This window comes from Mytilus californianus, unplaced genomic scaffold, assembly GCF_021869535.1.
Source record: "Mytilus californianus isolate M0D057914Y unplaced genomic scaffold, xbMytCali1.0.p SCAF_2, whole genome shotgun sequence".
In the NCBI taxonomy this organism is placed as follows: Eukaryota; Metazoa; Mollusca; class Bivalvia; order Mytilida; family Mytilidae; genus Mytilus; species Mytilus californianus.
In genome coordinates, this window is record NW_026262668.1 from 118,808,882 (window position 1) to 118,869,829 (window position 60,948).

General features: G+C 32.7%; 2 protein-coding genes across 2 annotated transcripts; one reads left to right on the forward strand and one right to left on the reverse strand.

The window, feature by feature from the left end:
• Window positions 1–15,197: 15,197 nt before the first annotated feature.
• Window positions 15,198–29,438, forward strand: LOC127730852 (uncharacterized protein DDB_G0287625-like). Its single transcript, XM_052239455.1, has 3 exons — window positions 15,198–15,640; window positions 24,872–25,108; window positions 26,839–29,438. Exons 1-3 carry the CDS (start codon window positions 15,530–15,532, stop codon window positions 29,233–29,235), a joined length of 2,745 nt encoding a protein of 914 aa, XP_052095415.1. The 5' UTR covers window positions 15,198–15,529; the 3' UTR covers window positions 29,236–29,438.
• A 14,394-nt stretch (window positions 29,439–43,832) lies between these two features.
• Window positions 43,833–57,547, reverse strand: LOC127727784 (EGF-like domain-containing protein 2). Its single transcript, XM_052234901.1, has 9 exons — window positions 57,463–57,547; window positions 56,779–56,849; window positions 53,294–53,422; window positions 50,560–50,670; window positions 48,287–48,504; window positions 46,427–46,578; window positions 45,542–45,684; window positions 45,108–45,192; window positions 43,833–44,121 (listed from the first exon to the last, which is right to left on the reverse strand). The coding sequence occupies exons 2-9, from the start codon at window positions 56,840–56,842 to the stop codon at window positions 43,833–43,835; spliced, it is 1,191 nt and encodes a 396-aa protein (XP_052090861.1). The 5' UTR covers window positions 56,843–56,849; window positions 57,463–57,547.
• Between the last annotated feature and the right edge of the window lie 3,401 nt (window positions 57,548–60,948).

The following is a 60,948-nucleotide window of genomic DNA, read 5'->3' on the forward strand; positions in this document are numbered from 1 at the left end:
CTAAAACAATTACATTTTTATAATGAATGACAAAGAGTACCGATCTTAAAGTACCCACAGGTACTGAAAGCTAATTCTTACATGTTAAATTACCTGAGAATATTAAACGTATTTAGTTAAAAAAAAAAAAAAAAATAAGGAGATATGGTATGATTGCCAATAAGAAATGAAGTGGATGTAAGCAATGATAGGCAACCGTACGGCCTTCATCAATGAGAAAAATCCATACTGTATAGTCGACTATAAAAGGAACCAACTTGAAAAATATGAAACAATTCAATTGAGAAAACAACCGGCCTGATTTAAAACAAAACAATTTACGGAAAACAAATATAACAGATATGAACCAACGTCAACAAGTGAACCACAGACTCCTGACATGGGACAGGCACATAAGGAATGAGTGTTCAACCCCCTCCCCCTGAGCCTGGGACAGTGGTGCAACCTGGAAAGACCTTCCTTCAGAGAGCTTGGTTTACATATGGAATTTTTGGTCCTCAATGCTCTTCAATTTTATACCTGTTTGGCTTTCTAACTATTTTGATCTGAGCGTCACTGATGAGTCTGATGTAGACGAAACGCGCATCTGGCGTATCAAATTATAAGCCTGGTACCTTTGATAACTATATACATATTTAAAGTAATTATTAATATAAAATGTGTTTTCAGCCGTGTATCATCTTCACTGGTGATCCTATGCATTGATATGTCGTAGAGTTTAACTTTTATACACAAATATATACCTCTAAGGCAAGAAAAAATTGAAACTCAAATTTTTTGCTTAACTCAATCAATGTGTGATAGTTTTAGAATCCACTTCTTATTGGATTAGTAAGAGTTGTCTTAATCCAAAAACAACTATGACAATATTAAGCCTTCCTAATTAAAGGCACATTCTTAAAAGAAAATTACTGTAAAGACTGAAGTGGCATTATAGTTGTCTTAAAAATGTAACAAGTATATAAATTGGCATTCTCGTCCACTTTTAATCATAGATACTTGGGGACAGGACATGTTTTAGCTAATTACTATGTACTATAAATTGATAGTTTACTATCCACAGCGGTCAATGTTTATATGCAGATTAGTCATCAATTGCTAATCAAGTACACCTTCCAAATTACAATCTATATAACGAATTGGTGTACACATTTATTTACATATATCATTATTAATTACAAAATTCTTTTTTTTTAATGTTGACTTTCATTTGAAAGAAAAGTGTATGCCAACTATTAAAATTTAAAGAAGTACAAGAACTGTATTAATATTTTTTTAAATATAAACATCCCTTTGTCGAACTTTTTCCCTGGGAAAAAAATCGGAGATTGTAAAAAAACAAGATTAACTGCAGAAGAAGAGAACGTTTGAAAAGATGCTTAATAAAGTATGATGCAATCCCAGTTATCAACTTTAACAGAGACAAATTCTGACTAACACTTTGAATTCGATATCTATGAAATTGCTAGAAAAATCTCTGTCTAATAATAAATACCCACGGAAATTAAATATTATAAAACATTAAGAGACGAAAGGAAAAAGGGAAACCAATCTGATAACGAAAAATAAAAGCATGTCAAATATTAAATAATAAAAGGTTCATTTACAAAGTATATCGAAAAACAAAGTCATGGTCAAAACCATGATAGACGACTCAAATCAATTGTATGATAGGTAAAGATACGTGTATATACGTGGTCTTATGACAGTGAAGTTTTGGCGGGAATCTCAATAATCACGTGATATATAAAAATCATGATTTCTTTCGTTTTTCATCATCTTAGAAATACTTGATATTGATAAAATTTATCATGAATGGGTTTTTTGTTTAGGAATACTTAGTAAAAGCTTAAGTGATGCATTTAACAAAATTAATAGGTTAGCAATAACCGGTCCCATTACGTGCGTACGTCGAGTTAGGTACGTATGTCATTTTATTGGAAATCTCTAATAGTAATATGTGTTTAAAACTAAAAAGCATACTTATTTTAATAATTGCACAAACCATTTAATTTTGGATTTGGAACCTTTTGTTTCTCAATTGTTACAACTTGAAAGTATCAACTAGAAGAAATCAATGACCAATCTTAAGATCTTAAACACAATAGCTTGTAAAACTGTTCAAACACTTCTATATAAGATGTATAATCATATAATGTTTATAGTGTAAACGTTAGAATTGTTCAGTAGTAAGTTTACTATCACATCAAAGAGTAGGCGGAGAGGTTGGTTTGATTAAAAAAAAACGTGTTTGACTGTTTCAAATAAATTAAGTATATGTATCAGACTATATACTAGACCATAACCAAGCTTTACTAAAAGTCGTCAAACAGGAGTAAAAGGATCACATTTCTTCCTTCACTATGTCTATAATCGATAATGATTTTCATGAAGTACATTTGAATTGCCAATTCCAAAAATAACAATAAAACATTGATCTCTACAAATAAAGCTGTGGTCACACCTTACCAGATAGCTCAAACGGACACCGAACGGACGAACAAAACGTTTTCCGTTGACAAAATGTTTATCCGTTTGGAGTCCGTTGGTGTACTGACCAAATAAAACGGACGCGTAACGAATGCCTAAACGGACACACACAGGATATGCAACGTGCGAGAAACGCAAACGTACTGGACAGAACGGATGTCGAACGTACACCCAACGGACGAGTACCGCATAAAACGGAGAACTAACGGAAGCGTACCGGATAAAACGGATGAACAAGATAAGCGGAAAATTTAAGGCGGCTAAATCACATACACGTGACCTTAAAATAATTAAAAGTTTCCGTGTAACTGGTTTTAGTTTATTCCCGAATAAGTGCTGCTTGATAGTGCTCTTACTACAAAATCCATCATGAATAATAAACATTCATGACACTCAAGAAATCTGACATACCAATAATTGGCATTTCTGACGCGAAATTTCAATTGGCATTTATCCGTTTTACATTCGGTACGTATCCGTTTTATCCGTTATCCTTCCGTTTATGTTCGTTTCACATCCGTTCATAATCCGTTTTATCCGTTATACGTGCGGTAGAAGTCCGTTAGTGAATTGGTCTACCGGACCTCCAACAGATGTATAACGGACAAGTAATGGATACAAAACGGAAACGGAACGGACGAGTACCGTAAAAAACGGACGCCTACCGGACGTTCAACGGACACTTCATCCGATGGACGTCCGTTCAAAGTTTTGAACATGCTCAAAATTTTCCATTGGACAGAACGGACGTCGACGGACGTCGACGGATAAAACGGACGCTGAACGGACATGAAACGGATATGGAAGGACATCTAACGGATAAGAACGTACGTCTAACGGACATGAACGGATTGAAAAAAAGTTATCCGTTCGGCGTCCGTTCGCGCTATCCGGTAAGGTGTGACCGGGGCTTAAGGTTATACATTTGTACAGTTCACAAATGCAAAATGTCGTCGCATTAGTTTTTGTATAAGGAAAAAGCAAGGAAAGCTACCATTGAAAAAATATTGCAACAAATCAATGAAAAGTCAGATAAAACTGATAACATCTTGTTGTGCTACATTACATTATTTTTTACAGTCTCAAAACACCGCTATCCTTACAAACGTCCCGCACAGTGCAAATAGAAATGAAGAGATTGTGTATGATTGCCAATTAGACAACTATCCATAAAGATCAAAGGTCAAATAACATGAAAAGTACAAATTTTACTGCATCAGATGCAGATGTCCCTTCAGTAATTCGCCAACGATATGAACAATTTAAGGTCATCGTATGACCTTCAATAATGAGCTATATTCATACCGTATAGTAAAAAGAGGTAGAAGATATCAAGGGGACATTCAAAGTTATAAGTCTAAATAGATTGATAACGTCATGGCAAACCACGAAAGACGACCAAAAGACAAGCAAGTCCACAAAGACTGGGCAACACCAAAAACTGGATCTGATTTCAGATGCTCCGGAATGGTAAACATGTGACCTGGTTTACTCTATAACAATGAACGAAAAACAATATGACTGCATACAACCAACGATATCGACTGGACAAAATTCCCTGGCTTGGGACAGACATACACAGAATGTGGCGGAAATTAACACGTTTTTGACCGCTCAATCCTAACAGTGCTGAAACAAAACAACATAAGAGAAATTATAAAAGCCAGTAAGTAGTAAGTAGAAAAATATAAAAGACAAAAGATACAGCAAGGCACATAGATCCGATCTTAGAGTACTTGTGGTAACTTGAAGCTTGTTCAAAGTTAAATCTCAACTAATAAATAAATCATAATCCTCAAATTAAAATACCAAGCAGTAAATCTCCATTCGATTTAGTTTAAAGACGTTATAACCTGTCTTAGTGACAAAGCATAACCTTGTGCAATGTCAACATATAGGTATCGACAGGATATAGGACCACAAGTGTGAAACCTGAATAGCAATATAGGTTTAGCTATGTATTAAACTATTGAAAGAACAAAATATAAAAATCAGTTAGAAAGCGCTTTACCTCTGAGATAAGTACGAAGCACAAAACGCTTTACACATTTATATCTGAAGTAGAATTCGCTAACCATACTTTTTTTTTAACACCAAATAAAAAATAACGGTGCTTTGAAACGCCCATGATATATATTTAGGACTCAGAAATTGTTTTCTGCAATGAAATGCAGGGTTAATTATCTGTTGGTCGAGGTTCTCTCCCCGTGGGTATCACCAGCCTAGTAGTCAGCACTTCTATGTTGACATGACGTGTCTTTGGTATGGTTATATTAATAAACTAACGGTTTACAAAACTTTGAATTGTTCGAAATACTAAGCATTATCTATCCAGGAAAAGATTTCTTTAGCTGTATTTGGCAAAACTATTCGGGGAAATAAAAACATAACAAATATACCAAACTCCAAGGTAAATAAAAAAAGGGGAAGTCCATAGAAAAAAAGTAAAATAACAAAAATATCAAACTCCAAGCAAAATTCAAAACGGAAAGTCCATTATCAAATAGCAAAATCAAAAGCTCAAACACATCAAACGAAATTCCCAATGGAAAACAACTGTCATATTCCTGACTTGGTACAGGCATTTCTTTATGTAGAAAATAAACTGAAAAAAATCAAACGTTAGGCTCTATCAACCAACGGAACGAATGGAAAACAACTATCATACTCCTGACGTGGTACTGACATTTTCGGAGAAAATGGTGGGTTAATCCTTGATTTATAGCTAGCTAAACCTTCCTCCTCTATTTGCGTCCTCAGTGCTCTTAAACTTCGTACCTAATTTGGCCTTTTAACTGTTTTGATTCGAGCGGCAATGACGAGTATTTTATAGACGAAACGCGTGTCTAGCGTACACAATTATAATCTTTGATAAGATTGTTTCCCTTCAACCGGCAAATTCAAACTCTCGTCCTTTTCATACAAGAAACCGAATGTGATATACTATGTTTTGGTGGTATTACAAATAAAGAAGACATGGATGTAAAACATCTGAATGAGATTTTTCCCCCTTAGAAATACTAATAACTTCCATACATTATAATAACGTAAGAGGATATCCTACAGCGATTTGAGTAGAATTTCTCGAAAAATTCGAATCACGTCGCATCATGATCAAAAACAGTGTAGACCATGAAATGATCAAATATTCATCTCATCTGCATAAAACAGTTATATATGTTACACAAATTTAGGGGTAACTATCCAAGATATATCTTCGAAATGTGATAATAAATGGGTTCTATAAAAGTTTGTTGACTCCATGGAGGTTTCAATAAGTCCTTACGTAAAATTAAAGTAACGTCGCGTTCAAGAGAGGGACACATTATAATGGTTCCCTTTTTTGTATTATGTATTGTATTTCATTTCATGTACACCGTTATATTCATATGTTGTGTAACTCAAGAATATTTTGTAAAAATTCTTTTTCTTGGTGCATATAAAATGATTATCATTATGTGTATGTATCCTATAAGTTGTATTTGCCTTTGGAATAATGTATTATTATTGGTCAATAACTTGTTGTTAGTGCTTTAAAAATTATTTATCAACTTATCACTGTATATTTCTTAAAGATTTACTTCGGAAAAGGTTTTTCTGTTATATCCCAATATAGAAAATAGGTAGAAAGAGTGAAAAAAGAACTCCCCAAAACGCTAAATACGGCTTGCTCTGCCTTCTAATGCGACACTTAATTCATCGTAAAGACTTTTTACAAGACAATTTCCCTCATATGCGTTTTTGGAACATAATCCACTCAGATATTCCATTTTTGCGATATTTTAGAGAGATAGAATGAAATTTTAAAATATGAGAGTACATACAAGGCCAAATGTGCATGTGCAGTTTCATTAAAAGGGGTATTACCACAATTGGTTTTCCCCTTTTAGTATTTGTTAAATCATCATTTTTCCAGAAAATTTACAGAATTTACCTTTGTTTCAAAGAAAGAAATACCTGAATAAAGTTTTATCCTGGTCAGTACTACAGTGAAAATTTCACGTCACATTTCGTTGCATATAACAAAATAACCCTCGAGTTGTTGCTTATAAAGAATCGCTGGAACAAAACGGTTTTAATTGTAAAATTGAAGTAATCCGTTCGTCTGTTCTGTGGTCGGGTTGTTGTCTCTTTGACACATTCCCCATTTCCATTCTCAATTTTACATCATGTTTTGGAAGACCGTTCGATATATCTGTGTCTCAGTTGACCACGGATACATTCCAATTGTAGTCAGAACCAATCTTCCTTTCCTTATTTTGACATTATAACCAGCATTTCTGTCCATAAGGGCACGGTGGACGTCACTAGTGGATTAGCTTATCCTTCTGAGGTCAACCCGATGTTTTAGGTAAAGTTAGCTCAGAAAGAGTGAACACTTTATGAACATCAGAATCTTTCAGTCGGATCAAAAATGGGAATAGCAATAGACTTTCTTTTAAAACGCTAAGTATCAAAATGTCAAAATAATCATGGAAGACGAAAAATGTTATCACATTAAATCGAATTCGAAACAGATCGCAAAAGAACCTACAAAATTTGTAATGCTTAATATAGGAAATAGTTACCTCCCATTCAAAAAGGTTATGCGGATTTAACACCGGCAAAATATACGAAAATACAATATTACCAACCGTATAAAATATAACACTTCAAAAATATGGTACGTCCGATGAGCTTATCTGTATTAACATTCACCATGAACGCCATACCAAAAAAACTCAGCCAAAGATGTGTAACTTCTTGAAAATGTAAGAAGCTCATGCCAAAAATGGACCTAAAAAGAATAGCCAAATCCGTCTAAGATTAACTTTGCCGTAAGGAGTTGATCCTTAGTTTATTTCTAATTTCATAGCTTATTAACGTCAAATTTAGGAAAAGTGTGTTACAAATCATGTCAGTACATCAATAAGGAACCGTGTATAGCAGCACTAAAAGCCATGCCATTGTCCACAATGAAATCTTCCTGTCGGTCTTCATCAAATAGATGAACAGAACTTGACAAATAAGGAAAGGGGGGGGGTTAGACCTCACTAGTATAACCAGATGAACAAGGTACATACATTTTATTTAAAATATTATATAAATGTGAAAAAACTTATTGTACGAGAATTTGTAGACAATCTAGGCTTGTTTAAAATATATTCTTTCTTGTTGAGTACAAATTTGTATATCAAAGACAAGGTATATGGCTATTCCTTTCGTACAGCAATGGTCAAAACTAAACATTTTTCGAGAAAGTTTTGCATGTAAGACATGAAGCAGACGATGTAAAAATTCCGCAAACATGTATTCCTTCGTAACGGCATATCTAAAATTATACGTAAACATACTGTTCACATCACAAACATTGCTTAAATTATGTTTATAAAGTTAATTCAATTTGATCGACTGCGCAAATAGCATAGTTGACGTAAAAAGACTCTAAATCATGAATGAATGAAATAAATGAATGAATAAAATGTCTAAGTTGAAAGCACACATGTTATTGCAACATGTTATAGTTAAAATTTGACAACCAACGAAAAGTATAGAAAAACTGTAGAAATTCAGTATTGGTATTTGTAAAAGCTCATGTTTCATGTTTGTAAATACGGAAGTACAACATTTGTTTTTTTCTTCATGTCGAAGTAAAAACAAACAGTGTTATAAAACAAATATGTACACAAGCCCACAAAACTTTGCAATTCAAAAGGACATCAGACTAAATTCTATTAGTCAGATACTGTTCAATCAAATGTTACTTTAAATTCCTTTCCTGAAATTTCTGTCCAAGAATAGGAACTGATTAGGAATTAATTTCCAAATAAGATATACTTGATGTTAAGATATGATGTAGTAAAACAAAAGGACATGTTTCATTTTGCTTGTAAGAAACTAAATATGAATATAAAAAAAAGATTAAATCTTTTACTACATTTTTTTCTCACAAATATACGATTATATAGTCAGACTTTATTCCCTTGTACGACTTTAGTAAAAGGAGGTTTTTTATATCTATCTTTTATATCATACTTTAGCAGTTTTGGAATTGTCTGTATTTCCCCGGCTAACATGGCTTATATGTTGTTGCTTCCGGTATTTTTAGCTTTAGCTTGTTTACAGTTTGAAACAAGATTTAAATGTCTTCTACATTTTTCTATATTCTATAATAATTTACTTTGAACAATGAATACGCCAGTGTTTTCTTGTTCTATCCATACCGTTGCTGGAAGGAATCTTTTTTTTTAACGACATTCGTAGATATAAGAGTGTGTGATTTCTAATCCATCGTGCTAAGTACGTTAGCATCACTTTAATAACCGCAGGCATTCTTTTAAATTTTATGTTTGCTATTGTCTTACTTTCATCTGTATTTTTATTGTCTATTTTGCTGGTAGCATAGTGTTTAAGTATTTTTTTCTACAGCATTTGTGAGTGTATTCTTGTGTACATGTACATCTTCGTATTCAATTGATCAAGATTAATAGTTAGTCGATTGAGTGCTCAAATATAGTAAAAAAAACAACTTCAATTGTTGTCTTTAGTTATAGCCTGAAACACGTTTTCTTTCTTTCTTTTTCCTTTTGAAATATGGTATAAGATATAAAGTTAATAGTTTCTGCAAAATTTGTTCCAATATTTGTTAGTCTCTGGATTTAGAGCTTCTTGTTGAAGACCATATCTTTCTGTTAGGTGTTTTGTGTCGTTTTGATTGTTGTCTCATTGACGCATAACCAAGATCCCAATTTATTCATATGTAATAATTGTTTTCCCATTTGGTTTGCATGTACATGTACTGCACATACATAGTTGTTGTTCCCGGATCATTGCAAGATATTTTCGTAAATAAATAATCATTGATTCAGATAATATTATGCTTACAATTGATCTGAATTTATCCCGGAGATAAAAAAATCTTTACTTGGTGCTACTGAACTAATCATGGAAGTTTGTACATTGTGGTAGTTTCGTGTTTCTATTTATGTTTGAGGTCAAACTTGTCACTCAACTTAATAGTTTCCTTTCTTTACGTGTATCAATCGTCACTTGGCCAACATCTTTTGTCTGACAACTCATTCTAAATTGGAATTTCGTGTTATATTTAAGGTATATATTCACAACAGATTTTCCATCCATAAATTTCATTTGTGCTTTTATTACTTCTAATTAGGAAAAGTGAAAGGCTCATTCAATGGATTCGACGACATTTGAATTAGATTTAAATAAACAGGAACACAACTTAGTTACCCATTAACCTTAAGTCCAAACTATGTTGCAGCATATGTAATCTGGTCAAAAATCAATAGCTGTCTTAATATGTCAAGCGCGAGTTGAATTCTACTAAGTTAATTTACCCTTGTGCAAAATGGTTAGGATATAATATAGCAGATCAAGAATGGTCAAGATATCGTATAGAAGATATATTAAGATATAAAATAGCAGACCCATAATAGTCAAGATATAATTGACAGACCGAGAATGGTCAACAATTAGTTAACAGACAGAGAATGGTTAAGATATACTTAACAGACAGAGAATGGTTAAGATATAATTAACAGACAGAGGATGGTTAAGATATAATTAACAGACAGATAATGGTTAAGATATAATTAACAGACAGAGGATGGTTAAGATATAATTAACAGACAGATAATGGTTAAGATATAATTAACAGACAGAGAATGGTTAAGATATATTTATAGCAGAACGAGAATGTTCAAGATACAACATAGCAGACCGAGAATGGTCAAGATACAACATAGCAGACAGACAGTGGTCAAGATACAACATAGCAGACCGAGAATTGTCAGAATCCAATAAAGCTGTCCGTAAAACCATACATTTATCAATTTAGAATAGACAATTACAATGTACTATAATGATTTATATATAACTCGATTAATCAAATATGTTTTTTTAAAGAAACAGACTCAGAAAACTGTCTCAACTTACTTAACAATCATATATGTACATTTGTTGTAACAATCTGAATCTAGAAAGACCCAAATAAACGCATCATAGATACCAGGCTTAGAATTGTGTACGCCAGACGCGCTCTTCGTCTACAAAAGACTCATCGGTGACGCTCGAATCAAAAAAGTTAAGAAGGCCATATAAAAGACGAAGTAAAAGAGCATTGACGGAAGGTAAATTTCCACTGAATTATTTTACAACAAATCTTTATCTAAATTCTTTTAAGCCTTTAAAAACAATCACAGTATTACATAGATAAAAGAAGATGTGATATGAGTGCCAATGAGACAACTCTCCATCCAAGTCACAATTTATAAAAGTAAACCATTATAGGTCAAAGTACGGTCCTCAACACGGAGTCTTGGCTCACACCGCACAGCAAGCTATAAAGGGCCCCAAAAATTACGAGTGTAAAACCATTCAAACGGGAAAACCAACGGTCTAATCTATATAAAAAACGAGAAATGAGAAACACTTATGAACCACATCAACAAACGACAACTACTGAACATGTACAGATTCATGTGTTACGTTGAGGTTATATTTATTTTTTTGTCGTATAACTATTTAGATATGCATGTCTTTGCTAACTGCTTAAGTGAAGATAGCTAAGAAGTACACTTTTGATAGTTGTTTGAAAATTTTGAGTACTTGTTAACAAAAAACAATTATTCGGAACCAGAACAAACATCAGTTGTTTTCAATTTTTCAGTATTTGTTAAACACATACTATTCCGAACGAAACCCGATATTGAAGAGGACATATTGTATGGTTTTTTTCTCATTGATGAAGGCCATACGGTTGCCTATAATTGCTTACATCCACTTAACTTGAACCTTGGTGGATAGTTGTCTCATTGGCAATCATACCACATCTCCTTATTTTTATATGTATATGTACTTAACATACCTGTCTGTTGCAGTTACGATTAAAAGAAAATGTCGGGGTATATTACAATGAGACAGCAGTCCAGCGACATATAATTCCAACAGACATCTAAAAGTTCAGTCTTTAACCATAGAAAAGTGTCTATACAATATATCATGCTGTTAACCGCCCTGGGTTAAGAAAAGTTGTGAATACATTTTACAGAAACTATCAAAGATCAGTCATTGATACGGAGATACTTCTTGACGAAAATACTAACTAAAGACAATCACTGACGAGATTCCTTATTCAGGACAGACACATGATAATTTCGTTGAGTTAAATAATCTCATGAGATCTTAGATATCCTCTTTTCAATCTAGATCAGTGGAACAACAAAGGTACATAAATTCATTCTTTTTTCAATAAGTATATTATTTGTGACAAGATTTAGTTACTTTTTTGGCAAATTTATAATACATGTACTTGTATCCCTATTTTCAAAATTGAAATTTTGGGTGTTGCGTTACTGCAAACACATGTATATCTAATCTGATGTTAAGTGAACACTCTATAAGCAGGGGTCAACCGAATATCACCATTAAGTAAAATGTGTCTATTTTTCGTTTAAGGTTTATGACATGTAAATAATGCAATCAATTTAACTCTGTTATCTATGCATCTATGATATCTGTTGCATATATATCGACATCTTTTTACCAATTTTTATATGTGTAGAATTATTTTTACATGTCGTGTCACCGTTTTAACAATACATTATGTCAAGATTATGCGCCATGGTGTCATAGATTTGTCTCTCAGATAAGACACGAAATTGGTTAACACTTGCTGCTCGGTATTTTCGGTTTTAAGTACGAAATTTTAATTAACACATGTTCTGACTTGTAAAATTGTTTTGGTGTTACACTTTTATGTTTTAATTTGATTTCTACTTTAATCTTAATTTATATCAAATGAGTTTAACCTTTAGGGGTGACCTTGAATCCGATTTATGATTGTTTTTGTTTGTTTTTTTTTTTTTGCGAAATATTGTGTAAATATATTTAAAGTTTTATGTATCAGGGGATTGATTTTTGCAGTAGAATAAACAAAACGAACCTTTCTCATAAGCGTAAACAAATACGGTAGCTAACAATTTATATTATCTGTAAAATCTGTTCATTCAATGGTTCGTTTATTAGCCTTGCTAAATGCTAAAACAGAAGGCCAATTAATAGAATCAATTTGACTGCTTAAATGATAAAATGAAAAACATGTTGATGTTCCACCACTTGTCATGATTTATTTTGTGTACTGTAACAAGTTATCTTCTGATTTGATGCATGTTATTCTAAGCAATGGTTGCAGTTTTCTCAAGTACAGTTGACCTTACACCGTTTCAGACACCTTTGGCTCCCTCGTTCTATACATCTTTGCATTTCCTAATGTTAGCCTCAATGCGTTCCTAGTATTTTATACAAGCCTTACATTTCTAAAAAGGTACATATTCAATTTGATTACACTGATGAAATTAACTTAATCTTTTATAATCAAAAGTTAGTGATTCTCATACAACTTTCTGTTAGGGGCAGTTTTTTCTTTTCCCTGATAGTGATTTTCCGTTGATTACATAGTAATAAGTATACCTTTCTTATTCATTTCAAAATGCACATGATTACTATGACAACTCGTACTGTTGTTATAAAATACTTACATCTTAATCTTGTACTTTTTCATTCTCCTTTTCAATTAGTTTCGGTTTGCATTGAAACACTAACAAAACTATTTCATTCATTTCTTTTTCTGTATTGAATTTTTGTACACAAGTTTACTTTTGGCATTGTACGCAATCTTTTTTTCTGCACTGTTCAAGATATTGATGTTGGAAGTTTTGTTTGGAGTACATCAGCCGATATTAGAATGCGAGAAGGCATTTTTCATGTCAGCAGGTGAAGTATGTTTAGCTTGCTGTCAGAAATTATCGCGAATATTCTATGATACTGCATGATCCAGCTTTGTTTTACTTGTACCTGTGTTTTTGTCATCTAAGATATCATTAGTGCTTTTTCTAAACTGATTACAATGGAATGATTGATATAATAATAATAATAATAATAATAATAATAATAATAATAATAATGATAATGATAAATAAAAACCAATTGTTCAGAGAACAATTGAAGGATATCCACATCAATTTTCTAAATTATTGATGAGAAGCTACTTCCGGTTTACTCAAAGTTACTATTGGTGTCCAAGCAGAGGTTTCTTCATACTGATTCTCAATGAATAAATGTTGCTATATATTTTTACCTGAAATAAAGGAGATTATTGTTAACTTCCGGTTTAAAAAATGTCACTTCAGGTCTCACATGATAGCTTTATTTACACTGATTCCAAAAATATATGGTTTCTATATACTTTTCCCTGTAATAATGAAGATATTAGGTACTTCCGGTTTAGTAAAGGTCACTTCCTGTCTCAAATGGTAGGTTTATGTATGCATATTTAAAAAACATATTGTTTCTAGGTACTTTTCCATGAAATAAGTGCAAAGATGGCTACTTCCGGTTGACTCAAGGTCACTTTCGGTTGATATTTTTCATCGTCATATATCAACCAACAGTTTGCAAAAGACCCTATGGCTTTATCGTGTACCAAGTTGGAGAAATAATCAATTAACCTTAAATTGAATCATTTCAGGGACAATAACTCCTATAAGATGTCATTGGATTGTTTCAGACCAAATGTATCATATCTTCATCACAATGAGGCAAACATTTTGCTCTAGTTCTTTTAAATATATCTCTAAGATTGTCTGACGAGATCTCGGAACAATGCAAAATCAAAATTTAGAACATGACCTTGACCTTTGACCTTGACCTCAAATTTATTTTTATGAACCCAGGACCTCAAATACACGTACCTTAGGTCTGTATTACTTACCATTCATGTGATACATTGACAAGTCACTTATGTCAAATTCAAAAGGGGAAATAACTGTCATACGGAGTCTACGAATTGATTCGGTTAAAATTTGACAAATCATCCCGAGGATATAACGAGCAATTTAGTAAAATAAATGTGTCGCTTTCTTTTACGGTTACGGAGGAGATCTCACCACAAAGAAAACAGTGTTTGGGGAGATAACTCTTACAATAAAAAGTCTTCGACTAAACAGGGTCAGTCTCAAAAGCGCAATAACTGTTCGATATCATATGCCAAAAATCTAGGCGACATCTTGCGAAACCACAAAACAATTAAGTTTTGAAATTTGGCGGTAGAAGAAAAAAAATAATCAGAACAAATACAATAGGTCTTTCCACAAAATAGTGGAAAGACCTCATAATAATAAAAAGAAATTTAGATGATTAACTTTTGTTTAAACACTAGTCTATTTATTCAGAACGTTCCGAGCCGAAGAAGTTGGAAAGAAAAGCAAATATGATATTGAAAACTAAACACTAAAACAGTCTTTATCTATGCTATGAAATATGTATATATTTAAATACAGTAATTGTTTTATATGACAATTGGTTTCATCGAATGACCACACACACGACTTCAATCAAATACCCTCATGTATTGGAGATATTAACAAAAGCTTTTGATTCGATGTTGGAAAGTATGTATATTTATGCTACAATCAGCAATCTATAATGAGCAACGTTAAAATTGATTTAGCTACATCCTTGGTGATCTAACAATCAGTGGGAATAGTTTGATAATTTTGGAATTAAAAATATAATGATTATCAGAGTTTAAATCAAATTGATTCAGAAAAGTCACAGTGGAATAAAGAGTACATACGTTTGCTATACCTGATATAAGTTAAACAGATTAGTTCGGTTATGACCAGAAGGGTTTGAAGTTGATTCTATAGATGTAAACGACTGTCTCAATACATTATTTTTTTTTATTAACTACAAAGACAAACAAGTATTCCAAATTATTTTTGACAGTAGATTAAAATGTATGATTTATCAAAATGAATATTTGATGGGATTTATGATAAATACAAACTAATTTGAACGATGAAAGAAACTTTATCATAATATTGTAGTGATATTAACATAAATACTTATAAGAAGTGCTACTAGATGGATATATTTCTGTTAGAAATTTACCTGACTATGGTTAAAAAAAATAACACTGTAACTTTACCAAAATAATAGGCGCTTCAACAGTGATAACCCGCTAGTGGCATAGGCAAAAATGCCCAGTGAAGGAATTGTCTATAGATCTGGGAAAAAGAATCTCCAAAGGAAATCGTCAAAAATATCGTTGGCACAGCAAATTGCACAAAATAGAGCTCATGGTTTTTCTGTAAGTATGCATTATCAGATTTGGTAGCAGTCAAATGATACATGAGCTAAGCAATAAAAACAAGTCAACTAGAGCATTCAATCTTCCAAAAATTAAAATTCTGTTAACAAGTCTTGAAACAAGTGCAGAAATGTCATTTGTTAACTCACTTAGAATTATAAATATGTGTTAGTATTTAGGATGTCACCAGCCTAGAACTTCGGTACTGGCATAAACAAAACGGATACTGAATCCTTATCCTAGTTTGGCTATTGATTTGGTGCTGTTAAAAGGAAGGAATCTCCCTCAAGTATAGCTCTGATTGCTTATCCTGGTTTGGCTATTAATTTGGTGCTGTTAAAAGGAAGGAATCTCCCTCAAGTATAGCTCTGATTCCTTATCCTGGTTTGGCTATTGATTTGGTGCTGTTAAAAGGAAGGAATATCCCTCAAGTATAGCTCTGATTCCTGGTTTGGCTATTAATTTGGTGCTGTTAAAAGGAAAGAATCTCCCTCAAGTATAGCTCTAATTCCTTATCCTGGTTTGGCTATTAATTTGGTGCTGTTAAAAGGAAGGAATCTCCCTCAAGTATAGCTCTGATTCCTTATTCTGGTTTGGCTATTGATTTGGTGCTGTTAAAAGGAAGGAATCTCCCTCAAGTATAGCTCTGATTCCTAAATCTGGTTTGGCTATTAATTTGGTGCTGTTAAAAGGAAGGAACCTCCCTCAAGTATAGCCCTGAATCCTTATCCTGGTTTGGCTATTAATTTGGTGCTGTTAAAAGGAAGGAATCTCCCTCAAGTATAGCTCTGATTCCTGGTTTGGCTATTAATTTGGTGCTGTTAAAAGGAAGGAATCTCCCTCAAGTATAGCTCTGATTCCTGGTTTGGCTATTAATTTGGTGCTGTTAAAAGGAAGGAATCTCCCTCAAGTATAGCTCTGATTCCTGGTTTGGCTATTTATTTGGTGTTGTTAAAAGGAAGGAATCTCCCTCAAGTATAGCTCTGATTCCTTACCCTGGATTGGCTATTGATTTGGTGCTGTTAAAAGGAAGGAATCTCCCTCAAGTATAACTCTGATTCCTGGTTTGGCTATTAATTTGGTGCTGTTTTTGTTATATCAGCCTTTCAACGTTTGTATTAATTTTTGGATTTTATTTAATTTTTGCCTTCGAGCATCACCGAAGAGATATTATTTGTCGTGATGCGCATTTGGTGCTGTAAAATTTATTTCGTTTAATATAAAACTTATTTAAATCAACAAAAGGGCATTTTACATATGGTTTTCTTGGGGTTTTTAAATTTAAGCAACACCATTACCTAAAAAAACATCATATCGACATCTTCCTTCAATACATTGTGTGGCAAACTATCTTGTTTGTAAGTATGTTGCTCTTAATTATATATCTACGGTAAGCTTTAAAATTTATCAATTTTAGCAGGTTTTTTCCAGTCTTATTAGGGAGCTACCATTTGATTTTTAGGTGGGGGGGGGGGGGGGGGGGGGGGGGGGGGGGGCTAGGATAAAAAACATTTTTTTTTAGTTGTAATCTCTGTTCTGCCTTTTTATTTTTCACTCTATTCGGTCCTGCTTTTTTTATTAGTTTATCCTGATTTTTTTTACATAAATTGACATCCTGCCTTTTTTTTGCCAAGTTGCTCATCCTGCCTTTTTTTTTACTCAAAACTCCTGTCCTGTCGTTTTTTTCAAATTTCATCCCCCACCCATAAAAATCAAATGGTAGCTCCCTTACAGAGCTTATGTTCCCTAACAGATTTTCATTGATTGATAATTTTTAAGGCATAATGAATTTTTATATATCGGCTGGTGTATTTTCAGTTAGATTTTATAAAGCAGTTAACGTCATGAACAGTATAGGACACAGAGTAATATACAATGCAATGATAACTTTGTGTACAGTGTATATAAACCGTTTGTTATCACATTGGTCGTGTTTAACATTTTGATTGATTGATAGATTGATTGTTGGTTGCATAACGACCGACAATTTTTGTCATTCAAATTCAGAATGAGAACAAATTAACAAAATATCAGTTGGTATGATCCGAAATTGGATAGACAGACGAAGAAAATAAGGATAAATAAATCAAATACTACATCATCAACAAAGTTTTTAAACAAAGTTAACCAATATTTCATTTTTAAAAGGTAACATCTAGGAAATTATATAAATAACACATAGCTAAGAGGGTGATAGAGCAGATTGTTACCCCGAGAAAACATTGTCAACTGAGGCGAAGCCAAGGTTGACAATGTCTTTTCGAGGGGTAACAATCTGCTCTATCACCCCATCAGATATGTGTTATTTAATTTATTATACTGAATGTTCTGTTATTACTGTCTATTAAATTTTAAATACAAAGAAATAAACTGTGACGTCTTGTACATAACAACCATCCGTATTTAATAAAGCACACACTTGATAAAGCGTCTCCGTGAAGGGTAATAGAGTATTTACCATAGGATAGTATATAAATAACACATAGCTGAGAGGGTGATAGAGCAGATTGTTACCCCGAGAAAACATTGTCAACTGAGGCGAAGCCAATGGTGACAATGTCTAATCGAGGGGTAACAATCTGCTCTATCACCCTCTCAGATATTTGTTATTTAATTTATTATACTGAATGTTCTGTTATTACTGTCGATTAAATTTCAAATTCAAAGTAATAAACTATGACGTCTTGCACTATAACAACCATCCGTATTTAATAAAGCGCACACTTGATCAAGCGTCTCCGTGGAGGGTAATAGTATTTGCCATAGGATAGAGTCGTATTTAATAAAGCGCACACTTGATCAAGCGTCTCCGTGAAGGGTAATAGAATATTTACCATAGAATAGAGTAAATTGTCTCCCTCGTATTAACCAATCAAAATCTGGCATTTTGACATGAAGTATAATAAAGTAAATTGTCTCCCTCGTATTAACCAATCAAAATCTGGCATTTTGACATGAAGTATAATAAAAGTAAATTAAAATAGTCATGCTAATCGAAAAAGTAAAATTGTTCTGATTACGTTATTTTGTCATATGCCTCCCTTAAAAATGAAAACAATCGTTTAAGACAATTTGTTAAGAAACAAAATTATCTATAAATGTTCGAACCTTGCAGCAAATTTATCTTATAGCCTTCGTACATTGTATTTACAAGGATGTGCACAAGCGCTTATTTTTTTCGCTGGTACTGCTATATTTCCAATATGTCGTAGATCTAATGGGACTTTTCATCCGGGACTTTCCCTGTGGTAAGTATGACTTACGATGAACGGATTGAAAAAGTTTCGCCGGTCGACAATTCCCTTTTTTAACCCATTTTAAAGTAGGTAAAACCCGATTGCTTCTTGATCTTGATTTTTTTAAAGAAATGATGGGTTGCGATTAAGTTAAGTGGATTTGTATGTTAAATTTCCTATTCATTAATAGTTCTGTTTTTTTTACATGTAGCCCTGAGCTAAAATTTAAGCGAAAGAAATGTGTGCCTTCTTTGTTTTATGATTTCACAGTGATGTCAAGTTAATGTCAAATATTTCAATATGTTTGATAAGTGTTATCTAAATATTACTGTGGAGGAAACTGGTAACTAAAAATTGATTATTAGGTTTATGTATACTCTTCACATGCCTTTTGCTTTGTGCCGAGTATCAAATCCTGGGAATGTTTAAATTCACATCCTTAAATTCATTAGAAGCTGACAGATAAGAACAAATGGCAATTCTAATGAATTTCTTTTTAATCATAATGATAGATAATTATTCCCAAGGAGTATAGATGGAATATTTCCTGTTTACAGTAATTTCATTTTTAATATTTTATTGATTTCCGGGTGTTAAGGTTGCATTCAAAAGTGTAGATTACTTAGACTTCTAATGACTGTGTCGTGTTACGATGGTTGTGCATTTAAACATCTCACATTTGTAGAAAGTACTAAATCCTGGGAACACAAACAAATCGTTGTTCAGTTTGTATGACATTAAGGATTCCCTACGATTTATGATACACATTTGTCGTCATTTTACCTTGCAAAGAAACATATTTGTTATTCGAAATTTTTATTGACGACTAGCATATTATTATAGAACATTACTCCTTTAACTTAGTGTTAAAATTGAGAATGGAAATGGGGAATGTGTCAAAGAGACAACAACCCGACCACAGAACAGACAACAGCAGAAGGCCACCAACAGGTCTTCAATGCAGCGAGAAATTCCCGCACCCGGAGGCGTCCTTCAGCTGGCCCCTAAACAAATATATATACTAGTTCAGTGATAATGAACGCCATACTAAACTCCAAATTGTACACAAGAAACTAAAATTAAAAATAATACAAGACTGACAAAGGCTAGAGGCTCCTGACTTGGGACAGGCGCAAAAATGCGGCGGGGTTAAACATGTTTATGAGATCTCAACCCTCCCCCTATACCTCTAGCCAATGTAGAAAAGTAAACGTATGTTGTTTGTTTTGTTCATTTTGAGAACATTAGACTGCCGTATGGTACTCGGTGTTATAAGCCATTTGTTGAAATTTGTTTAGTATTTTACGTTTTGAATTCATGCTTTAAAGTTATTACAGCTTTATTGCCCCAGATCTTTCCCTCAAACAGATTCGAACTCCAGCGTCTTGATGGAAAAGCAGTAAGATGTTTTTTTTAACATAATGTCACCGTATATATTTACTACTGTTTATATATAATCGAAGAAATACAACTATACAATCAATATTTATTCATCAGCCCTATATTCTAATTACCGTATTAAAAGTATAAATCAATGGTAATTAAAATTTCATTATTTTGATAAAAAGACCTATCAAGTTTCTTTTTTAACATTAGTATTTTTATTGTTTAGTATAACAAATTCTATGCATTGTCCTTCTTAATGGTGTCTTTTCCCTTCTATTTGACTATGCACCATATACAATATATGTAACCATCTAAAGTTACAGGACATAACTATTACATCAATTCATTTCGCTAATGTACATTACATCATTTAGAACAAAAGTTATAAAGTGAGGGCTTTTGTTATTGGTTTTTTTTACATTAGTATGCATCTAGAAATTTTCAACCAAAAATAAAAATGAAAAAGTACCATTGTTAACTAACAATGTATCTACCATAGTGTAAACTTACAATGTTACAGTTTTATTCTTTATACATTGAAATTTTAGTTCATCAATGTAAATCGTTTATATTAATGAATTAAAACACTTGTCTTTACACTGGGTCGTCACTTCCTGTACTGTTGCGTTGTTAAATGATTTTTTTTTATTCGAAGTACAGCCTCCTACATTAGTACGGCATGATTTGTTACCCACATATTCAGTGCTTTCAGATTACTCTCAGTTGTTTTCTAAAGTGCTCTCCTCCAACTGATTTTTATTTTTTGAGTCTTATTTATGATCTTTTGTTGTTCTACTGAGTGAGATTAAAAGAGTGATTGTTGAGATCTAGAATTTAAAAGTTCAATCCAGTCGTATGTGCATGTGCCTGGTCAAAATAATTTCGTCATTGGTTGTCTTATGTTATGTTTAAATGTTTTTGTCATTTTGAGATAATTCGGTGTTGAATGATTGTAGATCTTTATTATATATGTTCAATTAATTCAGAACTGTTTTTGACTTGGGCTTTTTAAAACTTGACATAATGTTTGGACACAGTCATGTAGATTGTTGAAGACCATCAAGATGTCATTTGGCTTCTTGTGTCGTATTTTTACCGTCTCATTATCGTATATCCCACATCTCATTAAAATTTTCAAAATCTTTCTTTAACCCCGCAATTTTGAGATCATCATAAAATAATGAAATGAAAAATAACTTTCCAGGCCTACAGTTTGTTGAATATTCATGACAGACTGAAAATAATTTCATAATTTTCCTCAACAGCAATTTTCGTAAAATCTCAAATCATTCACGAAAATGAAATTAAGTTCGCAATAATAAATCTACATGCAACTAGAATTCCTTATATGTAAGGGCAATATGATCTTTAACATTTCCATAGCAACAATATATTTCAGTTCCTACACTGACCTCCCTGAAAGCACAGTGCTGGATCCACAGACGTGATTTCGATAAACAGGAGACTTTTTATTCCGTTCAGTCATATGATATCAAGTTCATATAGAAAGGAAACACATCTTGAAAGCTTGTTACAAACAAGAGGGTATGCATTGCAGTCGTCATCTAGATTAATTGATTGGTTTATATAGCCTTTGATTAACACCAAGTTGCATATATTTGATGCATATTCAGGACGAGAACAAATTAACAGTAAATCTAATGGGAATGGTCTGCAAAGTGACTAGACCGGGGCTAATGGCTGACAATTTCGGACTATCAAAGGAAAAGAGCGTTTGTTTAATATGGATTGGAAGAAATCTATACTTCCTGCAAAGCTAAATGGACACCCTCTGAATTAGCTTAACCGCCAGACAGGGGAAGTACAAAAGCCATATTTCTATACCCCAGAAACCATATGTCTATACTCCCAAGACACCATATTTCTATACTCCCAAAAAAAATATATTTCTATACTCTCAAGAAACCATAACTATATACACCCAAGAAACCATATTTCTATACCCCCAAGAAACCATATTTGCATACCCTCAAGAATATTAGTACTGTTTTCATCAGAAAGATATCAATTCATAATGTGACTAAAAGAATGTATATAGAATTGCAAATGCTAAAAAGAGAATTTGATTAACTTTATGTTTTATTTTAACATTGATCATGAATACGAAATGAGTTTCATGCAAATTTGTATTTTTGTACCAGTCAAAAGATGTTTGTGGTGATGAAGTCTAGGGGAGTTCGGATTTTATTTGTTATTGTTCAAACCATAAAACATTCAAACTCTCATGGTTTCATTACGTCATGATGGTTTTTTTTATACCTGTAAAAATCTGTGTTTTAATTCATGTTTGATATATTGTTTAGCTTGTGCTACAGACGTTCTGATCAATTCAAATCTGAATAAATGATGATTTGTTTATTCAAACTGAAAATTTTCTTTCTTTATCGTGTAAACGACCGGATAAGTTATATTGACATTTCTTGGCGTGTTACACAATCACTACAGTTTTAGATCTTTCAGAACAGTTACTGCGCGATCAATATCAATATGTCAATTTATCACTTATATATTACATACTTATATTAGTATGATATTAAGGATAGCGTTGTTTTAAAAGATAGAGGAAAGTACAACCGAGATGAATTGTTTAATTCCTCTGATGAAGATGATGAGGGAGTGCAAAACCTACGATATACATACTCAAGACGAGAAAGCGCACTGCATGTGATATGCATATATCAATGTGTTGCAAATATCAATCTATTTATTGAAGCGAATACCAATATTTTGTTTAAATCATCATTCTTTCCAAATATGTGTGTCAAAAATCCTTTGATGTTTAATGTTAAGTGAAAATACCGTTTGTTGTTATATACAATACATATATTTTTTTTTCGTTTATTGTTTTGTGCATGAATCAGGCCGTTAGTTTTATATTTGTCAATTCTGGGCCTTTTTGAACTTGTTATGCAGTATGGGTTTTGCTCATTGTTGAAGGCCGTACGGTGACCTATAGTTGTTAATTCTACGTCATTTGGTCTCTGGTAGAGAGTTGTCTCATTGACCATCATACCATATCTCTTATTATTAGAAGTTATAGGTTTAGTCTATTTGGAAAAATAATCTTTCTAAAGAAAGAACTTCATCTATAAAATTATGTATATGACGGAAGCTAAAGTGAATAAGAATGCAAATATATGGGGGTTGTAATCTTTAACACGATAAATTCAGAAATAAATTCATCTAGAAGGCAATATTGGTTTTCAAAATTCTTTACCATAATCATGATTTAAGGTCTGTATAGTAAATTTCTATAGTAATGTAAGCGATCTAATATAATGCAAAAAAGGAAGCTTGTGAATATCATTTAATAATGTTTACAAATAAACCTTGTTATGAAGTCGCATTTCAAATTGCAAATAAGTCAGATAAATCCCCCTACAATATTAGAGGCAATGATTTCAAAAGTACAGTAACAACTTTTATCATTGTGCTTACAAGGGTAAACAGAAAGATTTAAAAAAACAATTCTTAAATGTGTACCTGTTTGATTTATACAAATGTAGCAATAAAAAGATTGATACCCTTTATATTAAATTCTTGCTAGTAGAAACATATTTTAACTAGAAAACCATATATATTTGATATATTTTAAAAATTCTATGATATATGTAACCCTGCTGTAAAGTTTCTAGTGATGACAGTGTGACATTTATTCAAATCAGAACTTCAGAAAGTCACATTTGTTTCATAGATATAAGAAGATGTGGTATGAGTGCCAATGAGACAACTCTCCATCCAAGTCACAATTTGTAAAAGTAAACCATTATAGGTCAAAGTACGGCCTTCAACACGGAGCTTTGGATCACTAGAACAGCAAGCTATAAAGGACCCCAAAAAAAGTTACTAGTGTAAAACCATTCAAACAAGAAAACCAACGGTCTAATCTATTTAAAAAACGAGAAACGAGAAACACTTATGAACCACATCAACAAACGACAACCACTGAACATTAGGTTCCTGACTTAGGACAGGTGCAAACAAATGCAGCGGGTTTAAACGTTTTAATAGGCACCAACCTTCACCCTACCTGAAATAATAGTGTAACATCACAACATAGAAAGACACACTATAAAATATCAATTGAAATGGCTTTACTCAATCAAAAGATATATCAACAAAAACAAGTGAACATACACTGAACGAATAAATTTGATCTATGACACAATGTAAATACATGAACATTTCTAAAGTTAGTGCTAAATATTGAATGCAAATGAAAAATAAATGTCATAGTTGTGTGTATTTTATTTATTTTGACTACGATTTCTGGGAACCATGTCAGTTTACATGCACGGAGGCATTCAATTTTATGTTTTTGATGATGATCATGGAATTATTGTTCTAATTGATATCCTTGAAAACAAAACAAACAACATCAATTGCCAGTATATTAGCACGTACGCATATAAAAGATATGTCAATATACTTGGCCAATTAAAAGAAATCTATGAATCAGGTTTTACATAACGGCTCTTGAATCAGACCGTAGGCATGTCTACAATTGCATGGTATCGATTTTGAAAGCTTTCAAATCTAAATGTTTTAATTAGGTTTCAATATTTTCAAAGTTTACTTAATTTTGCAGAGTGCAAATTATTCAGCGAGATCAGGAAAGTCAAACAAAACTGGGAGTGATTTAGACAGTGTTGATATTTCGCACTTAACGAAGCTTGACGAAGCTAAAAGAACGCCTACACCATTACCAACTGTAAATCCTAGAAACATAGAAAACAAGGAGACAAAAAGAAAACCATTAAATGCACCAAACAGCAAACAAAGACCAGGGGAACAACAACAATCTCTTGCACGGAACAATACTCAGGTAAATCAAATTATTATTTGTCATAGTTAGTGTGATCTGTTATACTTTTTGTGTTTTGTATTGATTTTTTAACCCCATTCACTCTCTCTCTCTCTCTCTCTCTCTCTCTCTCTGGACCAAAGGAGGACAATGTTTACAAATATTACCCAAAATATTGCCCAGTACAACAGACCACATCAACCACCAACACCTTACTCCTCTGAAAAAGGAGATGTACAAACAAAAAACAGCGAACAACACCTGTGGTGGGGTTTAACCAGTTTTTTTGTGCTCACAATGCTAAATACACAATTGTATTGCTATCCAGTTATTAATACTTATGGTCCTATATCGTGTTAATACGTATATTATTAATACTTATGGTCCTATGTCGTGTCAATACGTATATTTTGGCATTACACACGGTCATATACCTTTCTCTTAAAGACGTTTTTACACTAAATCAGCGGCGGTGTAGTATTCAAAATTTGAGTCTCTACAAATATGTTTTGTCATGTACTGCATAAACTTGCTCGTTACTATAGTATTTAAAAAAACAAGTTGTCTCTATTACTACCGGCAGGTTTAGAAAGATGATGTGTAGGAATAAAGATTGATTTTTTTTCTGCAATGGAGTAGACACTTTTACTTAAGCATTTTCTTTTAGAGAAAAGTAACCACTTCACGTAGAGCAAAAGACACATTTTAAGAGAGAGAAAAACCCGATCGTTTTTCAGGTTTACCAGGAACTGAATACAATACAGAAACTCAGGTGAACTTTGTGAAATTGAACGAATTGCTTAGCCAGTGTCCTTTGGAATCTTTCAAAACAAACCCAGGAAATTAAATAATTGATTTCAGTTGATACCTTTGTCTTAGTTGCATCATTCATTGATTTTCAAACTAATGTCGTGATTATTTTTGTAATTAGTGCTGTATTAAAAAACTATTTTAATGATACTACTCAATGATCAGACGTTCTATAGTTTTCCGGGTTATTTCATTAAATTTCAGCATTACAATATCAAAGATAACATCTAAAACTGAACAGAAACTGCTAAATATCAGATTCATTATTGAAGGCAAGCGATAAAACGTTACGGATAGATAACTATTATAATTTAATAGTATATGACTATGCATTTTAAAAATAAAAAAAAAAACAAAACAAAAGTACCATGAATTCTATTGAAGTTATTCACGCATGACATCTATGTCAAATTATACTCAATACTCTCAATTTAAGCTGCATAAAACATTAAAAAACTGTCTGTGTATTTTATCGATTGTTCATCAAATTTCCTTAACATCCATTGTTTGGTTAGTTGTCTTGCATGGCCTTATTTTTGTTCAATTGTTGAACAAATACATTTTAAAATTTTATCAGGTAAATCAGCTCAGATAGAGCACAGGCGGATGTCACAAACACAACTACGAAATGTGTATGCTCCTGATTTGTATGCATAAACGAAATCTATGAAGACCATATACATTCTGGTATAGCTAAGCCTTTTAAAAATTCGTTGAATTCGTTGTTTATATGTACACAAAATATAATATAATATTTTATATTTTCTTTGAATTTGACATTGTTCACGATCTTTTTCTGGCATTTTATGTATAAAATGATCAGTCGAATATGATCTGGATTGATAAACAGTGACCTAACTAATAAAAAGAGACTTTAACTTGAATATTATTTGATATTGCTGCGACCAACTTGTGTAATTTCTAAACTTATTGTCTTGTAGAATATGTCTCGCCATAACAACGACAACAGTAGACAGATTCTTCCTCCTGCTAGTAATCATAGTAATGGTGGTGGTTCTAAAAGTAGACAAACGGGAACAACAAACCATGGAGTATCCCTCCCACCAATTCAGAACAACAATAAAGTAACAAATAGGAATTCTGAATCAATTGATTTGTCAAGACAAACACATTCTCAGAACCAACAAAGAGAATACCTGAAACAAGACCCATATCATAAAAATAGAGGATACACGAATAATGATGACAATAATTACTACGATAGAAACAATAATTCAAGGTATTCCAACAAAGAAATGGACAACAAAAAGTATGCTAGAACAACAGACAAATCGCAAGAACATTCACCAAGGAGGTCAAGATCAAGCTCCCCAAAGAGAGGAAACAAAGGAACTATGGATAACAAATCACATAAAACAAACCAGTATGACATAGACCGACATGAATCGTCCAAACGACAAAAACAACGAAGCAGATCGACTAACCGCGAAAAAAGGCGACATAACAAATCTGGTGAGGTTGAATACAGAAATCGCAGTACATCAAGATACCGTGAAAGTAGACAAAGAAGTAAACCAAGGGAGGATAAGAAAACCAGAACATCGTCTCAAAAGCGTGAAAATAAACACAGAAGTCAGTCAAGTGATAGAAAATATACTCCACACAGTCAATCACATGATCGTGGAAGCAGACGTAGGAGTAAATCTAGAGATCGTGGTATTATAAGGCGAAGTAAATCTCGTAGTAATGACAGAAGAAAACGCTCTCGATCACGAGATCATCATAAGACAATACGACACAAGTCTAGGTCAACATCAAGACATAGCAAACGAGGAAAGTCTCGTTCTAAATCAAGACATAGTGAATATCACAGATATAGAAGTAAATCACGTGAGCGTAACGAACGTAGAAAACGCAAAGATGAATATTATCGGAGTGCTTCCGGGTCACCTCCAAGAGAACACAAAGATGAACACCATCATAGTAAGACTAAAACGATCAGCGTTTATAGTGATCATAGAAAAAAATCTTTATCAGATAGTACACTTAACAAAAGATCAAAACCTCGTGGTTTCAGTCATGGTAAATCAAGTAGGCCGTCTTCAGGTGAATACTTTACTGAGGAAAATAGAAAGTCAAAGCATTCATCGAGACATTTAAAATCAAAAACGCACGTTTATGATTCGGATTCTTGCACGAGTGAGTCAGATATTGAAATATCCAGCCTTTCACGAAAAGAAATTCAAAAGCGATTGGCGCGTTCTCAACAAAACATCAGGCTGTCGAAGTCTCATGCAAAAAATAAAAAATCAAAATTAAGACGCGGGTCTGTTTCAGATTCTGAACGTTCCTATAAATATAATATAATTTTGATTGATGAAAGTGATGATTCGGAAGAGGATCTGCCATCTAATCAGGCATTTTATGTTCGATCAAAATCACAACATGCTGTTCCATTTAAAGCCAGACGACATAAGCTAAAAGAGTATTATTCAGATATAGAATCTAACGATCGAAACAATACTAAAGCGGTTATATACAATGAACCTGATAAAGTAATCGTTGCTCCTAGAAATACGTTAGATGTACCAAGGACAATACAACACGTTCATACTGTTGGTACTAGTCAACCACACCAACCACAAAAAGAATTGTTCTATTTAGTTCCAGCCTCTCAACATACAGCAAACAGTCAATATAATCATGACAGTGCTTTATTTGACGCAGATGTTGGAAGACGAGTAGTTCACATGCCGCAGCCAATACAAAATAGCCGAAACGAACAACAACTTTACTTCTTAAATAGTGGCGATTCTGTTTACGGTCAAGAGCCTTTATATGATGAGTACAGACAACCGGCGCAACAAAAATATTATAATCAACATACAAATCATTACCGACACAAAAATAGAACGGTAAACGCAGAGCAGAAATTTTTGTACAGCCAGAATGCTTTACAAGCAGATTTATCAATAAATCAACAAAATGTCACAGTAAAAAGAAAACAAAATCAAATTAGTGAGGATAATTTAAATCAAAATCATAAACTTTCAATGCCAAAAACCACAGTAGAAGCGAATAGGCTCGTGCAGTCGTCGAGGATAACTCCTGATGGACAGAGTAACTCATCCAGTGGTCATACACCTTCCACATTTGATGAAAACGAATCAAGAATGTCGTCTAGAGATGATAATCGAGTTTCAACAGCAGAAAAGAGAAGGGCATTAAAACAATTAAATGATGTATCAAATTACAATATTGACTTAGCGTTGGGAAAGGCATCATTACATTCTCCTCCTATGACAGACGAAACTTTAATCAAGAAAATATTTAACGCAGAATTTCAGTCAGAAATGGATGATTATTTGCGTTCTTGATTTTAACGAATTCATATAAAAAATTTAAGCTTGTTTCCATGATTTCGAACCTTTTCTTGAAAACAAGCAGATATGAATGTGACAAATCGTCGTTGAATTAATACTTTTGAAATTCCAATATTTATTTGTCTTTTTATGTTTATATTTTATTCATATATGTCAGTTTACATCAACTGTTTCTGAATAAAATCCTGCTCAAATTTCTCTGACTTGTAACAGATTTAAAATAAATTCCAAGACCTTACATGTCACAAGTAACAGTTTTGGAAGCTACGATATATACTATGAATGATTAATCGATATACACATTTATAAGGATGATGTTTGGGTACTCAACAATGGGGGATGCTATATAATGATCATTTTAAGTTATGGAAAAAAAATGTAAAAACTGGGGACAAATATTTAAACAACTCTTTAGTGGGAGGTGCACAACTTCAAAAGTGTGGAAAATTCCTTGAACATTCAACTATCTGGGTTTCAAACTGCAAGCAAAATTCAATCCACAAAACTTGTACCGTCGTTTGAAAATTTTGCTGAAAAAAAATTATTGGATTACCAAGTCTGAGAATATCAATTCCATTTTAGCATGGGCACAACTTCAATTTTTGTGCAATCTTTCTTCGATGGTTCAAGGATTTGGTTTGAAAACTATAGTAGGAGTTGTATTACATAGGTTCCAACTATCCACAGTGAAAACTATAGTAGGAGTTGTATTACATAGGTTCCAACTATCCACAGTGAAAACTATAGTAGGAGTTGCATTACATAGGTTCCAACTATCCACAGTGAAAACTATAGTAGGAGTTGTATTACATAGGTTCCAACTATCCACAGTGAAAACTATAGTAGGAGTTGTATTACATAGGTTCCAACTATCCACAGTGAAAACTATAGTAGGAGTTGTATTACATAGGTTCCAACTATCCACAGTGAAAACTATAGTAGGAGTTGTATTACATAGGTTCCAACTATCCACAGTGAAAACTATAGTAGGAGTTGTATTACATAGGTTCCAACTATCCACAGTGAAAACTATAGTAGGAGTTGTATTACATAGGTTCCAACTATCCACAGTGAAAACTATAGTAGGAGTTGCATTACATAGGTTCCAACTATCCACAGTGAAAACTATAGTAGGAGTTGCATTACATAGGTTCCAACTATCCACAGTGAAAACTATAGTAGGAGTTGTATTACATAGGTTCCAACTATCCACAGTGAAAACTATAGTAGGAGCTGCATTACATAGGTTCCAACTATCCACAGTGAAAACTATAGTAGGAGTTGTATTACATAGGTTCCAACTATCCACAGTGAAAACTAAAGTAGGAGTTGCATTACATAGGTTCCAACTATCCACAGTATATCCGTCAACTCAACATCACAATATTATAATCTAGTTTTGCACGAAATGCAAACTGAAAACTTCGAGTAGCCTGTATGGCTCAGCGTACATTTTTCATAAGATTGATACAATGCAATAGGAATCTTTCCGATAATTTCTAGAAAAAAACAAATGCTTGAAATCATCATTCAAGGGCAAGACTTTTATTAGGAGTCATCCGATGATTTCTGTTATGCGCCTCTTCTGCTGATAGCTTGTGATTTTTTTAGATTCCCAATTTACTATATTGTCCGCAAAAACACAAAATGAGGAAAAAACGTCATTCAAAGGCAATAACTTCTAAGGAGTCAACTGACAATTTTGGCAAGGTTGATTTAGCTGTAGATATTGTCTTGTTGATACTTTGTGTACTCTTATAGTTTTTGAGGGAAAAAAAACACAAAAGGGTAAAAAAAATCGTCATTCAAGTGCAATCACTCCTATAAGGAGTTGACTGAAGATTTCGATCATGTTGATTTGTAAGTAGATCGTGTTCTGTTAATCCTTTTTTCTATTTATATATTTTTTGCAGAAACCCAAAATATGGGTCAAAATCGTCGCTCGAGGACAATAACTCCTTTAAGCAGTGGATGAACGCTTCCAACTATTTTGAATATTGTGTTGATCCTATCCTGCCGATAATTTTTGCTGTTTACAGTTTCTCTCTATTTATAAGTTTATGCAAAAACGCAACTATAGGTAAATTAAGGAGACAGTAACTGTAGACTACCGATTGTCAAATCTCGAGAATCGAGAAGGAAAAGACATATCAAAGTAACAAACAGAAACTGAGAGAATCGCATGAACTCAAAAAGAATCGAGAGTGGGTGAGTAAACAGGGTAAGCGTCTCCTGCTATGTATACATTACCCACAATGCAAATTCACACTCAGTTAAAGGAGTCGTCTTGAAATTTTGGCCATTTGACTTTTTTTATATTTATAATACAGTTTCCGCAATAACACATATAAGGAGTCGCCTGACGAATTCAGCCATGTTGACTTTTTGTTGATCTTGTCCTGTTGATCATTTTTGTCAGTTACAGTTTCTCTTTATTTTTTAAAACGTTTTCAAAATAACTATAGAAATTGTGCGAACAAAATTTAAAAAGGTCTGTCAAAGATAATAACTCTCATAAATAGTCGTCTGATAGTTTTGGTCAAAATAGACCGAGGTATATTTTGTCATTCTGAACATTTCTTCCCCTGTCAACTTTTCTCACAGTTTACAAGATAAAACACAAAACTTGCGTTTTACCCATGTTTTATTTTTAGCCTTGTCGGCTCTGTTGGTTGGCAGGCAGTGTCAACGGACACATTTTAAAACTAGATACCCCAAGTTAGCTGACTAGTTTCAGAGGACAATGTTTTGTAAACGATAACGGACGACGACGAACGACAAACGTCGGATACCAAGTGATGTGAAAATCTCACTTGGCCTTTGTTCCAGCTCAGCTAATAAAACGGCATTCAATTAAAAGAAAAAAGTAAAGTGACCGGAATTTATACAGAATGTAGTGATAGCGTACAACATCAACTGTTTGACCTATTAAGCACTTGGGGTTAATTGCAATTACTTTTTTTTTACTTTCATGTTACTTTTATTCGATAATTCGAAGGTTTCTATTGAAGTTTTCTAATGTTTCTATGCAAAATTTGTCATCCTTATTTTTCATTGTATTTGAAACAACCCATTTCCAACTTTTTTGTATAGATGAAATAACAAGCATAATTTAACTGAAATCTGATTTCATTTTATACTCTTTATCAAACAATCCATTTTCATTCACGTTGTTGTACATATGAGTTGAAAATTGATTTATCAATGTTTGCCACTTACGACACAAGCGCTTGACATTCACATATTGTTTATTTTAGTAAGTGCAATACTTGTACATTAAAGAAATAACACATTTTAAAGTATGATAGCATTTTTATCATTATACATACAATAAACGATCTGATCTACTTGAGTTTATACAATTCAATATTTTCTATTATAATGAATTTAACAAGATCTTTGGCTGTAATCTAGTGCATAAAAGGTCAATCTTTTTTATGGTACATTACACTGCAATCCATTTAAATATATGTATTGATACTTATGATTAGTATCATAAGACAGTGAAAGATAATTATGAAACAAACCAGAAAATGACACCAGCTTATCGTTTCCAATGTTTTTACATTATCAAATTAAGAACATTTATAAAAAGCATGACATTAACAACTTATCTTTGCAGTTTGTTCTTATGTTGTGCTGTTACAATATTATAAGGGATAACTGTTGAGCGCTCACAAACATGTTTATCCCCTCACTTTTTACATGTGCCTGTCCCAAGTCTAACTGTTGAGCGCTCACAAACATGTTTATCCCCTCACTTTCTACATGTGCCTGTCCCGAGTCTTACTGTTGAGCGCTCACAAACATGTTTATCCCCTCACTTTCTACATGTGCCTGTCCCAAGTCTAACTGTTGAGCGCTCACAAACATGTTTATCCCCTCACTTTCTACATGTGCCTGTCCCAAGTCTAACTGTTGAGCGCTCACAAACATGTTTATCCCCTCACTTTCTACATGTGCCTGTCCCGAGTCTTACTGTTGAGCGCTCACAAACATGTTTATCCCCTCAATTTCTACATGTGCCTGTCCCAAGTCTAACTGTTGAGCGCTCACAAACTTGTTTATCCCCTCACTTTCTACATGTGCCTGTCCCGAGTCTTACTGTTGAGCGCTCACAAACATGTTTATCCCCTCACTTTCTACATGTGCCTGTCCCAAGTCTAACTGTTGAGCGCTCACAAACATGTTTATCCCCTCACTTTCTACATGTGCCTGTCCCGAGTCTTACTGTTGAGCGCTCACAAACATGTTTATCCCCTCAATTTCTACATGTGCCTGTCCCAAGTCTAACTGTTGAGCGCTCACAAACATGTTTATCCCCTCACTTTTTACATGTGCCTGTCCCGAGTCTAACTGTTGAGCGCTCACAAACATGTTTATCCCCTCACTTTCTACATGTGCCTGTCCCGAGTCTAACTGTTGAGCGCTCACAAACATGTTTATCCCCTCACTTTCTACATGTGCCTGTCCCGAGTCTAACTGTTGAGCGCTGACAAACATGTCTATCCCCTCACTTTCTACATGTGCCTGTCCCGAGTCTAACTGTTGAGCGCTGACAAACATGTCTATCCCCTCACTTTCTACATGTGCCTGTCCCGAGTCTAACTGTTGAGCGCTCACAAACATGTTTATCCCCTCACTTTTTACATGTGCCTGTCCCAAGTCTAACTGTTGAGCGCTCACAAACATGTTTATCCCCTCACTTTCTACATGTGCCTGTCCCGAGTCTAACTGTTGAGCGCTCACAAACATGTTTATCCCCTCACTTTCTACATGTGCCTGTCCCGAGTCTAACTGTTGAGCGCTCACAAACATGTTTATCCCCTCACTTTCTACATGTGCCTGTCCCGAGTCTAACTGTTGAGCGCTCACAAACATGTTTATCCCCTCACTTTCTACATGTGCCTGTCCCGAGTCTAACTGTTGAGCGCTCACAAACATGTTTATCCCCTCACTTTCTACATGTGCCTGTCCCGAGTCTAACTGTTGAGCGCTGACAAACATGTTTATCCCCTCACTTTCTACATGTGCCTGTCCTAAGTCAGATCCCTGTAAATCAGTAGTTGTTCTTGGTTGCTGTCTATTATATCTGGGTTTTTTTATTTTGTTTTGTCACATATCAATACGTTAGGTTTGTTTTTCGCTTGAATTGTTTCCCATTTCGTCTTGTCGAGACATATATAGCTGACTATACGGTATGGGTTTGCTCAATGTTGAAGGTCGTACGATGACCTATTATTCCTTTAATCTACATCATTTGAACTCTTTAAGGTAGTTGTCTCATTGCCAATTATACCACAACTACGTTTTTTTAAAATCTCATAGAATCCTGTTTCTGACCTAATATTTATAAGTGTCTCTTCCAAAATTAACAAACGGCATGCTACTTGGTAATTGACACAGCACTCGCAGTACAAAGCAAGCAAGCGCACAGAATGGCATTCACCAAAGAATACATGAACGACTAAACATAAAGCATAAGTTATAATCTCACTGTAACCTCTAAAAAGCAGTCAAATATTTAAGGAATCCCGTTCAATTATATATTTAGCCGTGATTCCCTAAAACCTGACCACGTGTATCTATTTGAGTATATAAATATGGTCCCATTGACGTCTCCCATTCGACAGTAAAACACGTCCAGTGTATATAAGAGCTTGGTGTTGCTAAAGTCTCGTGCTCTATGCCCCTTATAGACCTTTGCAACTACTCTTTTAGGGGTCTGTTAGTTTTCCTGCTTGTCAAAATTTTCCGCCGTTCATCCTGATCGAGTCAATATGTACAGCCTATCTACTAGATTTATTGTGAATTTTTTGGTGGTCTTCAATATGCATGGAATATTTGCCATTGGATTTTGAGCAAACAACCATACAACCAATTATAAAAATACTGCCTTAGGAACAGGACATTATTACAGTAAAATTATTTAAATGCCATGGCGTTGTCAGTTTCTCTTCGGCTTTAGAGTTTCAGTGGCAAATCGGTATCTTTCGCTTCTCCTTTAAACACAAAATATAAATAAGAAGATGTGGTATGAGTGCCAATGTGAAAACTCTCCATCCAAGTCACAATGTATAAAAAGTTAACAATCATAGGTCAAAGTACGGCCTTCAACACGAAGCCTTGGCTCACACCGAACAGCAAGCTATAAATGGCTCTAAAATGACTAGTGTAAAACAATTCAAACACGAAAACCAACGGTCTAATCTAAATAAAAAACGAGAAACGAGAAACACTTATGAACCACACCAACAAACGACAACCACTGAACAACAGGCTCTTGACTTAGGACAGGTGCATGAAAATGCAGCGGGTAAAAAAAAACATTTACAGAAAAAATATACATGGTTCTCTATACACAGGCTAACATATAATACGACAAAATAATTTAAACTTGTATAGTATATGTAGCTACTCATGGCACAATTCCATACCATCAAGTTCTACATCTGCATGTCTTGAAGGCTAAAAACGGGAAATACACAATTATTTTTAAAGCATTCACCCCAATGACCTTAATCAGATCAAAGGTCTGATAAAAAAAACTCATAAATAATCTGTAACTACTGTTAATAGTTATCCCAAAGTATAAGATGATAAACAGCAAAACAATCGAAGAGAAACCGTCGTTTTAAGTAATATTACTCCAAGTATCGTAATCATGCCAGCTTCACTTCAGGTCGTTATTGTGTGTTTAAGTTTACGACCTATGTTATAGATGGGAAAAGTGGGGAGGTTCATGAGGATGTAAAGTTCGTTTAACCTCACCATATCTTGTGCCTGAGCCAAGTCAGGCTATCTGGAACGTTACCATGTGTTGTTAGTTGTGGTTTATCTTTGTTTGCCGCTCTGTTTTTGCCTAAGAGGTGGTACGTTATTCTATCCAATATTTTAGGTAATTCCTGCCAACCTTTTTAAGGATTATTCCAAACAGAAATAGGTCGTAAGGGTCGGATGCTGGTGGTTGATGAAGTCTGTTGTATTGTGTGGTATTTTCAGCGATTGCTGTTATCATTTTTTATATACTAGGGTATAAAACCTATGTCAACTGGAAACTGATTTGAAAGGATTTTTTTTAAACAGTTTACTTGTTTGTCCTTATTTTTTGTTTACAATATCATAATTTAAAGTTAACTAACTATATTAGGCACAATTAGTGAGGACGCTTAGCAAGGTATAACATAATCAATTAGAACACTTTTACCAAAACAAACCTGTTTCGATGTACGCAAGCTTTAAACATTTTTATTTCGTAACCATCGATGTGTGATCGATTCATTTACAAAGTAAAACTATTGTCAGATAAACACACATTATGGCGAGTATTTAGCTTTGTATAGGCAGGGACCACATTTGTCCTACCTAAGTTGTTTCCCGTTGAAAAAAAATAGTCCCGTATACATATATTCATGGCAGGAAAATAACATGGTTTCTTCAAGTAACAATTTACTTTGAATTTCTCCACATTTCTTATATCTTGAAACGCATAATTTAAATATTCATCTATGATTCATTACACATAAGTTAACGTAAGTGTTCTAACATTTGATTCATTGTAAATTAGTTAATACTCAAGTATCAACAGTTATCTGAAGTTTAAACATTTTATGCATATACACTGATTAATCTAAAATTCATAAATCCAAAAGGAACTAATGAAAAATTGGTCAAAATGTCTCATTTGCCATTCAGTTTTGGTCTCGGGATTGTATAGTTAAAATCAAAGGTTTGTTTGTCTTTCAAAATTTGAATTCTTCTGTAACTCCTGTGTTTTGATACTGCTAGCACGGAAGAAATGACTACGAGTGCAAAAACCATGGTTGCCAGGACAACTATAACAATAATAATGTTTTGTGGCATGACACACTTTGTGTTTTCTTTATCTTCAGCCATTGTGTTCTTGTTCAGGTTTCCTGAAATATTCGCACCACAGTATTAATATTTGAAATGATTTAAATATGTGACAGGTTCTCATGAAACAAACAGTAATTGAACGTAGCGTTTGAAACACACCGAGGGTCAGAAAAGATACGTTTTTAAATGGTCTAATAAAGGCACAAAAATTGGAAAAATTCATCAAACATATCAAAGCAAATATTTCTTATATGCATATATATATATTTAAACCAAGCTTTTTCATATCTACTTATTAAAAGGTTAACAAATCACTGTTATATACGGAAGCCTATTTAGGAAAATTGTGATAACGAATTTAATTCGTAATAACGAATTACAAAATCTGTTATAACGATTTCCATCAATTCGTTATCACAAATTTCGAATTCAAATTATATTTTTGGAAGGTCCTAAATGGGCTTCCGTAGTTATATAATGCATCGAAGAAGTTTTATTCATAAATCTACTTAGTAGTGAAGATAGTCAAACATATAATGGTCGAAAATACAGTATAATAATTGACAATGTAAAATCACAATTTATATAGAAAGAGATAACGTCTTCATAATATTTACGTCATTATTACGAAGGTGTATAGATATTTCGGATAACAATGTTTAAACGGACTGATGTAAAATGGCGTCTAATTCTAATTTGATTATTTTCTGCAATCCTGAAACGAACAGTCCCAGAAACGTAAAATATAACACTTTTTCAATTCTGGCATCGTCCGTAAAATATTCAGGTTGCGTTACCCTGTCGACACATCCGGTTTCGCTTTTCTGTTTTGTGTTACCTATATTTATCTTCTTAATCGATTTATAAAGTTTGAACATGGGTAAACTACTGTTGTCTTGATGTATGGTACATGATTTCGATCGTATCGCGTTCGTTCGGCGTCCTTACAGTATTCGGACACAGTTTTGTTTGCATCATCATTCGGGCACCGTCAGTATTGGTAACTTTTATGTAATAAGGACTATATTACAAATCGAACATCGTGGAGGTAGATAAATTGTATATCGCCCTCTTGGAGTGTACAATAGCAGTACACAATTGGTCTAGTTTTTTGCTAAAATCTGCATATTTTCGGACAGAATGGCAAGTTATGAGTAAGACTGTTTATTTAGATAAAGAAAAATAAGTGATTTATATCTAAGAATGTTTTTACAAACACCAAATATTTTTTTAGTTCAATTCAATTTTTCAACTTAGCCATATAAGGGGAGATAGCTCTTAAAGTAAATTGTTTTCAATGGAATGTTAATGAAATCTTTATTTTTTACTTGTAGCAAGAATTTCGATAACATACTTTTGTCGTTTTATTTTCTAAAAGTATATTAATAGAAAACTTATCTTCTCATATTTTGTTTCAAAAGTCTATCCGTTTGATTTTCTTTCCATTCACAAAAAAGTGTTTCTCCTGACTAATATATGCAAAATTGGGCAAGTTTGCACAACTCGTACCTTGGAAAATAGCACGATGACCCATACTTTTTATATTTAAAAAAAAAAAGCATGGTAAAATCTACATTTTATAAGTATAAGGAAATTCTATCTGAGGAATATTTAGTGATGATCCACCTTAAGTAAAATATTTCTATAATTGTGAATATTATACAAATTAAGTTTTAACAAAGGATGAAAGGAAAATTCTAAGAGAACAAGAATATAATATAAACAATTGGACACGTGGCAGGTGCACTCGATTCCAGTCTGAATTGACTGGGATTGTCAGTTTTCCTACCGAAGGTCGCTGGTTCTCTCCGGGAACTCCGGCTTCCTTCACCAACAAAAACTGACCGCCACGAAATAGCACAATAGTGCTGAAAGTGGCATTAAACACCAATCAATCAACTAACCAATCATTTAGCAGACTGTATGACATTCCTAATATATTTTATTTCAATCAGCGAATTTTATTAGAATTGGTTCATATAAGCATTTTAATTATATGACGAATAGTGAAAAACAATCAAAGACTAAACAACTTATAAAAACAAATATCTAAACTAAATAACCTCGTCCACTACATTGTGTACGTGTTTTTTGTTGTTGTTGTTTTTTTTTAACTTGAAACAACAAATTAATTAGATGTGGCCATGTCGGAGAAAATATACCCTTTCTAAAGCTTGAAAAACAAAAACTTAAAAGACAACTAGCATTTACTTCTTCCACATGTTTAGCGTTATGTCGGGAGCAGCGAATCTGTCCTGGTTGATTGATGGTTGTTTGCTAATAGTGCAGTGGAAAATATTGCAATGCTTATTCAAGACGAAACAAAGTAAAATTATACTAATAGGTAGGTGAAAAGAAAATCAACTGGGGTGAAGGGCAGGTAAATTGGGTTGTCACTATACAGAGGACAGAAGTTTTATATGGCAGTAAGTTTCCGTAGCAGACCCCTCGATTGTTGATATTATAATATATGAGTTATTGAGGTCTGATTATGATAGTATTGTTTCAACAGGAAAGTGATAAAAGTCTCCATGTCTTTATTTTATCATTTTATTATATATTATTATATTTATGTTTTTTTTCAAAATGATTTTTTTTAAATATGGAATGCTTCAATATAACAGCAATTTAAACTAAATTAAAATATCATTTATTTATTTTTTATATATTAAAGTACAAATGTTTTGATTTCTTGATCAGTCGCTAAAATGCATAGAAAATAGACAGTACTTGTAACTTTTGATAGATGTTTACATCAAAATAACAATTAATAAAATCTAAGTTTTTATACCTAAATGTAAATGTGTTACATGTCTATTTCCTATTTTGTAAATTTGAAATTTCAAAATATATCTATAACATCTATATTAAAAAAAAACTATAACAAAAGTTTTCCGACAAACAATACAATTTGTACTATTACTGTAATGATATGGTCATGTGAAAAAAACGCTTTGAATGTTTATGAAAGAATAACATTCAATCCTACTTTGGTACTCTATAAATGTATGCCTTGTTCAAAATTATTCTGCTGAGAATAGTATAAGAAGACTACTGCACTTTGTCAAGTTGTTTACGAATCTTAGGCAGTAAATTATTTTTTTCCCAAACAAGCGTAACATTTTTATAAAGCACAACGAAGAAATGATAGTTAGTTTGATTTTTGTTTTTCTATTCTGTGTATGTCCCTCTGTTAGATAGCTAGTCAAGTACATATACATTTTTTCGTCTCTGACTTTCAACATTTTTGTTTTTAAGTGTTCCCGATGAAGGTGAATTTAGAAAACCGTTTTGGATGTACAAAATTTACAAATTGTTATTTTCATTGCTCTGCTACAGTAAACCAAAAAATGTGTTTATCCAAAAAGGGAAAAAAATAAGGGGGGATCTCAATTTGACGAAAGGCGTTTCTTTTTTCCTCTTTTATGTCATCGACTCTTAATAGTACCTGTTTATCAAATGTAATGGTGGGTGAGATATGAAATCATACGTCCAAAGTAAATCTCAATAAAATATATTTGTTTTCTCAGTATATTATACAAATGTAGTTTTAAAGAAAATATTACAGAACTAAAAAAAGTGGGTAAACATTATATAAATAACACATAGCTGAGAGGGTGATAGAGCAGATTGTTACCCCGAGAAAACATTGACAACTGAGGCGGAGCCAAGGTTGACTATGTCTTTTCGAGGGGTAACAATCTGCTCTATCACCCTCTCAGCTATGTGTTATTTATATATATAGGGTTATAACTTCTACTCAGAGTCATTTGACGAATTTTGCTTATCTCCTTGTTAATTAAGTTTACTCCTTTAAACAGTTTCTCTAGATGTATAAGTGTTTTCAAAGATGATAGCAAAAAACACAATATTTGGAGTAAAAAAATCGCTCTTTATGGGCCCATTGTTCTATATACAGACAATTATCAAATTCCTTTATTTTATTTATTTGAACATCATATCTTGCTGAACATTTTTTCTGTTTACAGTTTCTCCTTATCAACTATAATTAAGAAGAAAATAGGTAAAAATATCATTTAAGGGCAATTACTCTTATAAGGATTGACAATTTCGGTGATTTGACTCATCGGGCAGATCATTTTTCGCTTTTTACAGTTTACCCATTATAATTTAGAAATAACTGCCAAAATCGTAGGAAAGGGTATTTTTTTAATTTAAGGCAAAACTCCTATAAGGAATCGATTGACAATTTGGTGGTTGTGACTTATTTGTAGATTTTGAAGAATAATAGCGAAAAGTGCAAAATATACTAAGGCAAAAAATTGTAATTCTATGGCAATAACTAATTTAAAGTTTCGATAGTTTTGTTTAACTTATTTTATAATAGATCTTAATTTTCTGATTATTTTAATTTACTGTTTACTCTCTATCCAATTTCACTGTCGATGTATAGTTTCCCTACATCTATTATAGCTTCAACATAATTGCCGAAAACACAAGAAGCGGGTAAACTAGTAATGTAATGGCAATCACTTCTAAAAGGTGTTGATTTACTATTTATGTCATGTAGACTTATTGTAGATCTTATGTTGCTGATCACATTTGCTGTTTACAATTTTCGCCTGCATATTACTTTTCCAGAAAATGTCCCTAAATCGCAAAATAATGAAAAACCTTGTACTTCAAGGACAGTAGTACCTCCTTAAAGGAGTCGATTGACAATTTCATAGTTTTGGTCTAACTTAAGTACTGAGGTAGCGGACTATTTTTACTATCGGATCTTTCTATCTATCTATTATACGGGGGTAGTTTCCAAAATAAAATGTATTAGCCAAAAACGCAAAATTAGGTTAAAATCGACATCTAAGGGCAATAAATCAATCAGGAGTCATCTGATAATTTCAGTATCATGTTCTATTTTTAGCCATGACAGCATTGTTGATTGATAAGGTTACAAGGAAGTAATTATTTACATAGGCGACAATGGTAGCCTTTTTTGGTCCTGCGTTTTCCCTATCAAAGATCCATTGAAAAAAAATGTCGAAATCTGAATTATCAACACCTTTGGGTGTAATTGAAACTGCAAAACACATATGGTGCCGCAGCTTTTTTGATAGAAAAATGGCATTTTTTAAGGGTACTTAACGGTTCCGGAATTTCCGAAATACATAGTATAAACGAAGAACACCCCTTGCTAAATTTGGCACAGAAAATGTTTCTCGTCACAGAGAGTTTTCTCTAAATTTCTCGCTATTTCTACACCAATGGCCAACATTCATTTCTCACTATTTCAATTTTGATTTCTAATTACTAGGGCAGCAGAAAATAAATTTACTTCTACCTATTATCTTGGATGTGAAATCTAGGTGGCGCCAATCATCTTTATTTACTTCCTTTTAACCATAAGCAGTATCATTCAGTCATAATTTGTTGAAATGTGAAAAAGTTTACGAACAAGAACGACAACAACGGATTACAACGACCGACCGCATATCGGTAGCAAGCTCATAGCTAACAAAGTAAAACAATAATTGTTGGGAAAAAAAATTTAAAACGAGGATCATTTATATACGAATAATTGTTCTATAATTATACTGAACTAATTGTATTAAGTATACTTTACCTATTTTGGTATTTTCTCGTCCAATTTTAGGAAAAATGAGTACTTCGTCTAATGAGGGCTCTTTAATAGTTAGTACTGCTGATACAAATTGTCTGTCCCCATAATTTGAATCTCTTTTTCTTCGGATGGATGGTTGGGTGATATTGATTGAAGTCTCGTTCCCAGTATCTGTACTATCCTGCAGTTCGGGGACTAACGCTGGAGTAGACGTTATGTGGACAACTGTGGGAGTAGATGTAGTAACTGTTGTTGGTGCTCTAACTGGCGATGAACAGTCACGCTGCAAAAGAATATATAACTTGACAAACTAAAATATAGACTTTTGTAGGTTATTGATAAATAAATCTATACAAGTATCGCATGGTACTAAAGTCATATGATACCTCAAATTTAACGAAAACGTTGAATATGTTTTATATACTTAGGAAACTAAGTTGTACTACAAAAATAACGTGTACACAGACTTTCTTACAAAAGGAAATCCTTTATTTCAAAATCTTCAGAGTTGTACTCTTATTGAATTATTGTCTTCCCGTAGTCTGATTCGCCTAGAGTTTTTCCGTATTCAGTGACCTTAACCATGATACCTTTCGTTAGAAATTCGGCAATAGCACAGCGCAAATGCAAGGGTAAAACGTGATGCACGAAACGGTAAACAAACGTGGAAAGAAGATAGCATATACCGATTCTTATATAACAATTGAAATACACCAAATTATTTATCAAATGTTATCAGAAAGTTAATTAACAAATTGGAACGCATGGAAAACATAAAAAAAATATATATTTCGCCCTGTAATCACATATTTTTCACTTGTCCAATAATTCTGTGTTGATTGTTTATCAATAGGTAACGATCAGTGAACTTCGGAACCAAAACCCGAAAGTAAATTTGCAGGGTAAATTTTCGATCAACAATCATAGTATGAACTATATTTTTTGTTCATTATACTGTTTTGATTTGTAATAAATGCAGTACAACATGACAGAGGACTTAGTTTAATTTATATGAAAATAAGGAGATGTGGTACGATTGCCAATGAGACAACTAGCATGCATTGGTACAACAATTTTTTCAACACTATATTTACCAGAATTTCGGTTCATATGACTTTAAAGTCTTTTTTATATATCATTTATATATTTTTTTTTATCTTTTATTTTTTAACAGAGTATTCTGGGCCACTTGCAATTTACGGAAGTTATACAAAAGTATTCCATAAAAATGAATACTTACAGGTCTACAAAAGCTTGCTTCTCCTTTTTTACATATTTTAACAGCACAGTTAAAGCCAACATTTGTTGTTCCTTTGAATTTGAACGCGTACATGAAGAGTTCTGAAGCTGGTAGTACTTCTGTTGAACCAGGTTTTAAGTACTTAGCTGCAAGTGGACCTTCTGTATTCACCATAATGTTCTTTCCGTCATCAGTGGGGCATCTACATTACATTATTATATAAGAATAAGAAGAAATGGTATGATTTCGAATGGAAAAAATATCGACCGCCGACAAATGACGTAGATGTTAGCAATTATAGGTCATCGTACGGCCTTCAACAATGAACAAAATCCATAACGTAAAATAAGCTGTAAAAAGCCCCGACAAAATATAAAGTAAACCAACGACCTGATGTATGTACAAAAAAATAAACGAAAAACAAATATGGTAGATGGTAACCAAATACAAGCACTGAATTACAGCTCTTGGCTTGGGACAGGCACATACATAATGTGTTGTATGTAGGAACTTTGAAACGGAAATTGAAAATATTTTAGTAAAGGATTTGTTCTTTCTTACAAAATTGTGCTCTCTCATGAACGAAAAGTAGATAAAAAACCGGTTTTTAGTGGGGTTCGAGTTGCTCAGTCTTTAGTTTTCTATGTTGTGTTTTGTGTACTGATGTTTTTCTTTTGGTCTTTTTTTTTAGCCCTGGCGTTGTCAGTTTATTTTCGACTTTTGAGTTTGAATGTTCCTTTGGTATCTTTCACATTTTTTTATTGGACACTTCAGAATGTTTTTGCATGTTGCCTCTAAATGAGTTTGATGATGAAAATAGAACATAGAGAAACAGCCAACATTAAAAAGATTGATTGATCAATGTTGCTTTTCGTCCAGTGGCAAATATTGCATGCATGCTCGAGAATAAATTAACAATATATGCAATAGGTAGGTCCTGTAATAAGGGTTGTCTTGAGTGAAGGGTGATAGAAAAAAAAAGCCCACACATTGATAAATCCAATTCGTGACGTTGCGAGAAGGAATTCTTGCACAAATAAATGCTTTTGTGAATATATACTGAATTTGATATGAATTATAAATCTTTCACAACATTTATCTATTGGAACTATAAGTTATAATGAATAATATTATGAAATGTATTGGTAAGTGAATAACTATTCAAATGCTCTTATGATATGTACATACCCATCCTTAACAAATTCAAACTGTAACGGCTTCCCTGCCAACGTGTTATTGGCTATACAGTTGTCAATTCTCAGAGTTTCATACACTGAAAAAAAGCAATTATATATCATTTTTATTGGAATATTTCAAAATTCCGTTCCAAAACCAACGGTAAGGTCTTAATGTGTTTAAGGCGATAAATAGGGTCAGCATTTCAAATAATGTTGTTCTATTTTTATATGGAATGGATAATTATATAGATCTAAAATAGCAAATTGGATAAAAACAAAAGAAACAGTAAGCACATAAAAATCCGCAACCAAAAATTGAGTTAATTCTAAAGTATGTAAGCATATGCAGTGGTTTTGTACTAAACAATCTTGTTATTACAATTTACATCTGTAGTTTCTTTTACTCATTAATTAAACCATTCATACTGTATTAAAACTACATACCATCCGTATCTGAAAGGTAGAATAATAACTTAAAGATGTCTCCCACAAACAGAGGCTTATCTAATGGCTGGCCATCTTTATTTTGGACTGCAAACTTCACAGGTAAATAGGTTCCAGAAAGGGTGTTTTTCTTTAAGTTTGTTCTTGAAAAAAAATCTAAATAATTATCTTGTTGTTGTATACATTTGTATATTAACTAATAGTGTAAATGATATTAATGTAGGTAAAGTAAAACAGTTTCTTTGTTTTACCTACGTGTATTGCTGGTTGTGATAAATACAATGTAAAGAAACTATTATGCTTACATAAACTATATAACCTAGTATTAAAAGATAGTTCAAAATATATAAGCATTAGATTTTACATTGCAATACTATTTTCACTACGATTGGTTTGTACCTTTTCACCTTAACTTAACCTTTACCACTGACAAACACTCGTGCAAACAAAAAGATGACAAAACACTGAGAAATGTTTGATCGACTGACAACAAACCAAAACACATGATACGAACCTGAAGAATGAGACAACTAACGGTAACCCAGAACAGTTTTTAATCACTTTGGATAACCTGGCATAGTGAAAACAAATTCACAGAAATGTAGATGCAACTATAATTGAAGATAAATATTTTTTATTTTAATCATACGACTTTGATAGAGACATGATAAATGTATGTTAGTTTTAAGAGGTTTTTATTATTTCGAGAAAGAAAACCTATTATTTTATTGAGTTTTTTCTTTTGATGATGATGATGGTAATCAAGAAGTGATCTTTCTCTACCGGTACACGATTTCACAATAGAACACAATTAATAACAGAGGTCAAGTTAAAGTGACGATGTTTTGTTCAAGTAAAAACATCATAGATATATCTCAAACTAACCTTTCATTTAAACCAACATCATCGAGTTCAGCAAACATAGTAAAATTGGAACCTTTGTGGATACAACTATATATGATGATACTATCGGTACTTGATATAAACAGTGGGTTATAACTGACCACGACATCCACAAATCGGCTTACATCTCCCTCCTGTCGATAAAAAACACAATTCATTGTTATAAAGAATGGTTCCAGGGATTTGTAATTCTACAGGCATTCCAACTATACATTTTCAAAAGTTCAAAAGGAATAGCAACACATGTGTTAATAAATAACTATCAGTCTGCAGCAAAACTATCGAATGCATATTATTTTCTTCCTTTTTCGTGATTTTAAATGCTTCTTTTTGTAATTTTATTTGGGTGTTAAAACGTCGACCGGTCGGAAGCACATTGTGTACAAAGCGCAGAATGTGTTCTCAATACTTGTTTACGACCTCGTAACTATACAAAACGTAGCATTTAGCTCTTAAAGTTTCATTGGTATGCTATAAACATGAAATTACGAGTCAAATCAAGTTTTTCGTTTGTTTTCTTATGTATGTTGCATCTTATGGGGAAACAAAATAAAATTTTGGAATGTCTCGCAATTATTTTCTGGCAGTCAAAATGACGGATTCTTATGAGTAATTATCTAAACTTATCACCACAACGAAAGTCACCAGTTACGTTTATGACTAAAAGTTGGAGAAGTACAATTCCAACATTTAAACCAAATGGACCCAGAAAATCATATTTATCATAAATCAATTTTTTAGCAACATATAGCTTGGACGTTTGACGACGGGATACCTCTAAAAGTCTATTTTTGTATGATGTTGGGATGGCTGTTTCATTGACGTTTGACGACGGCACATGCATGGATACCTCTAAACGTCTATTTTTGTGTGATGTTGGGATGGCTGTTACATTGACGTTTGACGACGGTACATGCATGGATACCTCTAAACGTCTATTTTTGTGTGATGTTGGGATGGCTGATTCATCGACGTTTCATCAAATCCAATAAAGGACAAGGTTAACCTTAGGCCAAGTATATGGCCTTGAATTATAACTTTATCATAAAATTTCAAAATGGCCGTATTTTGGTTCTTAAATGGATCAATTTCAAAAGCCTTACTACTAGGTTAAACAAATATCTTCATTAGAGTACATTCTAGGCTTCAAAGTCAGCAAATTTTGGGCATATTGTCAAAAAAACAATGATTTTCTGCAATTTTGAACCTTAAAGCTTGAGGATACCCTTGGCCGCAACATAGGATCTAAAATGTTCTATAGCCAAATGTTGCCAATGACGATATTGAATCACTAGACACAAACACTTTCTGGATCAGGGGTGGCGGCCATAGTAAATTATGTTTTAAAAAAACTGTTCAGAATTATTTAAAATATGACCAAAACAGATGTTATAACACAAATAATGCATACTTGAGTGATCATTTCTTCGTTATTTTTAAAGTGATGTGCCAATGTATTGATAGTTTTATCCCAACTATTTCTATATGAAATTTTTAGTATTTGATCAAAATCTTAGGCCCAATTCTAACCCTTCGTTAACTTAATCCTTTAAAAGATTGTGTTCATGTTCGAGAAGTTAGTGCATGTATAACGTCAATGCACATTTTATATCTTTCATGTGTTGTTTGTCTGTCTTGACAGTGTTCTTGGGTTTTCTATGCTACGGTGTTTCATCTTTTGAAGTTTACTTATATTCTAAACATATGTAGGGTATGTAATTCATTTCAATAAAACTGCAGTTTAATGCTTTTTTTAACTGTCTGAATATAAAATAGTAGTATACGTAAACATTCAAAATAACTACAGATGTGATAATTTGGAGGGGAAAACACAAATCTTACCATTGGTACATCTTTTGTTTGGTTGATAGACTGTGTACACAAATTATCAGTGGAATTAAACGGAATTGACAAAGAGTACTTGTTTAATCCGGAAACACCTGATTCCATCTGATTGAATTTACAGTTGTCTGCATCCTCACTAAGGTAAATCTCTCCACTAAACGTGTCTGGGACGACAAACGCCATTTTCATTTCAGAACCTAAACATTCTTGAGAAACTGCAAGCACGTAAATGAGTTAAATGTTTGGAATAGAAAAAGAACTTGCACTACAAAGGTCAATGTAATATTATATTGAATTCATATGGGAAACAAAACAAACATTTGTAGAAAAGCCCGACAAAGACAATGCCCTGCATATATACTGGGCCACCCTCTAAACATCATTTGAATCAAACACAAACTCAGTAAGAACATTTTGAAAATTTCAACGCAAATGTTTTAATTTTTTTTTGACACAAAACTATTTCGCCGATTTTGAAATAGGTAGAAACTAAACCCCATGTTGTTGCTACAGTAAACCCCGAAATATAAGTAGAAAAAATCGTAGTAATCAATATTTGGGATATAAATTAAAATATATTCTTATACAAAATGCAAACAGAAACAATCTTTTTACTGACAAAAAATCAAACATAGTTTATGTTTAACTACTTTATAAATCACTCATGGGAAGAACATTTTTATTTAGCTTATTCATATATAACATATTATGTAGGGACTGAATTCTGTAAAACCAACCTAGTAACTGAAAGCGCCTCTTTTAAGTTTTAACTGATCGATCGATATCTCACATGTTTGAATATCACGCCAGACTGGTAAGGCAAAGGGGGACAACTCTAATAACATTAGATCCGCATTTGGAAAGAAGACGGAATTGGTTTTATTATCAGTTATTAATCAATCACGGAATACAAAATTCTGAAATTAAAATAAACAGCTGCGCCGTGAGCGCATGATACGCCCGTCGTCTTGTGTGTGAATTTTTATGCAATAAGCATAAATAGTTTCTGACATACGGCGTAACATGCGAAAACCCCCCTTTTTTTTTTACAAAAAACTCAATATCTCTAAAATAAAATTTTGAATCAAAACCAAAAAGTATACAGATCTTTAGATTAATATAACTAAGAAGTGTGTAAAATTTTAAGCAATAATCATAAATCGTTTTTGACATACGGCGTGACATGTGAAAACGCCCCTTTTAAAAAAAAAATCAATATCTCAAAAATAAAATTTTGAATCAAAACCAAAAAGTATACAGATCTTTAGATTAATATAACTAAGAAGTGTGTAAAATTTTAAGCAATAATCATAACTCGTTTTAGAGATACGGCGCGACATGTGAAAAACCCCTCCCCCTTTTTTTACAAAATACTCAATAACTCAAAAATAAAATTTTGAATCATCACCAAAAAGTATACAGATCTTAAGGTTAATATAACTAAGAAGTGTGTAAAGTTTTAAGCAATAATCATAAACTGTTTTTGAGATACGGCGCGACATGTGAAAAACCCCTCCCCCTTTTTTAACAAAATACTCAATATCTCTAAAATAAAATTTTGAATCATCACCAAAAAGTATACAGATCTTAAGATTAATATAACTAAGAAGTGTGTAAAGTTTTAAGCAATAATCATAAATTGTTTTTGAGATACGGCGCGACATGTGAAAAAAAACACACACCTGTTTTAGTTACTAAGTCCCGTAACTCAAAAAGTTTAAATCTTATTTTCACCAAAAAGTATACAGATCGTTTGACCATCATAAGAAACAACTATGTTAAGTTTCATGAAATTTGGATAAGTCATTCTCAAGTTACGGTGCGACATGTTTACGCCGGACAGACAGACGGACGGACAGACAGACGGACAGACAGACAGACGGACGGACGCCGGACATTTGTATAACATAATACGTCCCGTCAAAAATTTGACGGGCGTATAAAAATGCAGACAACACAACATCCATACAAAATGTGATATGTCTTAGCATAGGCCAAGTATCTCTAATGAATTTGTGGTGTCACGGAATTCTACTATTGGGATAATTTGGTATTCAAAAGTGCATAAACAGTGCAATTTTAAATACACGCAAAGAAGGTTGTTGCCTATAAGAGAAAATTAAACAAATGCGATAAAAACCTTACCTAAAGTTTTAACTCTTTTAGTTAAACCACGCATTTTCCTAAAAAAAATTGGCAAATTCGTTCCTTTAGTTTGATAGAAATAATTGGGTTTTTCGATTTTTTTTTTTTATTGTTATTCAATTTACCTGTTTTATACTGACATCTTTCTCCATAATAATCAGGTGAACAGAAACATTTGTCCTGCTCGTAACAGGTAGCCCCGTTTTCACATGGATTTTTTTCACATTCCATTTTGTCTGTAAAATATAATGATATTCAAAAGTGAAATCCAAAACGTTCATTGAGGTCACATTAACGACTCAATTAAAACTTTTGAAAATTGCGTAATTCAAATATCATTCAAATGACTGTTGCTATTCAAAACATGAATACTTTTGCTCAAAACTTCGCCTTACGCGTCTTCAGACTTCGTAGCAACGCCAAAACACATTTGGTCCGGGGACACAGATAAGGACATAACGTGTATAACTTGCGATTTTTTCATACACCTTCGAAAATAGGGAGATGAAATTACATGTAAAAAAAAAATGAGTCGTTTTTTCCCAACCGTGGGAGTACCATTGGCGAGAGACTCCTTTGATATGAATAATAACTGGGTTGTTCTTTTCACGGTATTTTGGTCCAGTTTGAACAGGACAAAAACTAGGATGTCTGAAGCTGTCAAACTAAATTATAGACACCCTTAACATAAAATTGTCCATATTTTGAGTTAATGTTGATAGAATTTTCTACAATTTTGATATAATTTTTCCCAAAAGTAGTATACTATTTAATTTGCGTTTATTGTCTATAAGAAATGCACTACGAAATAACTCCGGCCATTTTATGACGTTAATTTTAGATGTTTGTACAAAGCGGCAAAACTCTGTAATTACTTTCGAAAAAAAATCTAACGAAAATTGTAATAATGAATGGAACAGTTCGTTAATTGGAATTTAGTCATAAGATTAAAGCAAATTATCATCCCTTGTGCTGTGTGAAACCAGTAGAACGTGTCCCCGTGCTTGTGGTGTATGCAATATATCTGAAGTTATGGGTTGTTTTCTTGGGAGAGAGCTGACCCCTCCCCACCCCATCCCCTCTATTTTTGACTTTCGTATTTTTCTATGTTATTCAGTTTATTGTCCTTTGATCAATGAATAGTTGTCTAATTGGCAATTATATGTCACTTCCTTATTTTTATATTGATTGAAGAGTTTGCATCTCCATGCTCGTGGTGTACGCCCATGTATTTTACAGTTATTGGTTGTTTTCTCGTGAGAGGCTGTGCCAACTCTTTTTCACTATCATATCTGTTCATTTTTTTCTCAAATCATTGGACTCTGGTTAGTTGTCTCATTGGCAATCATCCCACATCTCCTTATTTTATATTGATTACAGGTTTGTCGCTCGTGATACACATGCAGATGCAGTAGAATGCGCTACCATGCTGGGTTTTTGTACTCTTATAATGTACGGTTATGGGTTGTGTGCTGGTGATAGAGATATCCTCCTGAAATGTTCAATATGAAATTTGTTCTATATTATTCAATTGGTCTGTAGAATGATCTACTTATTTTTATAGAAATGTCACTATTCTGACAGAACGTGGTTGCGTATGTATACATCCAGCACAGCCAAACGGAAGCTCTACTTTAGTATGTGTTGTATTGCCGGATGGAAAAAGGATGACCATACAACCGGTTTCACTTTTTGTGCTTATGATTAAATCAGGTATACGTTAACTTATTCATTAATGATTAGTTTCTTTTTTTGGTTGATGAAATCAACTTTAAATACGATTTTAAAATATATTTAGCACCTAACAAAACTATATTCCTTGAAAAATAGCCGAACACGGTTCTTAAAACAATATAAAGGCGACATACTTTTTAGTAATATTTGCCAAAACCAAGAACATGTTCATACAGGTAATAATAGATCGACATTAATGCATCCAATCTTTTATGGTAATATTCTTTTCAAAGCACAAAAATGTAGGCATTCACCTCAAAAGCTAACCAAACATTTAAACAGACTTATTCAGAAGGGATATAGTTACAATACTGTTGTCAGGTCACTAAAGATGGCATATTTTGGTATTAACATTGATTCACTCATAGGGTCTTTGCATCGGAAATACACACATTTATTCTAAAACCAGTTGTTGGCATGATACGGGTTATGTTCTTCTCATATATTTTATGATGGTATGATACTAAACCCGTTACGGGAGGGATTGTGCTTGTTTTTCATATGATGAAGAAATAATCTTTCAATCAGTTTAATTGAGGTCTGGAGCTGGCATGTCAGTAACTGCTAGTAGTCCTTTGTTAATTTATGTATCATTGTCATTTTGCTTAGTTTCTTTTGTTACCTTTTCTGACATCGGACTCCGACTTCTTTTTAACTGAGTTTTACTGTGCGTATTGGTGTGTGTGTGTTTTTCTACATTGGCTAGAGATATAGGGGGAGGGTTGAGATCTCACAAAACATGTTTAACCTCGCCGCATTTTTGCGCCTGTCCCAAGTCAGGAGCCTCTGGCCTTTGTTAGTCTTGTATGATTTTTAATTTTAGATCAATTATATGTTTTGGAGTTTAGTATGACGTCCATTTTCACTGAACTAGTACACATTTTTGTTTAGGGGCCAGCTGAAGCCCGCCTCCGGGTGCGGGATTTTCTCGCTGTGTTGAAGACCCATTGGTGACCTTTGGCTGTTTTCTGCTCTTTGGTCGGGTTGTTGTCCCTTTGACACATTCCCCATTTCCATTCTCAATTTTATGCATAGCAACATATATATCTATGTACAGGTACCGCTTATACATTAATACTTCTAAACATTAAGAAACAATTCTTCAATAATAAACAAAAAAGATACCAGCATCTAATGAACAGTCGTATCCAGTGTGAGTTGCGGGACAAGAACATGATCCATCCTCAGCATTACAAATTCCTCCACTTTTACAATAAAATCCCTTCCTTCTACAGTGAAAGTCGGTTCTGCCAACTGAAAGTTTTAAATAAATGGTTATTTTTGGGACAAAAAACTAAAGAACTGTCCGGAGTAAAACTGATTATCCACCCACATGCAGTTTATTACAACTTGTTATCAAATTTCATGAGGGCCTGAATTGACGCATGTGTTGGTCATTGACAAAAATGGGTCATGCAATTGGAGTCTACAAAATGTCAGCACTATTCTATGTCCCAGCTAATAAGTGACCGTGGCATATAGTATTGCATTGTACCCTTATCCGTCCTAAATTTATTCCAAAATGAAAGAGTTGTCCGGTTACAGTGGTGCGTGTCAGATCGAGTTTGCGTTTGGTTTAGGATGGACTGCTGTTCACGGATAAGAGCCCTTTTTCTTTTAAACAAAAATTCATGAAAAGTGTTCTTTTCGCTATTTTTGTAAATGTCGAGCTAAGTTTTAGTTCATTATTGTAAAATAAGAAGTTCGATTTTTTTTTAACATGACTAATATATTTTATTGCACACTATTGCTGTTAACAATTCACTAAGTGAACAGCACTGCACAAAGTATCCCTGATATATTAGTTATCAGATATATCCATGCAAGGAGAATATCAAATAAGATTAAGCTGATAAATTACATTAATTACAATATCAATGATTTCATGTTTACGGTAATAGTAAATTTCTTTCCGAGAATGCTTTTTTCATGAGTTAGATAATTTCCACATGGTCTATTTTTCATGAGTAAGATCATTTTTACATGACCTACTTTTCATTATTTGTTATCCGTCATTTTATATTGGGAAAAAAAGCAAACGTTTCACGTTTAATTCCTTTTTTGAATGTTCGCGAAACGTTTTTTTTATCATACCTTTCAAGAATGCATTTATCAATTATACGTAGATGAATTCGGTAATTTCACTCCAGGAGAGGACCTATTTCTCTTATCTTCTTTTATTTGAGTATTGAATTCATTTTCGTCATCTTCATCGTGAAAATAAGTTGTGCTTTTAGTCTCTACTTCTAATTGAGCGTGTCAAATTACTTTGAGAAACGTGCTTACATCATGGATTTCGGAAGAAAGATGGTACATGTAAACGACCGTGTCATGCTCAACGTGTATCGCGTCACCGCGATAACCTTTAAAGTCAATTCTATTTTCGACCACAGCCTCTTCGATAATCCTTTCCAACAACTCAGCCAATCTGGAAAAGTTTGTCGTTATTTTTGTTTTTGTTTTTTTTTATTGTGTAGAAACTTCGTTTATTCCTTTGCGATTTAACCTCCGACTTTCTGATTTATATCTTTGGATTCCACAGAAACTCCTCTATGCTTTAGGTGAATTGAATTTTGACTCAGTCCTAACATTCTCATTGTCCAGCTTTTTTTGGTAAGAAAATAAATGTGGGGTATAATCAAAAGCGACAGCAGCCCAACGACACAAATAACAAAATGACAAGTAAAGTTCAACATATAATCTACAACATTAGACATGATACTGTATAATTTAGCAAGCTATTAATCGGCCCATATCGAACAAGTTGTGAATAAACAAATCAAAGACTATCAAAGATCTGTCAACAACATAAAATTCTCCTAATAATAAAAGAATATCATTTAAATATGACACATTACAACCTACTGATAGAGTTTCCTTACAGAAGACAAACACATTGGAATGGGGGCACGGATACATTTGTTGTCATTGTTAAAATATCAACCTTTACCTTTTTGAATTTGATCAGCGGGCAAACAAAAAAGTGCATAAAAGAACATACAATAAAAGATCAGTTCAAAATAAGCCATTAACTCTATATAATAAAATTATGATTGATAACAAATCATGCACAAGCATCATCAAAACAATAAACCATACGGTATCAAAATAGGTTTGCAGTTATTAAAAGCCAGCTGATAGAGCTGAACCTGCTGGTATGAAATCATGTCGTCCTACATTCTGTTATCGATGGCTGTATTTCACAGTATAAACACTGAACGCCATAATGTGCGTAACGACATGAGATTTACTATAAATACCAAGTTTATAGCTCTAGACTATAAAGTTCTTTTGCAGTTTGAATTTTAAAAAACATTGGATTTTATAACCCTATGGGATTTGGCATATTGTCTGTTAATCATGTCTCCAAAAAAAGTAAGCGTGTTTTAAAAGACTTGTTTAAACAGTCCGCTACTTATTAGAAAGCAGAAGGCAACTGTTGGTCAATCTCTTCTAGATCGCATTGTTTCCATAAACATATATTCCATCCAACGGTATAATCAATGGGTTATCACCCCACGTGTCTTTTTTCTTTCCACTTCCTTTTCGTATTCCTCAATGATTTCATTCAAACGACAGTGTTTTATTTCTACTCGTTTTAGACAGTGTGCGTTTATTTATTTTTTTTCAAATTGGCCCTCGCTTTCACTTTGATACTTTCAACAATGCCTTTTGCGGTTATACCATCTCTCTGAATAAATGCCATATTTTTTATTAGACTAAGTACTCTCTGGAAACACTGTTCAGCTGCATTCCAGTTCTTGATTTTTGACAATAACTCATTACTTTTATTTATCAATGTATAGAAATAATGCATTCTTGTATTTTTTAACATTTTACAGCTTGATAGTAAAATTTATTTTTGAGTGTTGTTAGTATGTTTATATGCAGGTCAGCACTTAATAGAGACACCTCGACTTGCGACATAATTTATTATCTAAACTTTCTCACATACATACATATAATGTATTTGATATGCTTAGTTATTTATAGATGATATTTTTTTCTTGTTAACGGGAGATAATCATCCAATTTGAAGCATGTTTCACCGCCCATTACAAATGCATTATACGTCCAATACTTACGTTTACTTGACAGTTACGCATAAATTATGTTGTGTCAAGAAGCCTCTAATAGCCAATTTTACGTTATGGCGCAGAAAACAAAGCGGTGCTGTTGATTTTTATTATTATTTTCAATTTCATTTATATTCTTATCATAATTATTATTCGAACCAAAGTTCAACAAATTTCGCCCTTAATTTAAAGGCTTTTATTAAGTATAAAGCGGTTCTTTTATATGATGTAAATACTCATATAAAACAGTTAAGGAAATAATGTAAGAACAAAAATTACATAATATGACGAAAATTAATTCAAACAACTTCATTTCAAATTAATAACATGTTATATTTCAAAAGATATATAACGTATTCTACTAAATTACAAAAAAAAACAAGAGAAATTACTTTACTGAAGGTTTGATTAATAATTGTCAATTAAAATTAATGATGACACTTAAAATTATTACTCATGAATCGTTTGTTATCAACTGATTTCGTTCCACTTGAAAAAATTGTAATAATATAAGCACTCTTTTTAGATACTTACGTTGAACGAAGAGGAAAATTATTATGAAGTTCAACCAGGTTTGCAGTAAAGTTCGAGCAATCATCTTATGTCTACAATAATTGATAATAGGTGTATAAGGTTTAGTTTAAGAAGAAACTATTTTAATGTTTCAGATAAAAAAAAAAAGCAACAATGTGAAAATATTCAAACAACGCAATTTAGGTAAATAGTGGCGTGTAACACCCTTGGTCAGAAACAGCAAGTCTTACAAAACTTGCATACATAAAAAAAGTGATAAAACTAATAATACACTCTTGATATTCATTAAAGTTAAATTCATTTTTGGGTCCGCTATCATTGGTTACTACACAAATGTATCATGTACTTAATTATGATAAAGATAAAGAGGTCTTAGTGCATAGAGAAGTAAAGTCACATTATAGAACGCATTTTGGTTAAATGCAACAATATACATTATCTATAAAATTATTCGAATATAAATGGGCGTTAAACAAGGTTGTTCGATTGCTCTAATTGTTTTATAAAAATCATGTTCTAACATTTTTATGAATACCCTGTTTGAATTACTTCAATTTGTTTGTTAATAAAGATAGCTAAAACTGTTAAAATGAAATAATGAATCAACAGGAACAAATTAAATAACTCAATCAAAAAGATCAGTAGACTTACCTTAACGTTCATACAATCTATGATAATAATTACCTCAAGTTTTAATCCCTTGTCAAAATCTTATAGAAAGTAGATGAATCACTGATTATATTAATTGAGAGACCGTTTGATTGTTAATGTTTTTAGGTTGTCCCAAGTTTTTATAAGTGAACGTGATACTAACTTGTTGTGTACATTACTTTACATGAAATAGGTTATTATCGCCAACACCCTTAGTATTGTATATGATTAAAAATTTATTTCCAAAAACAATTACATAAAAAAACAATATTTGGTAGCTTTTTTATCCACTAAGCAAGGAAATCTATTATTGTTTATGTTAAATCTTCTCCCACTTCTACGACGTACATTTAAAATGTATCTACAAGATGAATTATAAGCTACACATTTAGACCACGTCAGAAATTGAAAATAAAGAGGGAAAAAACAGATTGAGACAACTCAAACTTTCTTTCCTCGATGTAAAGAATTTAAAATGATATAATGTGATGATTTTTATGCGCGTAATACATGTTACTGGAACAACCTTCAACAGGTACTCTCGATACTAAAAGTTTGGAAATCCAGAAATATAGAATGTTGGAGAGCACTTTGTCAACATCAAAATTAACCTAAATAGAAAAACCGTTTATGGTCAGTTTAGCTTGAAGGAGTTTCACTTTTAGCTTTGGTAGCATTCATTCATTCACTTCCCGACAGGGATATCATGGGCGTGATTAGTTTATAACTTATAGTATCTTTAACTTTAGGCTTAAAACTTGGAGATATGGAAATATGCCACTGGAATAGAGTTGCATTAATTGTTTAAAATTGTTAAAGATGAAAACCATGTTATTTTACATTGTCTTGTATATGGTTTGCTGAAACTTTTAGCATTGATAATAAGTTTATGAATTCGACAGACTGTCAGAAATTTGTATTGTTATTTGCGAATCAAGATATGTTTAGATTAAGTGACAAAACCTGTGATTTTATTTTGAAAAGACGAAGGTTGACAGTTTTCAATAAAATAAAAACAAATCTTTGAAGGACTGAAAGTAAATGTTATTATAGAGAACGCATTTTTTTCAGTGAACATTCTAACAATGCAATATTTATTTACAGGTATGATTTAAGTTACACACATTTAACATATAATATTTATTTACAGGTATGATTTAAGTTACACACATTTAACATATAATGTTTATTTGCAGGTATGATTTAAGCTACATACATTTAACATATGATATTAATTCTAAAAGTTTGCTCTCAAAACAACAATTAATCAGGCTTGTTACCGGAGTAGATAAATCATTGTGTTTACCAGCTGTTTCAGAACTAAAACATAAATTTATTTTATTTAAATAATTGCAATTAGAAAAAAAATGTAATACATTCAAAGTTATATATAACAGACCAAACACACTTGATGTATAAAGTTATATAGAACAGACCAAACACACTTGATGTATAATGTTATATATAACAGACCAAACATACTTGATGTATAAAGTTATATATAAAAGACCAAACGCACTTGATGTATAAAGTTATATATAACAGACCAAACACACTTGATGTATAAAGTTATATATAAAAGACCAAACACACTTGATGTATAAAGTTATGTTATATAGATCAATGGATAAGCGTGGATTCTTGAAAAAGAAACCATGAGCCCGGAGGGCGAATGGTTTGTTTTTCATGAATCTACGCTTATCCATTGTATCTATAACTTAAACTATTGTGTTAATTTCTTTTCAAAATTAAAGCCTTTTCTTAATTAGAAGGTATTATAAGTGAGTTTAAATAACCATGTTATCGTGTCCAACGATGCATTGATAAATCTCAGATCACAATTAGTTGGTTAACAAAATACAAATATAACACTTCTACCTTTAAAGAATTTATATTACCAGGCATATGAATATTATCTGTTTATACAAATGATAAGACATATTCGAAATTATTTCTAATAAAATTGAAAATGGAAATGGGGAACGTGTCAAAGAGACAACAACCCGACCCAAAATTATATATAAAGTATATATAATACGTATGTTATCGAAATTTTTCTAGCACTCTAGGCACATCACGATTTTCTCGCATAGGAATTTGCGAACAAACCTTTGTAAAATTATGTAGTAAAACAGATGAAATCATACTATATTTATAAAACAAAAATTGACAAATAGAAAGTAATCATTTTTGTTTCAAACATGTGAAATAGCCGTTAATAAAAAAAAACCCGGTAAAACTCGCTATTATTACAAAAATATCCACTATAACATGCAAATTTAGAAAAAAAACAGTATAACTTAAGAATTGGAACAACAGAGAGAACACAGGGATTCGAACCTAAACAAATCCCTATCTTTAACTCATTGATTTTAACCATGCTAACCTCGCGGCTACCAACTCATACTATACGACTGCCTATTTTGTCTATATAAAGGTACAAGCCCTGTGTGTCCGATGAACCGATGTATATCAGATGTTCATTTAAATATATAAAATAGACATCTATAGTGTAACCCATTGGTAGCCGAGAGGTTTCGTCGATGTGTTGATGTCAGTCACACATAACAGATTTCAAGGAAGGGTTCGATTCCCAGTGAAGGCATATAAAAATTACAAAAATTAAAGGTAAGTTTTTAAATTAATTCCATTAGTGAACAGAAATCAGTAAATTAGCTAATTCAAATTTAATGAAATTAGGCACACAAAGGAAACAACTGAATATAATTTGGTGATTCAATTTCAGCGGCAGATTTAGGAAGCGTTGATTCTAGAAAAAGAATCCACGGTAAATGAATAGGCTGACGTTACCACAATGGTTTAAATAGAACAGACCAAACACACTTGATGTATAAAGTTATATAATAACAGACCAAACACACTTGATGTATAAAGTTATATAGAACAGACCAAACACACTTGATGTATAAAGTTATATAATAACAGACCAAACACACTTGATGTATAAAGTTATATAGAACAGACCAAACACACTTGATGTATAAAGTTATATAGAACAGACCAAACACACTTGATGTATAAAGTTATATAATAACAGACCAAACACACTTGATGTATAAAGTTATATAGAACAGACCAAACACACTTGATGTATAAAGTTATATAGAACAGACCAAACACACTTGATGTATAAAGTTATATAATAACAGACCAAACACACTTGATGTATAAAATTATATAGAACAGACCAAACACACTTGATGTATAAAGTTATATAGAACAGACCAAACACACTTGATGTATGAAGTTATATAGAACAGATCAAACACACTTGATGTATAAAGTTATATAGAACAGACCAAACACACTTGATGTATAAAGTTATATAATAACAGACCAAACACACTTGATGTATAAAGTTATATAGAACAGACCAAACACACTTGATGTATAAAGTTATATAATAACAGACCAAACACACTTGATGTATAAAGTTATATATAACAGACCAAACACACTTGATGTATAATGTTATATATAACAGACCATCACACTTGA

What these genes read in the sequence shown, in the direction of transcription:
- LOC127727784 (XM_052234901.1), bottom strand. Translation starts at nt 56,842, where the DNA reads ATGATTGCTCGAACTTTACTGCAAACCTGGTTGAACTTCATAATAATT. An exon ending in CGACTGTTCATTAGATGCTG is followed by an intron (nt 50,671 to 53,293) that starts GTATCTTTTTTG and finishes TATATTTTACAG; the next exon opens with ACAAAATGGAATGTGAAAAA. An exon ending in AAACAAAAGATGTACCAATG is followed by an intron (nt 46,579 to 48,286) that starts GTAAGATTTGTG and finishes TTTTATCGACAG; the next exon opens with GAGGGAGATGTAAGCCGATT.
- LOC127730852 (XM_052239455.1), top strand. Translation starts at nt 15,530, where the DNA reads ATGCCCAGTGAAGGAATTGTCTATAGATCTGGGAAAAAGAATCTCCAA. An exon ending in ATAGAGCTCATGGTTTTTCT is followed by an intron (nt 15,641 to 24,871) that starts GTAAGTATGCAT and finishes TTAATTTTGCAG; the next exon opens with AGTGCAAATTATTCAGCGAG. An exon ending in TTGCACGGAACAATACTCAG is followed by an intron (nt 25,109 to 26,838) that starts GTAAATCAAATT and finishes ATTGTCTTGTAG; the next exon opens with AATATGTCTCGCCATAACAA.